This window comes from Hordeum vulgare, chromosome 1H (genome assembly GCF_904849725.1).
Source record: "Hordeum vulgare subsp. vulgare chromosome 1H, MorexV3_pseudomolecules_assembly, whole genome shotgun sequence".
Classification (NCBI taxonomy): Eukaryota; Viridiplantae; Streptophyta; class Magnoliopsida; order Poales; family Poaceae; genus Hordeum; species Hordeum vulgare.
In genome coordinates, this window is record NC_058518.1 from 57,326,718 (window position 1) to 57,398,806 (window position 72,089).

The 72,089-nt window shown below is 43.4% G+C and overlaps 1 long non-coding RNA gene across 1 annotated transcript; it reads right to left on the reverse strand.

Moving 5' to 3' along the window:
• Window positions 1-41,363: 41,363 nt before the first annotated feature.
• Window positions 41,364-42,060, reverse strand: LOC123406995. The gene is made up of 2 exons (XR_006612514.1): window positions 41,938-42,060; window positions 41,364-41,843 (listed from the first exon to the last, which is right to left on the reverse strand). It is a non-coding gene; the product is annotated as an uncharacterized LOC123406995 (long non-coding RNA).
• Between the last annotated feature and the right edge of the window lie 30,029 nt (window positions 42,061-72,089).

Here is a 72,089-nt window from a genome sequence, read left to right on the forward strand (position 1 = left end):
ATCATCTTGGCAGAGGCCATGACTTGGAGGGAGTAGTCCACCCTCGGGGCTAAGGGTTTGTACCAGTAAATATGTGTTTAAGCTCCCTCTCTCTCTCACTCACTCACTCACACTCGTGTTCTTGAGATGTCATGATCTTGATATATCATGGGCCTTGTTTATATAGTTGGATCATATGGTGTTTGTCCCATGCTATTGTTGTGATAAATTGAGTCTTTCACTTTCAGATCTCGTTTGGATTGAATATTCATGTTTGAGAGCACATGATGTATGTGTTGCATGTGGATACCCGTAGTGACATTGGGGTATTCAACTGATTCACTTGATATATGTTGTGGCATCAACTCGTGCATTCCCGAGGTGACATTGGGGTAATCAAGGCATAGGGGTTGATTGCTGATACGTCTCCAACGTATCTATAATTTTTTATAGTTCCATGCTATTATGTTATCTGTTTTGGATGTTCTATATGCATTAATATGCTATTTTATATTATTTTCGGGACTAACCTATTAATCTAGAGTCTAGTGCCAGTTTCTGTTTTTTCCATGTTTTTGAGTATTGCACATAAGGATATTAAAGGAGTCCAAACGGAATAAAATATCTAGAATGATTTTTCTTGGACCACAAGACATCTACCATACTTGAAGAAGGGGGCAGGAGACCTGTCGAGAGGCGACAAGCCTACAGGGCGCACCCTGGGAGGGGGGTGGGCGCCCTGATACGTCTCAAACGTATTGACTTTTCCAAACACTTAAGCTATTGTTTTGGCCTGATTGTTGCATGATTTGAATGAAACTAACCCGGACTGACGTTGTTTTCAGTAGAGCTGTCTGTATAGTTTTCTTGTGTGCAGGAAAATGGATATTTAGGCGTCCCGGAAAATTCCAATAAAAATAGAGAAAATCCATGCACCGGGAAGGACCCTAGACCAGAAGATGGGCCAGAGGGGGCCACCACGACTCCAGGCGACCTGTGGGCGCGGCCTAGGTGGGGTCCACCTCCTTTGGTGCCCTACTTTGGCTCGTATTTTTACCCTGACGGAGAAATCCCAGATGAGAAGTCGTTTTGCAAGTTCTCGACGCGAAGCCGCCGCCACCCTCGGTTCTTCTCCACGAGAGCTAATCTGGATTTTCCTTGGCCTCCGGAGAGGGGAAATCGTCGCCATCATCATCACCATCACCACTCCATCACCCTTCCCTGGCTTCCCCCATCATGTTTGAGTAATTCCCTGCTGTAGGTGAAGGCTATGGTATGGATTGGATGAGTTAGATCATGTAATAGTTCATCGGATTGTTGGGGGCATGTTGCATATCATATACTATGGTGTTTATCATCTTTGCTACTACTTGTTACTCTTAATGCTTGTCACTTAGGGCCCGAGAGACATGATTTCAGATTTGACTACCTTATGTTTTCATGAATATATTTGTGTCCTTGATTCTATCTATGAGTAGTATGCACCTATTATAGTTTGGAACCGGCGATCCCAATGGTGACAGCTTGGGACACAAAAGGGGATAGACTATAGTTTGAGGATTCCATGTATCCATTGGTTGTTAATGCTTTGTTCCGGTACTCTTTGACAGGAGCACCTTAATCTCCATAAGTTCCTTTTGGATCCGTTGGTAACGGGATGAAACGACAAAATATGTTGTGCAAGTTCTTTTTGCAAGCACGCACGACTACCTTGGGATACATGCCTAATGTTTGATATTTGCCTAGATGATCATTACATTTCTATGTGCCTTGCCCCAAGTTAAATACATGATATCTCTCATCCATGACAAACCATCCATCTCCCTAGCCTACAGTGTTTTAATCCTGCTAGTTACTAGTTGCTTTACTTTTGATGTTTTACTTTCGTTGCTTTGCTATTATTATTTCCTTTGCCACCATCACTTTCATATCACCGTTGCTACTAATATTTCATTGTCAAGCAAGTATATTTCAGGTGCGGTTGAATTGACAACTCAATTGTTAAAGCTTATAACTATTCTTTGGCTCCCCTTCTGTCGAATCAATAAATTGGGTTAACTTACCCGCGAAGACTGTTGCGATCCCCTACACTTGTGGGTCATCACGTCCCTAGCTTGTGGGCCCCATGCATCTCTCCTAAGCCTAATACTTGGCCTATAATTCCCAAACATTCCCCCATTATCGAAGGGAGACAAAAAATACTTTTCCGCCGCCGGGAGCCCATGTTCCCGTGAGATCCAATCTGGGAGCCTTTTCCAGTAATCTATCGAAGGGGGAATTGATCACGGAGGGCATCTACATCAACTCCATTGCCCCTCCGATGATGCGTGAGTAGTTCACCACACACCTACGGGTCCATAGCTAGTAGCTAGATGGCTTCTGCTCTCTCTCTTTGTTCTTCAATACCTTGTTGTTCATGATCTTCATGGAGATGTATCCGATCTAATACTCTTTTGCAATGTGTTTGTCGAGATTTGGTGAATTGTGGGTTTATGTTTAGATTATCTATGAATATTATTTGATTCTTCTTTGAATTCTTATATGCATGATTTCATATCTTAGTAAGTCTCTTCGAGTTATTGGTTTGGTTTGGCCAACTAGATTGGTAATTCTTGCAAGGATAACTTTGACCGTTGTTCAGTGATTCAATCCCGGATCACTCTATGTACCTCTTAACAGACTTGTGGCAAGGCACACATCAGGTGCGGTACACAGCATGACATACTTTAGTGTATACGGCTAAGGCATAGGGGACGACCTTCGTCCTTTCTCTTTCTTCTGCCGTGGTCGGGCTTTTGAGTCTTACTCAAATTCACATCTTACAACACAACCAAGAACCCTTTCTTTGCTGATCTATTTTGAACTCCTTCAAAAACTTGTCAAGGCATGCATTTCATTTGAAAGTTCTGTTTTAGCATTTTGATCTATCTCCATAGATCTTGATGCTCAATGTTCAAGTAGCTCTATCCAGGTCTTCCTTTGAAAAATCCCTTTCAAACAACCTTTATGCTTCACAGAAATTCTACATCACTTCCGATCAACAATAAGTCAACCACATATACTTATCAGAAATTCTATAGTGCTCCCACTCACTTCTTTGGAAATACAAGTTTCTCATAAACCTTGTACAAACCCAAAATCTTTGATCATCTCATCAAAGTGTATATTCCAACTCCGAGATGCTTGCACCAGTCCATTGAAGGATCACTGGAGCTTGCATACTTGCTAGTATCTTTAGGATCGAGAAAACCTTCTGGTTGTATCACATACAACCTTTCCTCAAGGAAACCGTCGAGGAAACAATGTTTTGACATCCTATGTGCAATATTTCATAAATAATGCAGCAACTACTAACATAATTCCAACAGACTTTTAGCATCGCTACGAGTGAGAAAGTCTCATCATAGTCAACTCTTTGAACTTGTCGGAAACATCCTTGCGACAAGTCAGGCCTTTCTTAATGGTTAATAGTCACCATCATTGTCCGTCTTCCTTTTAAAGATCCATCTTTACTTAATAGTCTTAGGACCATCAAGTAGTTCTCCCAAAGTCTACACTGTATTTTCATACATGGATCCTCTCTCGGATTTCATGGCCTCCAACCATTTGTCGGAATCCGGGCCCACCATCGCTTCTCCATAGCTTGTAGGTTCATAGTTGTTCTACAACATGACCTCCAAGACAGGGTTACCGTACCACACTATAGTAGTACGCGACCTTATCGACCTATGAGGTTTGTAGTAACTTGATCTGAAGCTCTAATGATCACCATCATCAGCTTCCACTTCAATTGGTGTAGGCGCCACAGGAACATCTTCCTACGCCCTGCTACACACTGGTTGAAGTGACGGTTCACTAACCTCATCAAGTTCCACCACCCTCCCACTCAATTCTTTCGAGATAAACCTTTCCTCGAGAAAGGACCCATTTCTAGAAACAAACACTTTGCTTCCGAATATGAGATAGGAGATGTATCCAACTGTTTTGGATATCCTATTAAGATGCATTTATCCGCTTTTGGTTCGAGCTTATCAGACTGAAACTTTTTCACATAAGCGTCGCAGCCCCAAACTTTTAAGAAACGACAGCTTAAGTTTCTCCAAACTGTATCATCTCAAGGGAAATACGCGGTTCCCTATTTAAAGTGAATGCGGTTGTCTCTAATGCATAACCCATAAACGATGGTGGTAATTCGATAAGAGACATCATAGTATGAACCATATCCAAATAGGGCGTGGCTATGACGTTCGGACACACCATCACACTATGGTGTTCTAGGTGGCATGAATTGCGAAACAATTTCCACATTGTCTTAATTGTGTACCAAAACTCGCAACTCAGATATTCATCTCTATGATCATATCGTAGACAGTTTATCCTCTTGTCACGACGATCTTCACTTTGAAATAGCTTTGAACTTTGCAATATTACAGACTTGTGATTCATCAAGTAAATACTTCAGTATCTACTCCAATTGTTAGTGAAGTAAGAACATAACGATATCCACTGCGTGCCTCAGAACTCATTGGACTTCACACATCAAAAATATATCACTCCCAACAAGTTACTCTCTTGTTCCATGTGGTATGTTTTGCATGTCTCAAGCGATTCAAAATCAAGCGAGTCCAAACGATCCAACTCCATGGAGTTTCTTCATGCGTTCATACCAACAGGTATGGTTTGCATGTTACACCGTTTCAAAAATGAGTGAGTACAAAGATCCATCACTATGGAGCTTCTTCATGCACTTTATACTGACATGACTTAAGCGGCAATGCCACAAGTAAGTGGTACTATCATTACTACTTTGTATCTTTTGGCACCATTATTATGAACATGTGTAACACTATGATCGAGATTCAATAAACCATTGAAGGTAATTATTCAAGCAAATAGAATAATCATTATTCTCTTTGAATGAATAATCATATTGCAATAAACACGATCCAATCATGTTCATGCTCAACACAAACACCAAATAACAATTATTTAGGTCCAACACCAATCCCGATGGTACAGAGAGCGTGCGATGTTCGATCACATCAACCTTTGAGACACTTCCAACACATATCGTCACCTCGTCTTTAGCTAGTATCCATTTATTCTGTAGCTTTGATTTCGAGTTACTAATCACTTAGCAACCAAACTGGTATCTAATACCCTCGTGCTACTAGGAGTACTAGTAAAGTACACATCAATATCAAGTATATCAAATATACTTACGTCGACTATGCCAGCCTTCTTATCTACCAAGTATCTAGGGTATGCTCCGTCTCAGTGACCGTTCCCCTCATAACAAAAGCACTTAGTCTTGGGTTTAGGTTCAATCTTGGGTTTCTTCATTAGAGCAGCAACTGGTTTGCCATTTCATGAAGTATCCCTTCTAGCCCTTGCCCTTCTTGAAACTAGTGGTTTTACTAATCATCAACAATTGATGCTCCTTCTTGATTTCTACTTTCGCAGTGTCAAACATTGCGAATCTCTCAAGGATCGTATCTATCCTTGATATGTTATAGTTCATCACAAAGTTCTAACAGCTTGGTGGCACTGACTTTGGAGAACCATCACTATCTCATCTGGAAGATTAACTCCCACTTGATTCAAGCGATTGTTGCACTCAGACAATCTAAGCACACACTCAACGATTGAGTTTTTCTCCTTTACTTTGTAGACAAAGAATCTTGTTGGAGGTCTCTTACCTCTCAATAAGGGCACAAGCACGAAATCTCAATTTCATCTCTTAGAACATATCTTATGTTCCTCGACATTTCAAAACGTCTTCGGCGCCTTGCTTCTAAGTCATTAAGTATTACACACTGAACTATCACGTAGTTATCAAAAACGTGTAAGATGTTCGCAACATCCATAGACGATGCTCGAGGTGCAGCACACCGAGTGGTGCATTAAGTACATAAGCCTTCTGCGCAGCAATGAGGACAATCCTCAGTTTTACGGACTTAGTCCGCAAAGTTGCTACCATCAACTTTGAACTAAATTTTCTCTAGGAACATATAAAAACAGTAGAGCTATAGCGCAAGCTACATCATAATTCGCAAAGACCTTTTGACTATGTTCATGATAATTAGTTCAATTAATCATATTACTTAATAACTCCTACTCAAAAGGTACATCTCTCTAGTCATTTGAGTGGTACATGATCCAAATTCACTAACTCAAGTCCGATCATCACGTGAGTTGAGAATAGTTTCAGTGGTAAGCATCTCTATGCTAATCATATCAACTATGCGATTCATGCTCCACCTTTTGATTTCATGTGTTCCGAGGCCATGTCTGTACATGCTAGGCTAGTCAAGCTTAACCCGAGTGTTCCACGTGTGCAACTGTTTTGCACCCATTGTATGTGAACGTTGAGTCTATCACACCCGATCATCACGTGGTGTCTCGAAACGACGAACTGCCGCAACGGTGCACAGTCGGGGAGAACACAATTTCATCTTGAAATTTTAGTGAGAGATCACCTTATAATGCTACCGTTGTTCTAAGCAAAATAAGGTGCATAAAAGGATTAACATCACATGCAATTCATAAGTGAAATGATATGGCTATCATCATGTGCTTCTTGATCTCCATCACCAAAGCACCGACACAATCTTCTTGTCACCGGCGCCACACATTGATCCCATCAACGTGTCGCCATCAAGGTTGTCGTGCTACTTATGCTATTACTACTAAAGCTACGTCCTAGCAATATAGTAAACGCATCTGCAAACACAAACGTTAGTTTAAAGGCAACCCTATGGCTCCTGCTGGTTGCCGTACCATCAACATGCAAGTCGATATTAACTTTTACAACATGATCATCTCATACAGCCAATATATCACATCACGTCATTGGCCATATCATATCACAAGCATACCCTGCAAAAACAAGTTAGATGTCCTCTAATTTGTTGTTGCATGTTTTACGTGGCTGCTATGGGCATCTAGTATGATTGCATCTTACTTACGCAAAAACCACAACGGAGATGTGCAAATTGCTATTTAACCTCTCCAAGGACCGCCTCGGTCAAAACCAATTCAACTAAAGTTGAAGAAACCGACACCCGCCAGTCATATTTATGCAACGAGGTTGCATGTCAATCGATGAAACCAATCTTTCGTAAGCGTACGAATAATGTTGGTCCGGGCCGCTTCAATCCAACAATACCGCCGAATCGAAAAAAGACTAAGGAGGGCAGGAAATCGAACATCACCGTCCACAAAACCCTTTGTGTTCTACTCGAGATAACATCTACGCATTAACCTACCTCATGATGCCACTCTTGGGGAACGTTGCATAGGAAAAAAAAATTCCTACGCACCTGAAGACCTATCATGGTGATGCCCATCTACGAGAGGAGATTTGGTTCTACGTACCCTTGTAGATCGCACAGTAGGAAGCGTTAAGAAACGCGGTTGATGTAGTGGAACGTCTTCACATCCCTCGAACCGCCCCACGAACCGTCCCGCGATCCGTTCCGATCTAGCGCCGAACGGACGGCACCTCCGTGTTCAGCACACGTACAACTCGACGATGATCTTGGCCTTCTTGATCCAGCTAGCAAGACGGAGAAGTAGATGAGTTCTCCGGCAGCGTGACGGTGCTCCGGTGGTGGTGACGATCTACTTTTGCAGGGCTCCGCCCGAGCTCCGCAGAAATATGATCTAGAGGAAGAACTATGGTGTCTAGATCTGAGTTGCACGTGGCAAAGGTTGTCTCAAATCAGCCCTAAATCACCACTATATATAGGAGGGATGGGGAGGAGGCTTGCCTTGAGTGCCAAGCCCTCAAGGTTGCGCCGGCTAGGAGGAGAGGAGGAATCCTACTCCAATTAGGATTGGTAAGTGGAGTCCTTCTCTTCCTTCCCACCTCCCCTTTTTTCTCTTTGGTTTTCTTCTCTTTGGCGCCAAGGCCCTCTTGGGCTGTACCACCAGCCCACTAAGGGCTTGTGTGCCACCCTAAAGCCATTGGTCTTCCTCCGGGTGGGTTGCCCCCTGATACGTCTCCATCGTATCTACTTTTCCAAACTCTTTTGCCCTTGTCTTGGACTCAAATTTGCATGATTTAAATGGAACTAACCTGGACTGACGCTGTTTTCAGCAGAATCGCCTTGGTGTTATTTTTGTGCAGAAATCAAAGTTCTCCAGAAGTCCTGAAAATTTACGGGGAGCAGTTTAGCATAATAAGAAACTATCTGCGCCAAGTTCCACCTCAGGGGGTGGGTCAGTGGGCCACAAGCCCTGGCTCCGCCACCACCACCCCTGGTGGAGGTGGGCATGTGGGGCCCACACGGCTCTGCCGCCCCCAATTCCATGTCTATAAGATCCCTTTCGTCCAGAAAAAATAAATAGAGAAGTTTTCGTCGCGTTTTCGATACGGAGGCGCCGCCACCACCTATTCTTCATCTGGAGGGCAGATATGGAGTTCGTGTTGGGCTCCGGAGAGGGGAAATCGTCGCCATCGTCATCATCAACCTTCTTCCCTCTCCAATTCCATGAAGATCTTCGTCGTTCATGAGTAATCTATTCGTAGGCTCGTTGGGCGGTGATGAGTAGGATGAGATCTATCATGTAATCGAGTTAGTTTTGATGGGGATTGATCCCTAGTATCCACTATGTTCTCAGATTCATGTTGCTACTACTTTGCCATGCTTAATGCTTGTCACTAGGGCCCGAGCGCCATGATTTCAGATCTGAAATTATTATGTTGTCACCAATATATGTGTGTTTTAGATCCGATCATGCAAGTTGTAGTTACCTACTATGTGTTATGATTCGGCAACCCCGGAGTGACAATAACCTGAACGACTCCCGATGATGACCATAGTTTGAGGAGTTCATGTGTTCACCAAGTGCTAATGCGTTGGTCCAGTTCTTTATTAAAAGGAGAACCTTAATATCCCGTAGTTTCCTTTTGGACCCCGCTGCCATGGGAGGGATGGACAATAGATGTCATGCAACTTCTTTTCCCTAAGCACGTACGACGACACACAGAATGCATGCCTACATCACATTGACGAACGGGAGCTAGCCACATATCTCTCCATGTTATAACTGTTGCATGATGAATATCATCCAAACAAATCACCGACCCATTGCCTACGAGTTTGTCCTACTGCTGCTACTACTGTTGCTACTGCTGTTACTTGTCTTGCTCTGCTGCTGCTGCTGCTACTGTTGTTACTTGTCTTGCTCTGCTGCTACTGTTGCTACTACTGTCGCTTGCTACTGTTGTCACTACTGCTATTCCTTGCCGCTGCTATTGCTCGTTACACTACTCCTACTTGCTACAATCTTGATTCATTGATCATTTACGGGAACTGACAATTTCCGTCAATGAGGCAACTTGGCGCCATTGATACATTCGTTAGGAATAGTCTGCCGTCAACAGATCATTTCTGACACCGTTGTTATCATACTACTTTGTTGTTACTACTTTGCTTGTAGATACTAATCTTTTTGGTGTGGTTGAATCTGACACATTCAGCTGCTAATACTCGAGAGTATTCTCTCACCTCCTGTCTGGCGAACGAACAAATTTGGGTTGAATACTCTACCCTCGAAAACTGTTGTGAACCCACGCGCTGGTGGGCCATCAACAACATTCTTCTAGTTTACTTGCCGAGGAGTGCTAGCAGCATTCTTCTGGTGCCGTTGCAGGGGAAGGTTTGTTGTCATCAGCATTCGTCTAGCCATCGCCAGAGATTGCAATCAGCATTTTTCTGGCGCCGTTGCCGGGGAGGTATTGCTATATTCTCTGAGTTACTTGGGATTTATATCTGCTGATCACTATGAAGAATCTGAAGGATCCGAAAACCAAAGTCTTCCCCTCAACTACGAGGGGATGTAAGGAATTGCCATCTAGCTCTGCACTTGATTCACCTTCAGTTATGAGTAAGTTTGCGACATCACCTCCTGCTAGAAATCTTGATATGTTGCATGTGCTTGATGATGCTTGTGATACTACTGCTAGAGATGCTATGCTTGATACTATGCCTGATACTGCTAGAGATGCTATGCTTGATACTATGCCTGATGATACTATGCTTGATACTATGCCTGATACTGCTAGAGATGCTATGCTTGATACTGCTTTGCCTGATGATGCTAGAGATGCTATTTTGCCTGATGATGTTATGCTTGATACTGCTAGAGATACTCCTTTGGCTGATGTTCCACTAGGAGTGTTCCTTGATGCTCATATTGCTAGAGTTACTACCAATGCTCGTGATGCTTCTGAAACTGCCAATAGTATTGAGATAGAACCTGCTTTTGCTCCTGCAAGATCTAGCTCTCCTAGATATGAATTGCCTGATATACCTGAGGGTTATGTTATGGAGGGAGAGATAGATGAGGATTTTCTTGCGTGTAAGGATGCCTATGACGTTGAGAAATTACTTCTCAAGTGGAAGGAAAAATCTCGGGAAGCTAGGATGGAAAATGACCCGAAGTTTGCCACTTCGCCTATCTTTGTCACCGATAAGGATTATGAATTCTCTGTCGACCCTGAGATAATCTCTCTAGTCGAATCTGTCCTTTTCACGGTTATGAGTCTGAGACGGTCATAGCCCATCTTGCCAAACTATCCGAAATAGCCAACCTTTTCACTAATGAGGAGAAGATCCGCCACTACTATATCCTTAAGCAGTTTCCTTTCTCTCTAAAGGATGACGCTAAAGTCTGGTTCACCTCTCTTGCTCCTGGATGTGTGCGTAGTCCCTAGGAGATGGTCTATTACTTCTGTGAAAAATATTTCCCTGCCCATAAGAAGCAAGCTGCCTTGCAGGAAATATACAACTTTGCTCAACTCCAAGAAGAGAGTATTCCACAAGCTAGGGGGAGGCTCGTCCAGCTACAAAATGCTTTGCCTGATCACCCTCTTAAGAAGAATGAGATACTTGATATCCTCTATAACGGACTTACCGATGCCTCTAGAGACCACCTAGATAGTTGTGTCGGTTGTGTTTTTAGGGAACGAACAGTAGAACAAGCTGAGACTCTACTGAATAACCTCTTGATCCACGATAATGCTTGGACTATTCCCGAACCACCTCCTAAGCCAACTCCTAAGAAAAGAGGTATTCTATTCCTCAGTCCTGAAGATATGCAAGAAGCCAAGAAATCTATGCAAGAGAAAGGCATTAGATCTGAAGATGTCAAAAATCTACCACCTATCGAAGAGATCCATGGTCTCGATAACCCGATACAGGTAGTGGAAGTGAATTCTCGGCTTAGGTTTGATGAGAGTGATATTCATTTTGATAAACCTGCTAGCCTATGCTTTGATAAATTTGACAACTTTGTTGCCAAGCAACAGAGTTTCAATGATTATGTTAGCAGACATTTGGAACAAAGTACTCGTATGCTTAGTCATTTAAGTGCTTGTGTAGACAGAAATGTCAATGATCTGAAGCTTCTGAGTAAACATGCCTCTATGATTACTACTCAGGTAGAACAAGTACTTAAAGCTCAGAATGACTTGCTCAATGAATTAAATGACAACTCTGTCAGAGTCATTACTAGAGGAGGCAAAATGACTCAGGAACCTTTGTATCCTGAAGGTCATCCTAAGAGAATTGATCAAGATTCTCAAGGAATCAATGCTGATACACCTAGTCATCCTAAGGAGAAGAAGAAGTGTGATAGGAGCCTACACGCCAGTTCACCAAATAGTGTCACACCTGAAGAACCTAATGATATTTCTGCATCTGATGCAGAAACACAATCAGGTGATGAACTTGAACTTGGTGACAATTTGGACAGCGATGTTCATAATAATGCTCAACCTAGGAATGATGAGGATGTGGAGATTGAACCTACGGTTAATCCTAATAATCCACATCCTAAGAAGTACGATAAGAATGACTTCACTGCTAGGAAGCATGGTAACGAAAGAGAGCCATGGGTTCAGAGACCTATGCCCTTCCCTCCTAAGCCATCCAAGAAAAAGGATGATGAGGATTTTGAGCGCTTCGTTGAGATGATAAGACCCGTCTTTCTGCAGATGCGGTTAACTGATATGCTCAAGATGTCTCCATATGCCAAGTACATGAAAGATATCGTGCCTAATAAACGGAAGATACCAGATCTTGAGATCTCCACCATGCTTGCCAATTATACTTTCAAAGGTGGAACTCCTAAGAAACTTGGTGATCCCAGAGTGCCCACTATACCTTGCTCCATTAAAGGAAACTACGTAAGAACTGCCTTATGTGACCTTGGGGCCGGTATTAGTGTTATGCCGCTCTCTCTTTATCGTAGAATTGAGTTGGATAAGTTGACACCCACTGAAATTTATCTGCAAATGGCCGACAAATCAACTGCTTTCCCTATCGGCATTTGCGAGGATGTGCCTGTTGTGGTTGCTAACACCACTATCTTAACAAACTTTGTTATCTTGGATATTCCTGAGGACGATGCCTTGGTTGTCATCCTTGGAAGACCATTTTTAAACACGACAGGGGATGTTATAGATTGCAACAAAGGCAATGTCACTTTCCATGTCAACGGTAATGAGCACACAGTGCACTTTCCAAAGAAACGATATCAAGTACATTGCATCAATGCTATCGAAAAGACATCATTGATTCTCATTGGTTGCTTTGAATGCCCTATTCCTCGTGTCAAGATGAAGTATGATTTGCTTGTTGGGGAGATACATATCCCCATTGAGGTGACTTAGTGGCTATTCGAAAATTCTCCGTTCTCTCTTGCGATTCGAGAAAGTTTTGTCATAAGGACTTGATCAATCCCATTGACGGATTTCTTTCGATGACCATGAAACGGATGAATCAAAGAGTCACATACCTCTGTTTTGAGCTTTAATTTTCTTTTGCTTAGAAGAAAAATGATAGAATTAGTTTAGTTTTTCCTGTTTTCTCTTTTAGCGTCCTGGAGAAAAATACCTCGAAAATAAAAGTTCTCCGATGGTCCTGAAATTTTAGTATGATTTTTTCTGGAATTTTTGAAAATTTCTGGGCCTGAGAGCTGGCCTGGGGCCAGACCAGTGGGCCACAAGCCCTGCCACCGCCACCTACCCCCCTGGTGGCGGGGTGCAATATTGTGGGGCCCACAGGGACCCCCTCCACTCATTCCAGCTCCCAGCCTCTTCTTCCACCTCCAGAAAAAATTGTTTCGCAGCTCAAACCCGTGTTCTTGCTCATTTGGGTGTGATTTTCGATCTCCTTGCTCAAAGCACCATTCTTCGAACTTTTTTGGGGAAATTACTCCTTGGTAAGTGACTCCTCCATTGGTCCAATTAGTTTTTGCTCTAGTTCTTTATCCTTCGCGTATTCTTGGTACCTTGGTGACCCTGTTCTTGAGCTAGAAATGTTGATTTTAGTTGGTTCGAAGTAGTTTTAGTGAGTGATACGGTCTCTAGGCACTAGTAGGAGTAGTTGCTACAAGTTGGGTTAATCCTTATTCACTTTTATTTTGAGGTCTCTAAAAAAATTTCAGAATTTTTCAGAGCTAGAAAAGGGAAAAGATGAGGAGGTTCTTGTGGGGCTCTTCAAGCCGTAACCCCAAGGAGGGCGAGAAGAACCACCCCAAGTACGTAGTCCCTCGAGTCACAGAAGTTCTAGCGTGCGAGTGGCCAAGTGATGAATTTTTGCGCGCCGCCAGACTTTATGAATACTTTTATTACTTGGTGGAGAACGCAAGTCTTACTGCGTTTGTTGAAGATAAGTGCCCACAATATCTCCTCCTCACCAATATTTTCGTTCAAAGCTTCAACTTTTATCCGAGGAAGAATCCTCCCATGGTTGAGTTCATGATATACGATATCCCCCAATGCATGACGCTGCAGGACTTTTGCAATGTATGCAAATTACCTTATGTTGGGGATATCCGTGACCCTCGTCCACGAGACTTGGAGGATTTCATTGGTTCTATTGCTGTTGGAGAGGAGAGAGGAGTGTCTCGCGCTAGAATTGCTAGCATACATTTTCCTGTGCTTCGGTACTTCTCATTATTTGTGGGAAAATGTTTGATTGGCCATGGGGAGGCTGGATCACTTAGTTCTCCAGACCTTGCGGTTTTGCGCGAAGGCCTTTATAACGATAAGACTTATAGCCTGGGCACTACAGTAGCTCAACGGTTGAACCTGAACCATTCTAAAGGTGTCGTCTATGGAGGTATCTATGCTACCCGTCTTGCCAGACACTTTGAGATACCCATTAGACTGGGAGAGGAAGGAGAGATGCTTCTCCCTGAGAAATATCTGGATTATGACAGCATGGTTCGCCATGATTTTCTGGATAGAGATGCTAGTAGACGGATGATTTATAACCTAGTATTTAGTCAGGGTACTCGAGACTATTACTTTGCCTGCTCCTTCTTTGTTCGATCTTCATGCAGGCAGGTACACTATTATGCCCTCGGACATCTACGCATATTGGGGCTTGGCCCAACCACAAGCGCCCGAGCCCGAGCCGCCAGTCGAGTACCAGACGCAGTTTATCAGTGGGAGCCAGAGGAGCTCACACAGCAGTGGCATCCATAGTCCGCTCCGGAGTATCCTGGAGCTGGTTAATTCCCACCATGGGAGTAGACCAAGCTAGGCCAAAAGCCTAAGCTTGGGGGAGTACGTGTTCTCACCGACTTTTACATTCATGCCTATGCTTTCACTTTGTTAGCCGGTGTTTACACTTTTCCACTGTATTATCCATGCTAGTTTATTTTTGTTTTCTTGTTTTCTTGTTTTCTTGTTTCGTGTCCTTTTGAGAAAACCCAAAAAGATTTTTCTTTCTTCTTTTGCTTGTTGGGAGCTTTCCCGTGTAAATAGTTTTCTTTTTCTTTGTGTCAAGGTAGAAGATATTGGTTACAATGTTTAGTGGTTCTTACATGCTTACCTGTTTTAGCTTTCAAAGAGCCATATTACTTTGTCTTCTCCTTTGTGTTTGCCTGTAGATTCAGCTTAGTCCAATGCGCTTATTATCGTTTTCATCGTTCGATCATGCAAATGAAAGGCAACAATGATGATATATGATGAAGTGACTAAGAGTGAAAAGCTGGTATGAACTCTATCTATTTTGTTTTTGTAAATATGACTAGCTTGTCGACCCATATTTAGCTTTGTTGTGAGAGAACCATGTTTGCAATGACAACTTAGAGATCATAGTTTCTGATGACATGCTTATTTAGCCGAGAGCTTATAATGGTTTGTCTTGAATGCCAACATAGATTTTGAGATGACTATGATGTAGTATGATAGGATGGTATTCTCCTTTGAATGTTTCAAGTGGCTTGACTTGGCGCATGTTCATGCATGTAGTTGAAACAAAATCAACATAGCCTCTATCATGTTCGTGTTCATGGTGATTTATATCATGTTCATGCTTGCATTCAATGTTAGTCAAACTCATTGCATCTTGATGACTGTTGTCGCTCTCTAGTTGGTCGCTTCCCAGTCTTTTGCTAGCCTTCACTTGTACTAAGCGGAATAGTGCTTGTGCATCCACTTCCATAAACCCAAAAGTTTTTCCATGAGAGTCCACCATACCTACCTATTTGCGGTATCTACCTTCCGTTCCAAGTAAATTTTCATGTGCCATTCTCTAAACCTTCAAGAAATAATCTGTTTTGCATGCCCGAACCGCTCATGTGGTGACAACGGGCTATTGGTATCTTCCATGCTAGGTGTTATCCTCGACATGTGTTTATTCATAGTCATTCATGAGAAAGGGGGCGGTAATGGGAATGCCCAGTTCCACGCTTAAATCAAAAACATAACTGTAAAACAAGACCCCCTCCCCCCCGGATTGATGTTAGTATGGACGGTACCCGAGGATTCAGCTAGCCGTGGAGTGTGATTGATTGGTGGTGGGGGAGTTAAAACTTTACTTTTTTTTTGGGAACCGCCTATAGCATGAGTAGCATGGAAGATATTTAGAACTCTTGGTCATTGCGTTGACAATGAAAGCATGCCACCCAAAATTATTATGTTTGTTTTCAAAGCTTGAGCTCTGGCACCTCTGCAAATCAATGCTTCCCTCTACGAAGGGCCTGTCTATTTATTTTCCTGTTGAGTCATCCTCCTCTTAGATAAGCACCAATTAGAGAGAACCCCTGTCATTTTTATGCTTTGCTTTTGATTGATATTGAGTATGACTATGACTGGATCTTCGTTGCTATGAATTACAATGTTTAGTCAGCCCTTGATCTTTGAAAGTGCTCTGCATTTATGTTTTGCGGTCTCAGAAAGAGCTAGCGGTATACCACCTATTCATATTGCTTCATGCTCGTTTTGATTGAAGTGTTGGTATTTGAAACTCATTATTATTTGCTCGTTAGCTGATTATGCCATTGATATTAGTTTACCGTGAGACCTTTGTGTCATTTGCTTATGTGGTTAACTTGTGATCTTGCTGAAATTCTGGTTATGAGTTAGACATAGTTGCAACAACAAGATCAAACAGAGTTTTTCAAAGTTTTTCTTTCTCTCTCAGTTTGTCAACTGAGTTGCTTGAGGACAAGCAAGGTTTTAAGCTTGGGGGAGTTGATACGTCTCCATCGTATCTACTTTTCCAAACTCTTTTGCCCTTGTTTTGGACTCTAATTTGCATGATTTGAATGGAACTAACCTGGACTGACGCTGTCTTCAACAGAATTGCCTTGGTGTTATTTTTGTGCAGAAATCAAAGTTCTCCAAACGTCCTGAAAATTTACGAGGAGGAGTTCTGGAAAATATGAAAAATATTTGCGCCAAGTTCCACCTCAGGGGGTGGGCCAGTGGGCCACAAGCTTGGTGGCGGTGGGCAGGCTTGTGGGGCCCACACGGCTCTGCCGCCCCCAATTCCAGCTCTATAAGATCCCTTTCGTCCCAGAAAAAATAAAAAGAGAAGTTTTCGTCGCGTTTTCGATACGGAGGCACCGCCACCACCTGTTCTTCATCTAGAGGGCAGATTTGGAGTCCGTCTTGGGCTCCGGTGAGGGGAAATCGTCGCCATCGTCATCATCAACCTTCTTCCCTCTCCAATTCCATGAAGCTCTTCGTCGTTCGTGAGTAATCTATTCGTAGGATCGTTGGGCGGTGATGAGTAGGATGAGATCTATCATGTAATCGAGTTAGTTTTGATGGGGATTGATCCCTAGTATCCACTATGTTCTGAGATTGATGTTGCTACTAGTTTGCCATGCTTAACGCTTGTCACTAGGGCCCGAGTGCCATGATTTCAGATCTGAAATTATTACGTTGTCACCAATATATGTGTGTTTCAGATCCGATCTTGCAACTTGTAGTTATCTACTATGTGTTATGATTCGGCAACCCCGGAGTGAAATAACCGGAACCACTCCTGATGATGACCATAGTGTGAGGAGTTCATGTGTTCACCCAGTGCTAATGCGTTGGTCCGGTTCTTTATTAAAAGGAGAACCTTAATATCCCGTAGTTTCCTTTTGGACCCCGCTGCCACGGGAGGGATGGACAATAGATGTCATGCAAGTTCTTTTCCCTAAGCAAGTATGACGACACACGGAATGCATGCCTACATCACATTGACGAACGGTTGCTAGCCACATATCTCTCTGTGTTATAACTGTTGCATGATGAATATCATCCAAACAAATCACCGACCCATTGCCTACGAGTTTGTCCTACTGCTGCTACTACTGTTGCTACTGTTGTTACTTGTCTTGCTCTGCTGCTGCTGCTACTACTGTTGCTACTGTTGTTATTTATCTTGCTCTGCTGCTACTGTTGCTACTACTGTCGCTTGCTACTGTTGCTACTTGCTACTGCTGTCACTACTGCTGTTCCTTGCCGCTGCTATTCCTCGTTACACTGCTCCTACTTGCTACAATCTTGATTCACTAATCGTTGACGGGAACTGACAATTTCCGTCAACGAGGCAACTTGGCGCCATTGATACAATCGTTAGGAATAGTCTGCCGTCAACAGATCGTTTCTGACACTGTTGTTATCATACTACTTTGCTGTTACTACTTTGCTTGCAGATATTAATCTTTCAGGTGTGGTTGAATCTGACACATTCACCTGCTAATACACGAGAGTATTCTCTCACCTCCTGTCTGGCGAACCAACAAATTTGGGTTGAATACTCGACCCTCGAAAACTGTTGCGAACCCACACGCTGGTGGGCCATCAACAACATTCTTCTAGTTTCGTTGCCGAGGAGTGCTAGCATCATTCTGTCATGCTAGTTTCATACTAGTTTCATCAAGTATGATAACAACATTCTTCTAGTTTCGTTGCCGAGGAAGTAGTAAGTATCAAGTCTTATAGGAGGAAAAACGCTCCCGAGGACACACGGGAAATTCTGTCATGCTAGTTTCATCAAGTTCATATGATTCGCGTTCGTTACTTTGATAGTTTGATATGTGGGTGGACCGGCGCTTGGGCACTGCCCTTACTTGGACAAGCATCCCACATATGATTAACCTCTCTCGCAAGCATCCGCAACTACAAAAGAAGAATTAAGACAAAGTCTAACCATAGCATTAAACTAGTGGATCTAAATCAGCCCCTCACGAAGCAACGCATAGACTGGGGTTTAAGCTTCTGTCACTCCAGCAACCCATCATCTACTTACTACTTCGCAATGCCTTCCTCTAGGCCCAAATATGGTGAAGTGTTATGTAGTCGATGTTCACATAACACCACTAGAGGAAAAACAACATACATCATATCAATATACCGAACGAATATCAAATTCATATGACTATTATCAACATGACTTATCCCATGTCCTCGGGAACAAAAGTAACTACTCACCAGACCTAATCATAATCATGACCAGAGGTGTAATGAATAGCATCAAGGATCTGAACATAACCTCTTCCACCAAGTAATCCAACTAGCATCAACTACAAAGAGTAATCAACACTACTAGCAACCTTACAAGTACCAATCGGAGTTGCGAGACGAAGATTGGTTACAATTGATGAACTAGGGATTGGAGAGGAGATGGTGCTGATGAAGATGTTGATGAAGATGCCTCCCCTCCGACGAGAGGAGTGTTGGTGATGATGATGGCGACGATTTCCCCCTCCGGGAGGGAAGTTTTCCCTGGCAGGATCGTCTTGCCGGAGCTCTAGATTGGATCTGCTCAAGTTCCGCCTCGTGGCGGCGGCGAAACCATGAAAAAGCTCCCTATTGATTTTTTTCCTGACCAGGACGCTTCATATAGCAAAAGAGGGGGGCTAGTGGGCCTTCAGGCGCCCACAAGCCTGCCCTGCGCCACTAGGGAGGTGGTGGCGGTGGGCAAGCTTGTGGGGCCCTGGTGGCCCCCCTCCGGTAGTTCTTTCGCCCATTATTATTAATATATTCCAGAAAAAATCCACATAAATTTTGAGGGCATTTGGAGATGTGCAGAATAGTGGACTAGGATTTGCTCCTTTTCCAGTCCAAAATTCCAGCTGCCTGAATTCTCCCTCTTCAAATAAACCTTGCAAAATAAGAGAGAAAAGGCATAAATATGGTACCACAAGTAATATAACAGCCCAAGAAGCAAGAAATATCAACATGAAAGCATGATGCAGAATGGACGTATCAACTCCGCCAAGCTTAAACCTCGCTTGTCCTCAAGCGAAAACCAAGTCCCATAAACATGTCCACATGTTGAGGGACGAAGGTGTCGATAAAACATAATACGGACATGAGGGCATCATGATCACACATAGAACAACAATATATCATAAATATTCTTATGGGAAAGTAACAATTCCTTCACAAAGCAAAGCATGAAGCAAAAACCTTACCGAGAAGTAACCAACAATAGTCCATAGTCATTGAAGCAATTGCAATTTATCACAACATCAGAAAGAGTCAAATAAGATCTTGTAAGGCAAACCCACATACTCAATCATCTCTTTCATTTTCCACAATTGTTACAACTCACGTGGTACTCATGGTGTCAAAGTTTTAGCTGGACACAAAGGAAGATAGGGGCTTATAGTTTTGCCTCCCAACGGTTTACCTCAAGGGTAAAGTCAACAACAATAAAGCATGAGTACTCAACTCCAAGTTGATATATGAATATAGATCTTTCCAAAGCATGTGACGGTAGCCAAGACAAAGGACACAAGGGAATTGGTGATGATCACCATGACTCTTACAAGGGTAAAAAGTAAAGGTACAAGATAGGCCCTTCGCAGAGGGAAGCAGAGGTAGTCATGCGCTTTTGAGGTTTGAATGCTTGTCCGCTTAGTGCGGAGGAACGTCACTTTATATTGCCCCCTGTGACAAAGAACTTTATTATGCAGTCTGTCACTTTTATGTCTTCCTCATCACAGGTCCGTGCAAAGCTTATTTTCCACACACTAATAGATCATACATATTAGAGAGCAATTTTTATTGCTTGCACGGATGACAACTTACTTGAAGGATCTTATTCAATCCATAGGTAGGTATGGTGGACTCTCATGGCAAATCTGGTTGGAGGTTTATGGATGCACAAGTAGTATCTCTACTTGGTGCGGGAGTTTTGGCTAATATGAGGTGGAAGCAATCGCCACATGCTAAGGGATCTCTAATCATATAACATTGTTTGGAACCTAGCAAACACAATTCATTATGTTGTCTTCCTTGTCCAACATATACTCCTAGGCATGTAATAGTTTGGTGAGTGCTCACAATTGTAAAAAGTGTCTAAGCTGATATATTTATATGTGAACCTCTCTTCCTTATTACTTCTTATTAATTGCAACAATGACTGAGGTCTATGTTGACTTATTCTCAACAAGTTTCAATCATCATACTTGTCATAAGTGAAGTTATCACTTTCCATAAGATCGTCTCATGATCTTTCATGCTATCATTCTTTTCATACTCTTTGATCATGGCACAAATCAAAGCCCTTGACTAAGACACTCTTTATTATATAGCTCGTAAGCTCGAATACATCGGGGAAGAAACAAAAGCAAAAGACTCAAACTAAAAACTAAAGACTTATTCCTCTAAAAGAAGAAATAAAAACTGAAAAGGAAAGAACTAAAACAAAGGTAAAAGCAAAAGATATAAAGGTGATATGATACCAGGGCAAATCCCCCAAGCTTGGCAGAATCCAAGGGGATTGCCCATACCAATGTTTAGTTGTCTTCCTTTGGCGGTGATGGTGGTGTTGTTGTCGCCTTTGATTCAAAGAGAGCTATCAACCTTTGATTTATACCTCTGAGATCTGTGACATGGTTTTCCAGCAAAATAACTTCACGAGAAAGAGAAATATTGCGAGCACGAGTTGTTTCACAAAACCTCAAGACTTCAATAAAGGATGGAGACAGCATGTGGAGGAAGGGTTGGAGAAAGTCTACTCCTTCAACGTCTTCAATGTTGAACATAGGTTGAACTTCCTCCCTAGCTTGGGTTTTCTCCTTAGCTTGGTCCCTGGCTTCCGTAACTTCTACTCTTTTCAGATCAGCATCTACTTCCTCATGAACTTGGTGAAGATCATGCTCCCCAACAGATTCCTGAGACATCTTTGCTCTAAATCTGCGGCAGACAACAAGCTCGAAACGAAAACAGAGGAAAACTACGCGATACGGAGATCAAAACCTTCGGGCAACTATATATTGATTTTTTCTGGGCCAGAAGGAGTCCTCCGCCAGAAAACAAAGTCCGGGAGGCACACGAGGTGGCCACAAGCTTGCCCACCGCCACTAGGGGTGGTGGCGGAGTGGGCCCTTGTGGCTTCCTCGTTTGCTCTCCGGAGTGCTTTTTATTTTTCTAATTTTCCAAAAATTCCAAAACGGAAGAAATTTCCTATTGGAAAAGTATCGGAGTCCAATTTCTTGCCGAAACAGATACATCTTCGTTTTCAAGGTCTGAAACAGGCTGATAAACATCCCTTATGTACTCCTCTGGAGTTATGACATTGGTGATACTGGTCTCAACATTTATGGGCGTACCAGAGATGTAATGCTTGATTCTATGCCCATTTACTACTCTAGGAAAATTTCCTCCCGTGTTATTGATTTTGATGGCACCGGAACGATATACTTCCTCGACAACATAGGCACCCTCCCATTTAGAGAGAAGCTTGCGTGCAAAGAATCTCAAACGAGAATTGTATAGCAAGACATAATCACCTACATTGAACTCTCGTTTATGTATTCGTTTGTCGTGCCATCTCTTAACCTTTTCCTTGAACAACCTGGCATTCTCATGTGCCTGGGCTCTCCATTCATCTAAAGAGCTGATATCAAACAACCGCTTCTCACCGACATGTTTGAAATCAAAGTTGAGCTCTTTGATTGCCCAGTAAGCTTTGTGTTCCAGCTCAAGAGGTAAATGACAGGCTATACAGTAAACCATTTTATACGGTGACATGCCCATGGGATTCTTATAAGCAGTCCTATAAGCCCATAGTGCATCGTCAAGTTTGCTAGACCAGTTCTTTCGAGATCTATTGACGGTCTTTTGTAGGATCAACTTGATCTCCCTATTACTCAACTCAACTTGACCACTAGACTGAGGATTATAAGGAGATGCAACTCAATGGTTGACATCATACTTAGCTAGCATCTTGCGGAAAACACCATGAATGAAGTGTGAACCGCCATGAGTCATCAAGTATCTAGGGACTCCAAATCTTGGGAATATGACTTCTTTAAGCATCTTAATAGAGGTGTGGTAATCAGCATTTTTAGTGGGGATAGCTTCTACCCACTTAGTAACGTAATCCACAGCAACTAAGATGTGAGTGTACCCATTGGAACTCGGGAAGGGCCCCATATAATCAAAGCCCCACACATCAAATGGTTCAATGACAAGTGAATAGTTCATAGGCATCTCTTGACGCTTACTGATGTTCCCTATCCTTTGGCATTCGTCACAAGACAAGACAAACTTACGGGCATCCTTGAAGAGAGTGAGCCAATAGAAACCTGATTGCAATACCTTATGGGCAGTTCTATCTCCAGCATGGTGTCCTCTGTAGGCTTCGGAATGACACTTCTGCAGGATATGTCCCTGTTCATGTTCAGGCACACAACATCTAATAACACCATCTACTCCTTCCTTATAAAGGTGAGGATCATCCCAAAAGTAGTGTCTCAAATCAAAGAAGAATTTCTTCTTTTGTTGATAGGTGAAACTGGGTGGTATGTATTTGGCTACGATATAGTTTGCATAATCGGCATACCACGGTGCACTAAGTGAAGTGCGGATGACATTTAATTGCTCATTAGAAAAGCTGTCATCAATAGGTAGTGGGTCATCAAGGACATTCTCTAGCCTAGACAAGTTATCTGCTACAGGGTTATCAGCACCTTTTCGGTCAGCGATGTGCAAATCAAATTCCTGTAGCAGGAGAACCCATCTGATCAGCCTAGGCTTAGCGTCCTTCTTCTGCGTAAGGTACTTAATAGCAGCATGATTAGAGTGAATAGTGACTTTGGAGTTAACTATGCAAGATCTGAACTTTTCACATGCAAACACGACTGCTAAAAATTCCTTCTCCGTAGTGGCATAGTTTCTTTGGGCATTGTCTAGAGTTTTACTAGCATAGTGAATGACATTCAACTTCTTGTCAACTCTTTGTCCTCGAACAGCACCAACAGCATAATCACTAGCGTCACACATGATTTCAAAGGGCAAGTTCCAGTCAGGTGGTTGAACAATAGGTGCGGTTATCAAAGCCTTCTTAAGTATTTCAAAGGCTTCCTCACAATCCTCATCAAAAACAAAAGGAACATCCTTCTGCAAGAGGTTGGTAAGAGGCCTAGAAATCTTAGAGAAGTCTTTAATGAACCTTCTATAGAAACCAGCATGACATAAGAAACTTCGTATACCTCTGATATCTGTGGCGAAAGGCATTTTCTCAATTGCATCAACCTTAGCCTTATCAACTTCAATGCCTCTTTCAGAGATTTTGTGTCCTAAGACGATACCTTCATTAACCATAAAGTGGCACTTCTCCCAATTCAAGATGAGGTTGGTTTCTTTGCATCTCGGTAAGACTCGATCAAGATTGCTGAGGGAATCATCAAAGGAAGATCCGTAAACGGAAAAGTCATCCATGAAAACCTCGACGATCTTTTCACAAAAGTCAGAAAATATAGCCATCATACATCTTTGGAAGGTGGCAGGTGCATTACATAAGCCAAAAGGCATACGTCTATAGGCAAAGGTACCGAAAGGGCAGGTGAAAGTGGTTTTCTCTTGATCACATTGTGCAATAGGTATTTGCAAGAAACCTGAATAACCGTCTAGAAAGCAGAATTGTGTGTGCTTTGATAGCCTTTCTAGCATTTGGTCGATGAACGACAAAGGATAATGATCTTTCCTGGTTACCTTGTTCAGTTTCTGGAAGTCTATCACCATTCTATAGCCGGTAATAATCCTTTGTGGGATTAGTTCATCCTTATCATTAGGAACGACGGTGATACCTCCCTTCTTAGGTACGCAATGTACTGGACTTACCCAATCACTATGAGCGACAGGATAAATGATTCCTGCTTCCACAAGCTTTAATATTTCTTTTCTAACGACCTCTTTCATCTTATGATTTAATCTCCTTTGATGATCAGCAACTGGTTTAAAGTCAGGATCGGTTTTAATCTTGTGCTGACATAGAGTAGGACTAATACCCTTAAGATCATCAAGAGTATATCCAATAGCAGTGTGGTGCTTCCTCAGAGTTTTTAGTAACTTCTTCTCTTTGCGCTCTGAGAAGAGAGCACTAATAATGACAGGATATATCTCCTTCTCATCAAGATAGGCATACTTAAGAGTATCCGGCAACTGTTTCATCTCGAACACAGGATCACCCTTTGGTGGGGGAGGATCCCCAAGCAGTTCAACAGGCAGATTATTCTTGAGAATATGATGTTGTTCTAAGACAATTCTATCTATCTCATCTCACTCCTCCTATTGCATATCATTTTCATGCTCAAGCAGATATTGCTCTAAAGGATCCGTAGGAGGTACGACAATAGAGGAAATAGCAATGATTTCATCCCTACCAGACGAATCTCTTTCATGGGGTTGTCTTCCAAACTTGGAGAAGTTCAATTCATGAGACACACCCTCGAAACTTACTGTGACAGTCTGCTTAATGCAATCTATGTGAGCATTGACAGTGTTGAGAAAGGGTCTACCGAATATGATGGGACAAAAGCTATCTTGTGCAATACCAAGGATGAGGAAATCAGTAGGATACTTCGTCTTACCACACAGGACTTCTACGTCTCTCACAATTCCCAGAGGGCAGATAGTGTCTCTATTAGCTAACGTAATAGTGACATCAATGGGTTCTAACTCAGCAGGTGCAATCTCATCTTTGATTTCATCATATAGAGAACGGGGTATCGCACTAACACTAGCTCCCATATCACATAAACCATGGTAACAGTGATCTCCTATCTTAACAGAAACAACAGGCAGGCCAACTACAGGTCCGTGCTTGTCTTTTGCGTGAGGTTTAGCAATTCTAGCGGAGTCCTCACAGAATTTGATAACATGCCCGTCTATGTCTTCGGCTAAGAGATCTTTGATAATAACAACACTAGGTTCAACTCTAATCTCCTCAGGGGGTGCAAGTGGTCTAATGTAACCCATACATATCACAGTTGGAGCTTTAGAATAATCCTTCATCCTAGCAGGGTATGGTCGTTTCTCAGTGTAAGCACAAGGAACAACAGGATCACTAAAAGCTATGATTTTCTCCTCAACTAGATTGGTTTTGGCTATGTTGCTTTCTACAGGAGGATGGTATTTAAACCACTTCTCTTTGGGAAGATCAACATGAGCAGCAAAAGATTCACATAGAGAAGCTACTATCTCAGAGTCAAGTCCATACTTAGCGTAAAATCTCTAGAAGTGTTTGTCTCAACAAAAGATTTAACGCAATCAAACAGGAAATTCATACCTGACTCCTTACCTTCCTCCACCTCCCAATCTTCAGAGTTGCGTTTGACTCTCTCCAATAAGTTCCACTTGTGATCAATATCCTTCTTCATAAAAGAACCGGCACAAGAAGTGTCAAACATGGTACGATCTTCATGAGAGCTCATGATTGGGGCATGAATATAGCATTGATTTAAGCCTCCCCAAGCTTGAGATATGCTTTCCCTGTCACGAGTACAAAAGTTATAAATAAAGTTCCGATCACGATGTACTAAATGCATAGGATAGAACTTTTGATGAAATTCTAATTTCAACCGATTGTAGCCCCATGATCCAGCATCATCACATAGCATGTACCGTGTCAACGCCTTATCCTTCAAAGATAAAGGAAAGACTTTCTTATTTACCTCATCCTCGGCCAAACCTGCAAGCATAATTAAACCAAAAACTTAATCTACATAGATTAGATGAATGTCTGGATGTGAAGATCCATCTCCTGTAAAAGGATTAGCCAGCAGTTTCTCAAGCATACCCAAAGGAATTTCATAAAAGATATTTTCTGTAGGTACCTCAGGTTGAGGAGCTACTCCTCGTGCTTCCGTCCGTGGTGAAGATACCCTGAACAAACTCCTCAAGGGAAGAGTTTCCATAGTGACAAGTGACAATAAATTTCAGCACAGTATATAAATGTTTCCTTACCAATTTCCACTTACCAAAGGCGCTTCACTCCCCGGCAACGGCGCCAGAAAATAGTCTTGATGACCCACAAATATAGGGGATCAATCGTAGTCCTTTCGATAATTAAGAGTGTCGAACCCAACGAGGAGCAGAAGGCTCTGATAAACGGAATTCAGCAAGGTAATAACTGCAAGCAGTGAAAGTAGCGGTAACAAGTGATTGTGTAGTGAGGTCAAACGTAGCAAGCAAAGAGTAACAAGTAACAAGTAGTAGCAACGGTGCAGCAAGTGGCCCAATCCCTTTTGTAGCAAGGGACAAGCCTGAAAAAAGTCTTATAGGAGGAAAAACGCTCCCGAGGACACACGGGAATTTCTGTCATGCTAGTTTCATCATGTTCATAGGATTCGCGTTCGTTACTTTGATAGTTTGATATGTGGGTGAACCGGCGCTTGGGTACGGCCCTTACTTGGACATGAATCCCACTTATGATTAACCTCTCTTGCAAGCATCCGCAACTACAAAAGAAGAATTAAGACAAAGTCTAACCATAGCATTAAACTAGTGGATCTAAATCAGCCCCTCACGAAGCAACGCATAGACTGGAGTTTAAGATTCTGTCACTCCAGCAACCCATCATCTACTTACTACTTTCCACTGCCTTCCTCTAGGCCCAAATATGGTGAAGTGTTATGTAGTCGACGTTCACATAACAGCACTAGAGGAAAAAGAACATACAACATATCAAACTACCGAACGAATATCAAATTCACATGACTATTATCAACATGACTTATCCCATGTCCGCCGGAACAAAAGTAACTACTCACAAGACATAATCATAATCATGACCAGAGGTGTAATGAATAGCATCAAGGATCTGAACATAAACTCTTCCACCAAGTAATCCAACTAGCATCAACTACAAAGAGTAATCAACACTACTAGCAACCTTACAAGTACCAATCGGAGTTGTGAGCCGAAGATTGGTTACAAGAGATGAACTAGGGATTGGAGAGGAGATGGTGCTAATGAAGATGTTGATGAAGATGCCTCCCCTCCGACGAGAGGAGTGTTGGTGATGACGATGGCGACGATTTCCCCCTCCGGGAGGGAAGTTTTCCTCGGCAGGATCGTCCTGCCGGAGCTCTAGATTGGATCTGCTCAAGTTCCGCCTCGTGGCGGTGGCGAAACCACGAAAAAGCTCCATATTGATTTTTTTTCTAGACCAGGACGCTTCATATAGCAAAAGAGGGGGGCTAGTGGGCCTTCAGGCAGCCCACAAGTCTGCCCTGCGCCACTAGGGGGGTGGTGGCGGTGGGCAAGCTTGTGGGGCCCTGGTGGCCCCCTCCAGTAGTTCTTTCGCCTAGTATTTTTAATATATTCCAGAAAAAATCCACGTAAATTTTCAGGGCATTTGGAGATGTGCAGAATAGTGGACTAGGATTTGCTCCTTTTCCAGTCAAAAATTCCAGCTGCCTGAATTCTCCCTCTTCAAATAAACCTTGCAAAATAAGAGAGAAAAGGCATAAATATGGTACCACAAGTAATATAACAGCCCAAGAAGCAATAAATATCAACATGAAAGCATGATGCAGAATGGACGTATGAGGCCCCGAGATATCTCTCCGTCACACGGAGTGACAAATCCCTGTCTTGATCCATACTAACTCAAAGGACACCTTCGGAGATACGTGTAGAGCACCTTTATAGTCACCCAGTTATGTTGCGACGTTTGATGCACACAAGGTATTCCTTCGGTGCCAGTGAGTTATATGATCTCATGGTCATAGGAATAAATACTTGACACGCAGAAAACAATAGCAATAAAATGACACAATCAATATGCTACGTATATAATTTGGGTCTTTTCCATCACATGATTCTCCTAATGATGTGATCCTGTTATCAAGTGACAACACTTGCACATAGCCAGAAAACCTTGGCTATCTTTGATCAACTGGCTAGCCAACTAGAGGCTTGCTAGGGACATTGTTTTGTCTATGTATCCACACATGTATCTATGTTTTCATTCAATACAATTATAGCATGGATAGTAAACGATTATCACGAACAAAGAAATAATAATAACTAATTTATTATTGAATGTAGGGCATATTTTCAACAAAGATTGCCACGAGCAATTTGTACGGGTACCGTGACCACCCCCAAGGGTTGCCATTTGTACGGGTTCGGTAACCGCCCTCAAGGGTCCCTTAGTGGAATCACGACATCTTGCATTGTGCGAGGGCATGAGGAGATTATGGTGGCCTTAGTCACATCTCTCGGAGCATTGTGCCTCCACACCGCTCCAACGGAGATTAGCATCCGCAAGGGTGTGAACTTCGGAATACATCATCATCTCCGCGTGCCTCGGTTATCTCTTACGTGAACCCTTTACTTATGCACTTTACTTTGTGATAGCCATATTGTTTATTCTCATATATCTTGCTATCACTTAGTTGTTTATCTTGCTTAGCATAAGGAGTTGGTGCACATAGTTGAGCCTAGTTGTTTTAGGTTTTGTGCTTGACAAATTAAACGTTAGTTTTATTCCGCATTTGTTCAAGCCTAAACCATAATTATTTTAAAGCGCCTATTCACCCCCCCCTAGGCGACATCCACATCCGTTCAATTGGTATCAGAGCTAGGTCTCTCTTTATTAGGTTTAATCACCTAGAGATTAAGGATGTCGACTCGGGGTTTAGGATTCACTGACACTCTTAGTTTCGATGGCACAAATTTTGATGTTTGGGTAATTCGCATGCTTAATCACTTTCGGGTCTTGGGCCCAAATTTAGAGCGAATTGTAGATATGGGTTTTTCTCCTCCAAAGGATTCTCAAAATATATCTTTAGAGGATGAGAAAAAAATCTTATCTCGATGCTCAAGCTTCTAATGTGCTTTTTGATGCTTTGAGCAATATAGTTATATTTCAACTCATTCCGTTCTGGGATGCTCATGAGTTGTGGACAAAGATTCAAGATAAATATGGTACGTCCAAGATTAGTGGGAATGATTGTTCTCCCTCCACCTCCGGTCGTGTGGTCTTCTCAACTTCATCTACTTCACCTACATGTGGATTGCCACAAGGCAATGATATGGTGAGTAGTGGTGATCATTGCAATGATGATAGTGGGTTTATTGTTGATGATCCTTCATCACTATATTATTGCAATGCTTCATATTTGGGCATTAACACTTCGAGCACTCTAAATGTTTTACATGCTTGTGTTGATAGTCCTTGCATATCATGTAAAAACTACTTGACTAAATCTCATGATGATATGCTTCCTATATCTTGTTGCCATGATAAAAATGTATATATTTCCTCGAGTTGTTGTGCTAAAAATGTAGAGGAAATTCATCACTCCATGGAACAAGATGGACTTGAATGATTCTTCAAGGAATCCTACATCATCATCTATTGTCACTCACTTTTGCCTTATGGCTAAAGCTTCAAAGGTATCTCCTACTTTGAATCCCAATGTATCTCATGATGATGATGTTGATGATAATGAGGATGAGAATAATGATGAAGAGAGTGATATTATTGCATCTTTAAAAATTGAGGGTGAAATGATTTTTAAATCTATTTATAAGAATAAACTTGCTTGTTCCAACTTCTTGGAAATCATGTCTATTGCCACTGATGGCAAGAAATACACTCAAGAGTTGGAAGCTCATCTCTAGGAGCATGAGGCCACCATTGAGACAATGGAAGGTCATGAGCGTGATTACGCTAACGAGATCGCGGAGCTTTCTCAAGCTCTTGAAAATGAACAAACCACCAAGGAATCTCTTGAGGAAACCTTTGTTATAGAATTATCTAGATTAAAGGAATCCCATGATAGAGCTCTCGAGGTGGCTAATGATTTTAGAACAAAAAAAGATAAGGTTCAAGTTGCACATGCTAAACTCGTTGAGGACTATGAGCACCTCGAAAATGGTTCAAGGGCTATTAAGAGTTCTCTCATCAAACTCACCAAATCTCATGCTCAACTTGAAGCTTCATATGCTAAAGAGCTTGCCAAGTTGCCTTCTTCTCTTATAGTTAATAATGATGCTTGTGCTACTAACTCTACTTCTTGTGACGCATCCATTTTAAAGGAGAATGTTGAGCTAAGGGCTCAACTTGAGTTGCTATCTAGCAATTATGGAAAATTGGAAGAAAGTCATGGAATGCTCACAAGCTCTCATGATGATCTTCTAGTATCCCATAATGTGCTAAAATTAGCTCATGAGGCTATTTCTACCAAGGTAACATCGAGTGAGCCTGATGTGGACATTAGCACTACTTCTAGTCAAAATGTTATATTGCCACGTGCTAGTCCTCGTAATTCATCTACTCATAATGTTGCTACATCTTGTGATGAATTACTTTCCATGCCTTGTTGCTCTAACAATGAAGCTTATACTTCCTCTAGTACTTGTGTTGATACTAACCATGTAGAGTAAATCAAAGAGCTCAAGGCCCAAGTCACTTCCTTGAAGAAAGACATGGAAAAGAGTCATGAAGGAATGTCCACACTCAACAATGTCTTGTGTGAGCAAAAATCCCCAAATGACAAAGATGGACTTGGATTCAACTCCCAAAAGAAGAATAAGTCCAAAAGCTTCAAGAAGAAGGGCCAAGAACAAGTCAAGAATTCGGCCAAGATTATTTGCTTCAAGTGCAAAATTGAAGGGCACCATGTTAGATCTTGCCCACTAAAGAAGAAGCCCCAAAGTCACAAGCAACAAGGGAAGCGGCCACAAGTTCAATCACATACTCAACTACAAGTTGAAGAAAGGCCCCTTCCCAAGAAGACCCAAGCCAACACTTCTCATGTTGAGAAATCAACAGGGAAGAAATTAAAGGGTAGATGTTGCTACTTATGTCGTGAGAATGGTCACTTCGCTTCTTCTTGCACGAGAGGTAATTTATCCAACCCAATCATTATTGATGATATCTATTCTCTTGGGAAGGATAAGGTTGGCAATGTGTTTGCCAAGTTTGTTGGTACTAAAAGTGGTGTCAAGAAAAGTACCATTTGGGTTGCCAAGCCTATTGTGACTAACCTCTTAGGACCCAACGTGGTTGGGGACCAACAAGCTCAAACTTGATCAATAGGTGAATGTGGAGGACATTGGAGACTTGGATACATAATGAAGAATTAAGGGGTATTCATCATTCATATTGTCTCAAGCCAAGTAATTTGTATTATCGAGTTTCTATCTCATATCCAATGTGCCTCCTTACGGTAACTTGTACTTAAAATGATTACATTGTTAGTTGCTTGCCCCTTTGCATGTTGTGGTTTTGTACCTTGCATGTGTTTGTATATGTTGTGCTTCCTACTTGCTTATCTTGAGTAATCGAGTATGTGTATGTTGGTTTGCATATCATGTACATGTGAGTCTTGTATTGAGCCTTTTTGCATCTTGTTTGTATCTTTGTTGGCTCTTGTGAGAGATTAATGTATTATCCCATTGTGGGGGAGTGATGTGCTTTGCACACCTCACAATCCCATAAATGTGTATACATGGGGAATACCACTTAGTATTGATATTTCAAGATTATCTAGTTTCTATGTGGTATGTCTTACTCATGAGATATTCAAATTCTATATGGTCCATTAATTATCTTTTGTTGGTTTTAATTTGCCACTTGTTAATATTGTTGGGTTATCACATTATGGGGAGTAATATTCTATGTGCATATTACAAGCCTAGAGAATGTGTACATTTGAGGTATTGCCCCTTAGTGTTGATATTGTAAATTATCTTGTTCCTAGGTGGCATGTTAGCTCTACAAGTGTCATTTGCTTGCGTTTTAGGGGTAAAGATGATGTTGGATATATTTGTGATCTACCAATGAGTATTATTTCCAAAATACTTCTTGTCCTTGACAATGGGTATTCCGATCATGTGGTAGAAATTGCCAATCGTCTTTACATTGGATTTTGTGTTTCGTTTGTCTTCCTTGCCTCTTGTGGATCTATTTTAACATGTCTAGTATTTTTATAGATATAGAGAAAGTGATGATCCCATCTTGTGCATTTTGTATTTAAATGCAAATTCTATATAATGCACATCCCTTGGGGGAGCTATCCTATTTTCTTTAGAACACTCTCTTTATTCGCCCATCATAAATTCTTTTGATCACCATCAAGTGTGTGTTGATGGGAGGCAAGTCTTGCTCTTTATGATGCTTTGTGCTATCATAAAAATTTGTCGAGGGTTTGGTTTGTTGGAACCTAGCTCTCTTTTGTAAACTAGATATCTCGTGTTTGTTTTCCTTCAATTGGTATCTTGTTTCCTTTTATTTGGCATGTGGCAGTGGATATCTCATTCCTTGAGGTATCTTTTAATTGATATCCTTCAAGTGATAGTTTTTCGTTTGGTATCTTATTATCACTTGATATCTTGTCTTTTGGTGTATTATCAAATTTGTGTTGAGTTGATTCTTGAAAGCCTTGAGCATGCATATTTACTGTATATAGCTTCTTTTGCTTGCTTTCTTTCTTTTACCCAATATATAGGGGAAACTCCACCTTGTCATAAATTGGCTAAAGTGTGCATGAAATTCAAATTCATATCTATGTGCACATATGTATGTGGAGTTTGTCCTATGTATTGTTAGTTTTCTAACTCTTTGGTCCCAATGAGTTTGGGCACCATTTTGTTTGTTTTGTTGTTCCAGGAACAATTGGAGATGCGTTGGATGCTCAGCTCACCTACAAGGAAGGTATTGAGACCATGTGATTATTGGAGCCAAGTTAGGATGATCAACGAACAACTATCTACTACATCAATCCAATGTTGTCTCGGTAACAAGTATCTACTTCATTCATTCATTTCTTGCAAAGGCCCAAACCTGTCTTTTCTTGGCCAGGTTGCATCACGGCATGAATCTCTTGATTCGGTCTTGTAGTACTTGTTTCCTTTCTCAAAGCATCCGAACGGTGATGTCTTATTGTTAGGCGGGATGTCTTTGATGTTCGTATTTTGGAAGTTCATATTGTACAATAAGAAAATATTAGGCCATGTGCTATGCTTCCAAGCAAAGATCTTATTGATATATTTATGACTTCCTTTTGGATATCTTGTTTGTTCCTTCTTGTAACCATTTCGTGTGTACATCCTTCTTTGTGGATATATATCATCATGATTGTCTTCTACTTAGAATCTTTTACACATGAGAGAAGTTACATCTCTAATTGATATCCTCTTTTCTTTCACGTCCACCGTTGCATTTCCTTTTTCAGTTTTTGGTGGCTTGGTGAAAGGATTTGTCTTGAGTGCATATCTTATATTCCTACATCTTGATGCACTATTTGGCCGTGAAGATTATTTTTCCTCATGCTTGCCTTGATGAGGGTTTTTCCATTTCGATTGGTATCCCTCCTCTTGACAAGGTTCTTATTTCCTATCTTCATCATGGGTTGTCACAAGCGTTGGTTCTTATTTTGTTTATTAGTAAGCTTGTGAACCCATTTTCTAGTGTGTGTGTGTGTGTGTGTGTGTGGAAATGATATGTCTTGCACTTTGTTTCTCATTTCATCAAGACTATGTTGATGAGTAATGCTCATCCTTATCTTAGTCTTCTCAAGTGTTTTGCCATGACTCACACACATGATTTTTGTTGGGCCTATTCTTAAGTTACTTCTTTTACATGTTGCTCAACCATTTGTTTTGTGCAAGTGATATGCTTATTGTCTCATCTATCTTCTTGCACTCGTTCTGTGTTTTTATTATTTTTGGGGGAGCAACTATCCTATTTTGTGCACTTGTATCAAATACAAAACAAATCTTATTACTGCACAATTCATGGGGAGCTTCTCTAGTTTTGATAAAAACACACTATTGTCCTTATCATAATATATTTTATTCATGTGGTTCGAAGGACCATATGATTTCTTGTTCCCATTGGTATATTTTGATTGTGTGCTTCTCTCGTTTGTATGTCTTTGTGACATACGATCCTTCTTGCAATCTTTGGGTCCTCGATATAGTTCATTTTCCTCAAACGTTTATCATTGTATTTGTGTATTTCTTTGCGCTATTGTTGAGAAGTACACACTTTTTCGAGGCCCACCTACTATATTGGCTTTCTAACTTTTTTTCCATTTTGGCAGTCGATGCCAATGGGGAGAAGTTTAGAGAGTTTAGTTTGGTGATGCATACATGTTTTTGCTTTTATTGCTTAAGCATTTACATCTTTTACGCATGCATTATAGCTTTGTATGTGTGCGCCTGGTTACGCTTATTTCCTTATATAAACTCTTTGTACTGATTGTCATCAATTAACAAATTGGGGGAGATTGTTAGAGCATATTTCTCCATATGTGGTTTTGGTAATTGATGACAATCCCTATGGACTAATGGTTGCCTTAAGTTATATTCGAAGGATTTGTCCATAGGCACTTCTTGAAGTCCATCTGTTGGTGTCAAGGAGTTTATATGATGACCAAGGTGGTATTCAAGGTATTATCCAGATTGGTCATAAAGATACAAGGTTGATCAAGACTAAGAAAAGAATAAATCAAGATGATCAACACACAAAGTGTACAAGATGTACTGAGAGGGATCAAGTGATCCCATGGTATGGTAAGCATTGTCCATAAGCTTTTGTGTACTAACCCATGGTCCTTGTGAGAGTTCTATGTGGGGTTAGGTGTGTCTCCATGGGTTCACGTCAAGAGGAAGATCTCATTCAACCTATGAAGGATGACATCAAGTGCTGATCGTCATCAAGATTGCATTGTGCAAGTTCAAGTGGAGCATCACGAAGATATCATGCTTGAAGCTTGCCGTCCATTGTGGTGGCAATGGACTTGTGAAGATGTGCTGAAGAATGGCTCACCCATAGTGAGTATGGGGGAGAAATCAACTAGTCTTCGTCAAACCAAGGCAATCAAGAAAGGTGGTCCATCTTGAGAAAGCCAATATCATCATCATCTAGCTCAAGAGTACTAGATGCAAGGTATAGGTTCGCCCTTGATAGGTTTTCTATTTTAGGATAGATTGTCGTACTATCAAGGGGGGCTCTCAAGTGAGTAGATTGATCGTGTCTTTCGTTGAGACCTCAAACCATTTGCATCCTTGCATCATATTTCTTGGTTCTTGTTTGGTGTTTATCTTTGTGAGTTTTAGAGATTATGGTCATCTTCATGACAAGCTCGAGTTCATCGAAAATGGAGTCCGTATGCATCTTCTATGATGTTTTCGATGTTGGAAGTTTTTATCGATTCTTCATTAATAGAGGTCTCACTTCTCTATATCATTGGAATTTTCTAACTGCATGTTCTTAATATTTTATGTTGTTGTTGGATAGCTCTTGTAGTTGTGAATTCAACAAGTTTGAGTTTGCTCGATTTGGAGTTCGTATGCAAAAGTTAGAGCAGTTTCAGTATCTAGTGGTAGTACCGGTCCTGGTGCGAGTGGTAGTACCGCCCCCGGAGTGATAGTAATTTTTTACTACCACTCCCTAGCGGTAATACCGCTCTAGGAGCGGTAGTACCGCTCCGTCGGACTGTTTTTGCGCATCCTTTTTGGCCTCAGCATGGTTGGTGAACCTACCGAGCGGTAGTACCACTCCCATGAGCGGTAGTACCGCTTTGTGCGGGCTGTGAAGCATAACGGTTGGATTTTTCCCCAACTATAAAAGGGGGTCTTCTTCCCCATTGAACCTTATCTCTTTAGCTCGTGTTCTTCCCCCATTGTTGACCTTCTTCGAGCTTGCTAACTCACAATCCCTCCAATGATTCTTGCTAGTTCTTGAGGGAAAAGAGAGAGGAGATCTAGATCCACATTTCCACCAATCACTTTCTCCTCTAAGTGAGAGGAACCCCTTGGGTCTAGATCTTGGAGTTCTTCGTGTTCTTCTTCTCATTTGGGAGAGAAGGACTTGGGCACTCCGTGTGCCCTTGCCATTGTATTTAGTTGCATCGGTTTGAGTTCTCCACGGTGATACGTGGAAGTGAGAAGTTGAGAAGCTTATTACCCTTTGGTACTTAGTACCCTAGAGATTGTTCTTCATGGATGCTTTGGCGTCCTAGAAGCTTGGTGGTGTCTCGGAGCTCAATCATTATGGTGTAAAGCTCCTGGCAAGCGTCGGGGTCTCCAATTAGGTTGTGGAAATTGCCCCGAGCAATTTATACGGGTACTGGTGACCGCCCCCAAGGGTTGCCATTTGTACGAGTTCGGTGATCGCCCTCAAGGGTCCCTTAGTGGAATCACGACATCTTGCATTGTGCGAGGGCGTGAGGAGATTACGGTGGCCTTAGTTGTATCTTGGGGAGCATTGTGCCTCCACACCGCTCCAACGGAGATTAGCATCCGCAAGGGTGTGAACTTCGGGATACATCATCGTCTCCGCGTGCCTCGATTATCTCTTACCCGAAACCTTTACTTATGCACTTTACTTTGTGATAGCCATATTGTATATTGTCATATATCTTGCTATCACTTAGTTGTTTATCTTGCTTAGCATAAGGAGTTGGTGCACATAGGTGAGCCTAGTTGTTTTAGGTTTTGTGCTTGACAAATTAAATGTTAGTTTTATTCCGCATTTGTTCAAGCCTAAACCGTAATTATTTTAAAGCATCTATTCCCCCCCCCTCTAGGCGACATCCACATCCTTTCACGCATCATGATGTGCTCGACCCACAAGTCCCTCTGCTACCTTGGGCGGGAGACCCGAATCATGGTCGTGGAGCGCAACGCTTCCCTCGCCGACGTCCATGGTAGGCTCTCCCGCTCCCTCCTCGAGGGGCAACCCTTCACTCTCAAGTACCACCTCCCCAACGAAGACCTCGGCTCGCTCATCTCTGTCTCCACCAATGTGGACCTCGACAACCTCGTCGACAAGTACAACTGCATCTCCGCCGCCTCCTGGGGCGCCGGCGCCGGTGGCAGCTCCTCCCGCACCTCCCAGATAAGACATATAGAGTTTATTTTCTTTTATTCAGTGACAGGTGGGACCGTGGTAAGGTAGAGAGAGGGTGTTGTGATGTTTGACCAGTCAACCCAGCAAAATACGAAGTTGTACGATAATGCAATGACCGTATAATCACCTCAAATCATATATAATGGCCGTATTGGCTGTCGTATTCTTAAGTACAATGACCAAAGTGAGCTTTCGACACAAGTTCAATGATCGTGGATGTATTTTACTCATGAGTATATTATATGTTGTTGTCACCACCACCATAAGGGTTGAAGAGATGGACACTGAAAACCTACTTAAAATCCCCGAAATAGAAGACATTACATCTCCATCGAGCAGATCGGGGTCACCCCATGCTAAGAGCATCTTCAGCCACGATTTGCAAATTTGGACCCACAAACGCCCGCGGACATGCCCGGTCAGTGACTCAGCGTGTCCCTTATTTGTCCGTCCGCGCAGCCACACTCCTCATTTTGTTTCTCGTATATCCAGTCACTTGCACGTGATTAATGGAGAGGAAGAGAGAAAGAAAAGAATGAATAAATAAAAAAAAGAAAAAAGTGGTCTGGGTGGGTCGCACCCTATGTGGCGGACTGACCGGGCGCGCCCAGGCGCGTCCGCGAGCCCTCATATCATCCCGATATTTGAGATGGATATGAGGGTTTGCGGACATGACAGACATGTAGGGATGATATGAAGGGTCTGGTTGGATCATTTTTTTAATTCTCTCTTGTCCGGTGAATGACCGGGCATATCAGCGAACATATGACGGGTCATTTAAGGGGTCCGGCTATAGATGCTCTAACACACCATCAGGTCTGACTAAGGAGAGGGGGCACTGCCGCACATCCAAAATCACCTCTCGCTATGGTTAGGAGATGACACAAAATCAATAAGAGTTGCACGTGACACGACTTGAAAAAAAAATAAACTTGTAAGCTATAAAAACATATTCGTCACACAAATTCGTCTCTTTTAAGTAGCCCACAGATGGAAGATCTATTACTGAATTTTATAGTTACATGGTTCACATCTTCATGTGCATGTCTTTTTTTTCATATCCTCATTTGTAATTTTATATTATAATGATTTTTACATTTTACTACCCCCATTTATAAAGAATTGAAATTCTGGATTTGCCCTAAGTTAGACCTAGGGATGAAGAGGGAGTGAAGAAAAATCGCTTTTTCGGATGAAAAATGAAAACAGAGAAAAAATGAAAACAGAAACGGAATGAAAATGGAAACTTTTATGCGGAAATGAAAACAAAAATAAAAGTGATTTTCGTGGAATGGGCGTGGAAACAAAACTTTCCATTTTCGTGAATTGAAATTTCTGATTTTACTATAGGCATATGGTTGCTTTAGAGCCCAACCATCAAACAACACACAACGGGATTTTTGTCCAAAAGGACCCCCTGTCGAGTGGGATTGTCAAAAAAGACCACCTGCGAGTGCAAATGGCTAAAAAGACCCCCACCCCGGGCGGCGGCAGGCGCGCCAGGCGGCACGCGGCACCTGCCGCCACCGCAGGAGGCGGCCGGGGGGCCTGCCGCCACAGCCCCTGGCTGCCGGGGCCTGCCGCCACCGCCCCTGGCGGCCGGCGCGGGATCCCGTTCCCGCCCACTCCTGCCCGTAACGGACAAGGCCGGGTGGGCCCTGCCGCCTCGGGAGCAGGCGGCCAGGTGCATTTTTCCGCGCGCCGGCACTGTTGTTGATTGATTGCGCTGATTCCGATGCTCTTTCCCGCTCGAATTTTTCCCGCGCGGCCGGCCAGAACTGTGTCATTTTTTCCCGCTCTCCACCGACGAAACAGTGCGAAATTTACTCCTTTGCTCCGGTTCGGACCGTGCAATCCTTTTGAACAAAAATATTGTGCAAGTTGCACGGATGGCTAAGTGCATGGAAGGCATATACTACGGATATTTTGTTGGGCCGTGGTTATCCCCCATCCCTCGAACCAAACCAAGATATCCACGCTGGTGAAGGCGGGCGGTTTTTTCCGTGGTTTCACGGGGCTGTCATCTTCGGGTCAGCATTGTTCACCGCGGCGATTTTAGAGTGACTCTTTGTGTCCTGGTCGACACTGTTCGTTACGGTGGTTTCGTGGGGCTTTTATCTCTATGTCGACATTGTTTACAATAGCGTTTCTTATATTTATTTATAGAGAAAGTATGTTTTAGCTCTCGATCAAATATTTTGAGAGTGAATGTTTGATTGCTATCGCAGCAGTGACACGCGATAACGACGGACGAGCAGTGCAATAGTTTCCCGCCTAATTTTCCCGCCTAAGTTTCCCGCTGCAGTTTCTCGTTTTCGCGCCCTTTTTTCCCGCGTAGACATCCGACAGAGCCTATAAAAGGAGGCAGGGAGTGAAACTCTCTTCACCATCAGACAGACTTCAAAGCACCTGCACCTCCATAGTCAGTATGAGTTTGCCTTGTTCGGATCAGAGCATTAGGCCTAGGAAAATGCAGAGTGCAAGCTTGCCTCGGGGGGTGGAAGCAGTTCGATGTTGGTGCGGAGATGTCTGCAAGGTGAAGGAGGTGACGGATTTTTCAGATTGGTTGGGCATGAAGTTTTTCATGTGCGCCAATTATGAATCTGATCCACCCGAATCTATTTCTGCGTACGTCAGGCCTCCGGTATGCTCTAGTCATCCAGATTATTGTTATTTGATTTTATTGTTTACTTGAATCTGATCCATCCTTTAGTCTCCTCCTCCTCTCTGCATGTACTATCGTTGGATTGACACGGAAATGCCGGACTGGGCGGTGACCGAGATTCGTGAAAGAGGTCGCCGTGCATGGGCTAGCTTGGACTTGGAAGAGCGTCGTGAGAAGGCTGAAGCAGAGGAGAAAGCAGAGCAGAAGAAAGAGTGGGAAGATTACTGTGTGGAGCAGAGGGCTTTTCTTGATGAGATGAAAAGGAAAAATCAAGAAGAGAAACTTCGGCTGGAGGAGGTTTACAGACAGCGGGAACAGGCCCGTGAAGCTGAGAGGGAGAGAAAGAGAGAAAGGGCTCGTGCCGCCAAGGCAGCAGAAGAAGCTGGTGATGGAAAAGGAAAATATCCACGTTGGACTCAGTAGATTTATTTTATTGTATGTTAAGTTGTCTTAGTTGTATCTTATTTCTGCAAGATGTATCTTAATTTCGGCAAATTGTATCTTAGTTTCCGCAATGGGTATCTTAATTTCAGCTACGTGTATGTTCATTTTATCCCGCCATTTATTTCCCGCCTCGCTTTCCCGCCATTTTATCCCGCGTATAGCTTTGCCGCCAGTTTGTTCCCGCCCTTGCTTTCCCGCCCTTGCTTTCCCGCCCTCGCTTTCCCGCCCTCGCTTTCCCGCCTCGCTTTCCCGCCATTAGTTATTCGTCTTGCTCTGCTGCACCTATAAAACCCCCTCCAGACCAAGGTCGGTAAGGAGTGTGCTGAAAATGTCTCATTATCCTTTCGATCGTAGTTTTCATAGTGGTATGTCCGAGTGTCTTCTGCGCTTAGCTAGCAATTTCAAGATAGATAATAGAATAGTTTCATGGGACGAACTCATCAGTAGTGACACGCTACTGAATGAGGTTGCCCACACATTAGCTAGGAAGGGGTGGCCTGCAAGGACATATGAGGAGATTCGGAAAGAACTTCTGCGGTTGAATGAAAGATGGAAGAAGAAAGGCCAACACATACGCGGTGGAGGTGGAGTAAAACATCCCTTCTTGTGGATTGACGATAGTGAGGACGAAGACGATATCTTCATGCCGAGTACCAAGAGCGCGTCATCGACGAAGGCCAAGAGCGCATCATCATCGAAGGCCAAGAGTAGCGCTTCGTCAAAGGGAGAGAGCTCTGCATCGTCGAAGGATGACGACGACTTTATGTAGTTTTTTTTATGAACTCTACATCTTAATGTATCTTATTTTATGTATGTTATTTTATGTATGTTATTTTATGAATCTTATTTTATGTATCTTATTTTATGGAAGCAACTTCAAATATATCGCGAACTTTTATTTCATGAAACTACATAGATGTCTTGTACGTACATCTGAAAGTTTGAAACTGACATAGAGAGATGCAATTGTTCGCACACATACATAGACGAATCACCCTATGCGACGACGACCAGCTGGCCTTGCCCGACGACCGGAGGGTGACAATCGATCAGGGGGTCTGTGTTCACGAAGACCACGACCGTACTGTCCCTCGTGTTCCTGTGTCTGCGACTGATGCATAGGTGGTGGAGTCTGAAATCCATATTGAGACGATGATTCTAAATTGTAGGTGAATGGTTGTGACTCAGAATTGATGTAAGATGGACCAATAACGTCCTGCCCGAAAAAAATCATTTATCATTCCTGGGAGCGTGCATTGAGTATCATGGGTTTCTGTGAGTATTTCTTTCTGTACGCCACGCTGGGTATGTTCATCTCCCCATGATGGATCATTAATTTCCTGGTCCACGAAAAAATGTTTTTAAAATAAATTGTGTGTAGCAAAAAGATGTGTAAATAGAAGTTATGTAATTGCTTATTATAATTGTACATACCTGTCCGCTGTTGTAGCTTTGTGCTCCCTCGCTTGTCTCAGCCCAACGATTCTCCTCGGGCATCCTAATCCCTCGTGTGGGCAGATATGGCTGAGATCCTTGAATGTGTGCGTCATATGCTGTATATGCATCCTGCTCCACAAAATGAGTCTGTTCGGGTGTCGATCCTACATCTGGAGCATTTACCTCTGATGTCTGCCCATGTATTGGTAGAGAAGAGTCATGTCGTGGAAGTGTCGGCATAGTATTACGACCCTCTGCCCACCGCATGGACGACGACGGCGCCCCACTCGGTCTAGCTGACCTCGGTTCCGGAATGTTGTACGCTGCAGTGACAACGTCGTTCTCTGTACTGCATCTTGTAATCCTTGTGCTCACGAATTCGCTAATTTTTTTAAACCACGACCTGCGTTTAGGATCACTTCCCTCGGCTCGCATTCCTTCACTCGCCATCGCTTGTACTTGGGTGCAAATATCAATCTGAAAAAAATCGTTCTTCGTTGGTTAAATTGTTTATGAAATGATGGACCTGAATAGCAAGATGTTGATTATTACCGCGGAGTCACGATAGTAAGCTGATGATGTGTCCATCCGTGTCTGCAACTGTTCCATATGCGTTGGATGTGTTGGCATCGTAGGTGGTTCGCTCGTCAGTCTAGTACGCGTGCTCATGCGATACCAATTATAGTACGCTTCTGTCGTAGTTGCATCGTACGTTCTGCATAAATAAATTAACATTACTAAATATTACATCACGATTAAATTAAAATACATATTCCGAATATTACATCACGATTAAATTAAAATACATATTCTGAATATTACATCACGCAGTGTTGTTGTTACGATACGGACAGTCCCTACGCGGGTGACCAGCACACCTACATACGCGGCATCGCCTTGGTTCTCCCAACTGGTTGTGGTCCATGTCATTGCGATGACGCCTAGACTGACGCCGTCCCTTGCTGGTTCGCATCAATTCGGGATCTGGAACCCATGTGGTGCCTTCTGGCCATAATTGCTTGTAGTTCGTATCAATGCCCCATGCCCAAAACTCACCATTCCAAGTGTTGTACAAATTGTGCATGTTGAAGTATGGTGATACGTACGACTCGACACTAATTTGTTGATCTGCAGCTGCCCGCAATACGTGACTACAAGGATATCCCAGAAGCTTGGGCTTGTTGCAAGTGCACTCACACGAGGTTGCGCCAAGCGTCACAGCTTGTTTTTTTGCTCCCCTGTGGTGACCATTCACAAACTTTGCTCGCACACTAACTTCCCATTTATTCCTAAGTGCATCTACCTGCCTGCACCCATGTCTTTGCGACTTCTTTGCTTTGTCATCAAGATGTCTTTGCATCTTCTCAGACCAGGTCTTGTTCAAATCAACTAGCGCCTTGGCAACGGTGACTCTATCTGCAAAGTATGACACAGTCCGGTTCCAAGTTTCATCAATTAGTGCTGTGATAGGTAGTGCCCTCACCCCTTTAAGAACACCATTGTACACCTCGGACATGTTGCTTGTCATTATACCGTATCTAGCGCCAGTGTCATGAGACTGCGCCCACTTGTACAAATTGGGACAATTCTCATTAATCCACTGGCTCAAATTTATTGCTCTTCGACGACCCCTCCGGTCTTCTCTCGCCTGGAGGGATGCGCGCTCGATCTGACCATTGATACCTGCCCAGATAGCACTCATTTTGGCTGTAGTTTTCTGCATGCACATCCTCTTGAATAGCTTGAACCAATCTTTGCTTTGAATTTCGAATAAAAATTAGCTGCCAAATGCCTCATGCACCACCTTGTCTCCAGATCGGGCCACCCCCAATCTGGATCTTGTGAAGCCTTAATTATCTCAAGCGCGCTTAATAGTCCGGTGTTGCGATCAGAGATGATGCAAACCCCTTCCCGGTCTTTGATGACACCCATCTTCAGGCAACACAGGAACCATAGCCAACTATGTTTGTTTTCACTCTCCACTAGTGCATAGGCAATAGGAAGAAGTTGATTGTTTGCATCAGCTGCCATCGCCACTAAGAGTGTGCCCTTGTACTTTCCTGTGAGAAATGTACCATCAATTGATACAACCGGACGACAATGCTTGAATGCTTGTATAGTCTGGACGAATGCCCAGAATAAGCGATCCAGGATTTGCTCGTCCGGGTTCAATGGATTTGGACGTTCTTTCCGGAAAACTTGAGTCCCCCTATTAGCAACTGAAATCTGATGCAGCATTCTAGGGGCAAAAGAGTACGCCTCCTCATAGGTTCCATACAACCTCTGAAATATCTTTTCCTTTGCATGACGAGCCTTGCTATAGCTGACAGGGAAACCAATCAGATCAGATGCAGTTGCACGCAAAGCCCTAATACTAATATTAAGACTTTGCTGCACAATGGTTTGCATCACCTGTGACACATATTCTGCAGTCACGTTGCGGTGCTCTGAAAGAGTGTCGGTTTGCTCACAACCATGTTGCTCTATTTTTGTGACATGCCATGGCTGACATACCCCAGGCTTCTGGCGAGCAATAACTCTTCCGCGGCAACCCGCTTCGCGATGGATGCATATGAGCTTCAACTCCTTTTTATCAGACTGCTTCACTCTATGTTGCCTGTGTATAGCAATTGCATAGCTATGTATTGCTTGTTTAGCAGATTTCTTATCTGGGAAAATCTGTCCAACGGCCAGACTCCCCGCGTCTAGGCCAGCAACAGAGTGAAATTCATTGGTGATGCTCATAACCTGTAAAAACTCTGGGTTGATTGCTGCAGGACCGCATTCTCAGGAGGAACAACTTCATCATCATCTGATTCCGAAGACGCAGAAGAATGACCATCATCGTCATCATCTAGCGCCTCCGGCAATCCCTCGACATGTTCGCTCATGTCAACGACCGCAGACCAATATCCCGTGTCATACACTTGATGGCCACCTGTTGGTTCCGTTGGGCCGGCGTCGGGGGCTACAGTTATGGCCATATGTTCGCCACCGCTTGGTTCCGATGGGCCGGCGTCGGGGGCTACAGTTGCGGCCAACTCGGCCTCACCGGCACCGCTACTGCACTCGACGACATCACTCGCAGAAATGAACTCCACATAAACCATGGGTTGTCCATACATGGAGTTATTGGGATTGCTTGCAAAACCCATGTACGACGCCCATGCTCTTTCACCGGTAACCCGTCGCAAAACCCAACGATTTCCTCCCTCAACCACGAAAGCCTCCACGGTCATTTTTTTTCCATTCATCGCTGAACCAAACACCGATCGGATGCACCTTCTAACTGCCGCATACTCTACATTAACCATGTCTTTCACTACAACCGTAGTCATCCCGCACCTAGACACATCCACACCAGAAGGACTCTCACGTAAGATGTGCCCATCAAACACTAACAAATTTTCCATAGTACCTAACGAGCAGCCATATTTACATCGTTAGTCCATTAAAAATCATATTTTTAGATTTACATTGTAATAACAAAATCCATTACTTATCTTTTTTACATATAACAATTTTACATCTACGCATAATAATTTATATTGTATAATTTATCGTCACACTACATCTATAAAATAAATAGAAGATGAATTACAATATGTCATTCATACCTCTGGTTGGCAAATTACATACTGCATATATATATATATATGCGGCAAAATACATACTGCATATATATATATATATATATCACGAATCATATTTCTACGGGGTTGGCAAATTATCAAATAAACAAATATATTACACACGCGTCTTGCATGTAATAATACTAATGGAGCTAACATATTATTACATGTTTTTTTATAAAAATGCTAGTTACATATGCATTTCTTCGGCTCCTTTCTAAATACCAGTTGCATGCAAACACGAACAAATCATCGGTAATATATGAACATAGTCGACCTATTATCACATGAACACAAATATGAACAAAGTCTCATACCTTGATCTTCAACTTAGTAGTTCATATCGCATGACAAAATAGTTCCACAAAAGTGATAATACGCTCCCTAAGACAAAAGAAAACACATACTTAGAAACTAATAAAACAAAATAAAAACATCATGCATGCAAACACGACCAACAGAAATGGAAAGCTCTTACCTTGATCTATCTTTTCTTCAACTACAACGTCTTCAAAATAGTTCCACAAAAGTGATAATACGCTCTCTAAGACAAAAGAAAACACATACTTAGTAACTAATCAAACAAAATAAATACATCATGCATGCAAACACAACCAACAGATATGGAAAGCTCTTACCTTGATCTATCTTTTCTTCAACTACAACGTCTTCAAAATCTCACTTTAATCCGTCCTAAATCGCCACATAAACATTCATACGGAGTGAGAAAGAGAAGAGAGTGGGAAAGAAGAGTGACACGGGAGGCAACGACAGGAGAAGAGAGTGAGAGAGGAGGCAGCGACGCGGTTCGCTTATAAAGGAGTAAATTTCGCACTGTTTCGTCGGTGGAGAGCGGGAAAAAATCACACAGTTCTGGCCGGCCGCGCGGGAAAAATTCGAGCGGGAAAGAGCATCGGAATCAGCGCAATCAATCAGCAACAGTGCCGGCGCGCGGAAAAATGCACCTGGCCGCCTGCTCCCGAGGCGGCAGGGCCCACCCGGCCTTGTCCGTTACGGGCAGGAGTGGGCGGGAACGGGATCCCGCGCCGGCCGCCAGGGGCGGTGGCGGCAGGCCCCGGCCGCCAGGGGCTGTGGCGGCAGGCCCCCCGGCCGCCTCCTGCGGTGGCGGCAGGTGCCACGTGCCGCCTGGCGCGCCTGCCGCCGCCCGGGGTGGGGGTCTTTTTAGCCATTTGCACTCGCAGGTGGTCTTTTTTGACAATCCCACTCGACAGGGGGTCCTTTTGGACAAAAATCCCACACAACGACACAATAGCACAACGGATCACTTGAGCCCCAACATTTACTACCACACATATACTCAACTAGTTCCTTTAGGCAATTGTCTAGTACTACCACAATACTATGCTACATAATCATATTATTTTGTAGATGTGTTAACGATTCTTGAAAATTGTTTTTTATGTGTTTCTTGACGATTCAAGGGGTTTTTAAGTTTCAGTCAACGTCCATTTTTGTTTTCGTGTCCGCTCTATATTCACTACGTGTATGTTTCCGATAGTATTTATTTTTGTATTCATTTTCAGCGATTTTGTATTTGTTTCCACTTCTGCAAAAAAATGAAAACAAATATGCTGCACTCAGTTTCGTCTCCTTCCGCTCTGTTTTCATCCTTAGTCAAACCTATTAAAGTTTGACCAACTCTTAGGAAAATATATGAACGTCTAGAACGTCCAGAGTATTGTGGGATTCTTTATGAAATATATTTTCATACTATGTGTATCTGATGTTGAAGATCTTAGCATATTTTCTACAAATTTGATCAAAGTTACGCAAGCTTGACTTACAACAAATCTAGAACTTTAATTATTTTGAAAAACAAGAAGTAAAAAAACAAACATGCTCCATGAAGCTCGGGGTGTAATTTGCATTTCCGATATTGTATGATGACCCTCGGCCAGCACTGACAGTACGTAGCTATCTACTTATCCTCAGCCTGAAGCTCTCAGCTGAGAACTTCTAGACGGAAACTAGATGAGTACTTTTCTGAGGAGTATATACAAGGAAATGAACCCGTGAGGATAACTTGACGAGGGCACACAGGGCGTGGACAAAATGATCCGGGGCTAGTTCTTAGCCGCCCAACTGTCGCTTCTAGACTCGATTAATCCAAAGATGGTCGTCTTCTCGGTCGTGGTATATTTATCTAATGTTTGTGTGTTAATTTGTTTGATTAAACCTTTCATGTGCGTGCCATGAACCAATTAGTGATTGAATGGTTAGAAACACAATGGTTTTCATGATGTGTGTTTAGTAGAGGAAACATTTACTTGACTACAAAAGCTTTGGTGGCGAATTTGTTAAACTCAAGATGATACACAGTTCCTGTCAATTAAAAATGCTCATAAAAATAAGATGTGGATGCGTTCATAAAGACAAGTATATATATGTGTGTTTGTATAAACGCGCCTATATCGTGTTCATAAAAATAAGTGTGGGCGCGGTAGCATGGCGTGACGGAGCGTATCTCTCCTGGCGGGCCTAGCTATATTCCATATCCTTACGTAATGTCTTCTCAGCCTGTCATCTAGCTGAGGCTGATGCCGTGATCAAGTAATTGATTTCGGTGCAGTACGACGTCGACCGTAATAGAAGCACAGTATTAAGGCGTTCTCTGCAGTTCATTTCATTTGAGTGCAGTGCAATCGGAACGGCGGTCGACAAGGTTTACGCCTCATCCCAGTAAGAAGACAAGTGATACGACTGTGCTAGCTGCATGCATGTGCCTAGTCATGAGTCACCAGCTCTGGATCAGTTAGGTACGTGACGATGCGAGCGAGACGCGTCGCGCTGTCGGTAAGAAGTGGTTAATTTGAGAAGATTACCATTTTCTTAGTGGGTGACGCTTTTCCGTTCCCTCTTGTGTTTCCTTTTTTACATGAGACGTGGCAGTGCGTGTCAAGCATGTTGTTGCCGTGTGATGTCTCGTGCGCTAGTTGCTTGTTACGTGCATGATGCATGCATGCAGCATACCTCCTCCGTTTTTAAGTATAAGTCTTTAGTTTTTATTAAAAATTATATATAAATAAATGTATATAGACATATATTACAGTAGACTAATTTATTTTGTTTCGTACGTAGTCTTTTAGAGAAATATCTAAAAAGATTTTTATTTAAAAACGGAGGGAGTAGAAGTTGCATGCAGACGCTGCTCCGAATAAAAACGCCATCTGTGTGACTGTGTGCAAGAAAACAATTAACTGTTGATCCAACTTACTACTCTAATTATCGCAACAAGCAAATATACCATCTCATCGTGCCATCATGCATCGAAACACCCATATTAAAGCACATGCAAGTATTCATATTCATCACTTATTTCAATTATCTCTACAGTACTACATGTAACTATGCCACCCCATCACTTATTTCAATTATCTCTACAGTACTACATGTAACTATGCCCTCATTAAAATGCATTATGCATTCTACTCATTTTCAGTAAATATTCTATTACTATAGAATAATACTATATGCAACAAATTATATGTATTTTGGTTTTGATACACTTTTTTTTTGTGAATGCACATATTATTAGTTTAAAATAGTAATATTTCATACAACCAAATCTCATTGAAATAGTTGCAACCAGTTCCGTAGCAACGCACCATGTAGCAACACGCGGGATATCAACTAGTTAGAGAGTGATGCGTGCAAATATGCAAGCAATATACACAACAATTTAGGTATTGCTTTTTAATGGACTAGCAATATACACAACGATTTTAATATTTGTTTCGAGTGGACGCTGATTGACTGAAAGGTGATAAAAGTTCATAATTATTGCATTGGATGCCTTGATACCCATGTAGAACCAACCACACATATATGGGGTATTGCGAGCATCAATACTTGGTTGACGGCCAACCAATTGGCTTGCTAACTTTCTTTTTCTTTTTCTTTTCTTTTTTGAAATGAAGGAAAAATATTTGCTTGATAGAATAATTAAGGCAAAAGCTACTAACCTTCTGACATGCCAACATTTAGCGACTCCATGAATCGTCAATTCTTGAAAGAAAAATTGAGATACCGTAAAAGTAAGTTGGTCGCTAATTTTTTGGCTTGTGAAAATGTTGGCTAGCCAACTTTTTGTAACGCAACCAATCTGCTTTATGTCTTATCTGTGTTCTTCAGATTCATACTTGCACGTCCATAAATACTAAAAAATATCTTTGTTTATACACAAATTGTATTCTAAAGATGGAGTGGTCAAACTTTTCTGAGTCCCACTATGATGGCAATAAACTAGGTCATAAAAACCTATTATTGAACAGACAAATATCAAAATGCGAATAATTGAACTATAGATGTGGACTTTAAATAATCTTGATTGATGTAGCTTTCGAATCTATTCCGAATTTTTAATATCAATTTTGGTTATTTCGATCATTTTGTTCTTTCAGTAGTTATTACGGAATCAATAAAATCATGCTGGTATGCATGGCCCTGGCCACTTTGGTGTAAACAAGACTTCCAGTGACCTCCCTAACACCTCCCTAACATATTCTTATTACGATGATCTGATCTTATGTACTTCCGTACGTATCAGTTCCTCCCAAAACAAACAAGTGAACGACATCGTTGTTCTGAGAAGAAGATGCATATCCTAAGTTCCAAACCACTCCGGTGTAAACAAGGCCTGCCAGGGATCTCCTACGCCAAACTAGATGCTTCCGATCGCATGCACCCGCTCGACACCGACGCTCTCGGCCCTGTCTATCTTCTGGAGATCTCTATCTCCTACTGTGTGATAAGGACTTCAGAGAAGGGGCGAGCTGTTCCGTTTGGTTGATGCAAAGCCTCCTTCGTACCTCCTTCCCGGGTCCTCTTCCCGGGCCTTTTGTTTATACTACCTCTGTAAACTAATATAATAGTATTTAGATAACCAAAACAGTGATCTAAATGTTCTTATATTAGTTTACGGAGGAAGTATCATTCTTCTTCGACGGAGATCACTATATATTACAGTACTATATTATCATCCTCGTCACTCCCGTATATACCGGACGAGCTATACATACATCGATGGTATACCTCTAGGCCAGGTCGAGGGGCCGGTCTGCATGGCAGGAAGTTAGGGTGCACGCAAAAAATTAGCTCTTGGGGCATGCAGCGAGACACAACCCGCGGCACCGCGTCCTTGACGACGATGAAAACCAGAGCGTTCTACACCTCTACATTTTCAAATTTTGCTATCAGAAACAGAAGACCGTGATGCAGCAACTAGCCAGTACTCCCTTCGTCCGGAAATATTTGTCCTAAAATGAATATAATGAATATAGCTATAACTAAAACAAATCTAGATTTATCTATTTTAGGACAAGTATTTTCGTACGGAGGGAGTAGTTAATTCGATCGTGATACAGAGCTAGGCCCGGTACGTGCGTTGCCGTCAGAACCGCGATGGCCGCTCGTTGGCGTTGCACCGCAGCTAGAGCTAGCCAGTCCACACGCTCGATCGATCGCTCGTGGCCATGCGGCGGTAGATTCAGCCGGACACCGGTCGCATTCCCTGTGGGCTGTGGCTATCATCCGGCGTGCTCCTGCTGCTGCCGCTGCTGCACGACCCAGCGCACGTGGTGATCTGCTGCACCTAACTGGGAGGGAGCCGGTGAACGAATGGATATCTTGAGCTAGAGCACGACATACACATTTTCATAGATTCCGATCGGACTGATAGCTTTGGGGTCGACGGCCGGCCTCCATCAATCGCATCTTGGCCGGTTTAGATTTAATTACAGGATTAAAAAATCCCGCGCGTGGCGCGTGCTACTTGTTGTCTCCAAACACAGTACGTGGTCGAGTATCACTAGACGACTAACCGGAAAAAGAAACACAACAGCTCGAGTGAGTGTATCCGTGTAGTGTTGTAGGTGTTGTGATTGGCCGAATGCTACGTTTTTTAGGGGAATTGGCTGGGAAGCGACAGAGTTGACGATAATAGCTCGGGTACGACGGATGTGAGCAGCAAAATAGCCACGACCCACACATGGTGATGAAGCGGCCGTGTCACTTATTTGTGCTAGTTAAGGAGTGTGAAATTAGGTTTAGCGGCTATGGGACCCACTCAGTTGCCCCGGGTCGAGTCAACATGCACCAACCGACCAACCGTGCCCTAGCGCGCCATTTGAGCCTGAATGTGCGTGCCGCAGCTCCCTCGCCGCCAGCGGAGCTCCACACTCGTGGGCGTCGCTTTCCTTTTCGGCGGCATCTGTGGTGAGTCGAAACGAACCCTAGTCACCTTCCCCTCCGAATTTAGTCGCGAATCTGACCATTTGCCCCCGATTTTGCCTGATTTCCAGCTAGATTTTGGGCGGCGGCAGCAACCCGGAAGAACGAGTGGAGCCCCCCCCCCCCCCCCCGCCCGAAGAACGAGCTGAATGGAGCCGGCAGAGTCAAATTCGAGGTAATACATCACTCTCGTGCTGATTTTGCTTCCGATTTGAGCTCGTTCGCTTCCAATTCGTCACATTGCCGCACCATTGTCAAAACAGGGGAGATCACCGGTGCAGCTTCGAATTATCTGTCATTTTTTTCTATCTAAGGCGAAGCTAGTTGATAGTAGCTTGAGGACCATAGAGCACGACAGATTAGTTAGTTGGGAGGTTGCATTTGAAGAGATCTATCCACAAGATCTAGTGAACCAAGAAGAGAAAGCAGTGAGGACCGTTATGGACAAAACAAGGGAGAGTATTCCTTGGGGTCCAAAGCAAGAAGTGGCATTGTTACGGTTTGAAGAATGGAAGGGAGAGTATGTGAGACTGGAGGATGGCGAAGCGCTTGTTGATGAAATCGGTCGGCAAGACGGTTGGACAAGCAAACGTGCTACATTGTCGAGCTGGTTGATCTGAAATCAGATTCAAGGGTAGGATATGTGCCATCAAAATTGGCTATGCAGATGAAAGATGATGATTGGGTTGCAAGTAGACAAATAATGTCCATTGTAACCAAAGTGACAGTGTTAGCTGATGATGCACTAGGGGGCTGTGATGGTGCTGCAAATGTGACCTTACTGATTTGGTCATTACACCAATGGATGACACTGAGATGGCGGAAATGTTTGGAATTCAGGTAGATGATAAAGACAAGTAGAAGAAGAGGGATGAGGCTAATGCAGTTGGTTCTGAAGATGTGGATCCAGAGTTGATGAAGGAAGCTGATGATGATGTAGATGATGACAATGATGATGAGATAGTAAATGTATGTGACAAAGACAACCCTGTAATTGAAGTAGGAAAGTTTTTTCGAACCATGGATGAGTTTAGGATGTGTTTCAGGACTTATGCAGTGAAGAGGCAGTTTGACACCAAGACTCTGTGGACATATACAAAGAAATCTTATCCAAAGTGCAGAGGCTTTGATGGGGGTGCCAAGGCTTGCAAGTGGTACATTTCTGCTAGACGCCAACCTGATAGAAGTACAGTCAGGGTTAATCAAATCCCACATGAACATATTTGTATTACGGAATCCCTCAACCATGACATCACAGGCCTGGGTTGCACAAAATATCACTCCTATTTTAGCGAAAACACCAAACACTACTGCAAAGAGACTGAAAGTAGACATGGAAAAGCAGGACCCTATTAAGCTGAAATATACCACAATGTGGAAGACAAAACAGAAGGCAATGAAAGAATTATATGGTGATTGGGCAAATACCTTCAGATGTTGTATAGTTTCAAGGCAGGGGTGGAGAAGAGATCACCTCGAAGTGTTGTGGAGATAGATACCTAGGTTGCACCTGATGGCAAGGTTTTTTTCTCCAAATTTTTTATGGCTTTAAAGCCTTGCATTAATGGCTTCAAAGCAGGGTGTCCGCCATATTTGAGCATAGACTCATCTTTTTGACTAAAAAGTGGAATGGTCAATTAGCAGCATGCAATGCTCTAGATGGACACAACTCGATGTTTCCTATTGCTATTGGTCTGTTTCAATCTGAGTCAGAGACTTCGTGGACATGGTTCATGATGAAGTTGAAAAGATGCATTGGTCCAGTGGCACCTTTGGCTATACACATTGATGTTTCTAAGGGGCTAGAAAATGTTGTCAAGAATGTATTTCCACATGCTGAGCAGAGGGAGTGCTTCATCCATATGTGGATGAATGTGATCAAGAAACATAGAGGAGAAGATTTTGGGCGATTGTGTCTAGCAGCAAGATCTTACTCTAAACAGACACATGCTTATCACATTGCCAAGGTTATTGCATAAGATCCTGACTTGGAGCACTAGCTGGAAGCATACCATTCTCTTTTTTGGTATAGGTCAGGATTTAATACGGCCATCAAGTGTGATCATATCAACAATAATATGGCAGAAAGTTTTAACAACAAGGTGAAAGATTTGAAAGACTTGCATGTGCATGACATGGATGACCAAATCAGGATCATAATCATGCGGTTGTGGGAATTGAGAAGAAGATTAGGTGATGTTATGCATAGGGATAAGCTTCCAGTAGTGGTACAGCAGGTGGTTAACAGGAGTAGAAATCTTACACATTTGGCAGTTGAGAAATCTTCATTGTGGGGCGCTGAAGTGAGATACCAAGACTAGAAGAAGGCATGTGGTTGACACTGAACTACATGAATGCACTTGCCTTGAGTGGAAACACACTGGAAAAGCATGTGAGTATGCCATACTCTTCTTGGCTTCCAAACCGAGGTAAACATGCACCCTTATCTACATGAATATTAATCGGTAGCAAGATTCAAGGCTCTGTATGCAACTCCAATGCCACCACTTACAGATCAGTCGCAATCGCCTGAAGTGAATTTTGAATTTTCTATGTGTCCCCCCTTGCCAAAAGAAAGGTTGGCAGGCCTAAAATGACCAGATTCAAGGCCTAGTTTGAGAAAGGTAGCAATAGTAAGAGGGGGGAAAAGATGATAAACAAAACAACCTCAGAAAGGTAACAAAAATAGATGCAAGTTGTGTCAGGTATTTGGTCACCGAGTTGGATCTCCTAAATGCCGTTATACTCCAGAAAAACCAAAGTAAGTTCAAGTTTTTGATCATTTATTTAAATTCTACTGCAATTGCTAGTCTGTTTTTCTATTCTGTTTTATTTTTTCAGAAGAAAGCGTGGAGTGAGCCCTTTGAACCCCTTATTTTTGAAAATTTCTAGGTAACAAAAAAGGCTAGACTAAATGGCCGAAGAAAGAGAAGTGTGCCATCTGATTCAGTTTTGGATGTTGTGGTGCAAACTGATTCAGATTTGGATGTTGTGGTGCAAACTGATTCAGTCTTGGATGTTGTGGTGCAAACTGATTCAGTCTTGGATGTTGTGGTGCAAACTGATTCAGTTCTTGATGTTGTGGTGCCATCTGATTCAGTTTTGGATGCTGCGGTGCAAACTGAAGCTGTTCTGGAACTGAATCTGTCGTCTGTTGAGGTGTCAACTGAAAACAAACAAGAAAACCAAGTGCATGAGGGTTTTCTGTGGTGTGTCGGCACAATCAAGTGGTAAGAAGCACAGAAAATCGAGTGCAAAGAAAAAACTTGTGTGACTGATTGCTATTTGTAGTTTGAGGCGTGAAACTTGCGTGATATTTGAAATGATGTGATGCAAACATGAATGATTGCTTTAACTTGTGTCTTTTTAATTCAAATTTGAATTCGAAACAACTTTGAACTTCTCCAAATATTTGAAATATTTTTATCGGCTTTTGGCTTAATCATGACCCCCAAGTCATTTCTGAATTGTTATGCTCGTCTTGGGAACAATCCTAGCCCTTTTGGTAGGGTAAACATCTCGAATAAGCAATCGATTCTCCAAAATGAGCTAAAGAAGAGCCCCAAAGGCCCAAACAGCCCCATTTCTAATCCGAGCATTTTTCAACCTTCTCCAAATGACCTCAAACTCTAGGGTTAACATATAATGCAATAACATAGTGTACTTGACCAATATGGAGTCATTTCATAAAACTATAAAACTACAAAACAACTCTAGGGCTTAACTTCATACGATAGAGTTGAATATCACATTAGATACATGATTTTTTTCGTTTGCATGTATTTATATCTTGTTTATCAACTTTAATCATTAGCATATGACATAAGAAGACTTTGTGTGCAGTTTTCCATTTTTTGATGTTTTTTGAATTTGTTATGCATATTTGAATTTTGGTCAAACCTTATATTTGACCAACATTTAAACAAGTTTAAAACATGATAATGAAAAACTAAGCCCAAAGCCTTCTTAGCTACTCCAAAATGAAGCTTTGGGGAGGTTTTTGAAATTTCCATGTTCGAAACCGAGAACATTTAAACAAGTTTAAAACATGATAATGAAAAACTAAGCCCAAAGCCTTCTTAGCTACTCCAAAATGAAGCTTTGGGGAGCTTTTTGAAATTTCCATGTTCGAAACCGAGAACCACTTCTCTTCACCCTTGACTTCATACGACATAGTTGAGATATCACATTAGATACATGATTTTTTTTGTTTCAATGTATTTATATCTTCTTTATCAACTGTAATCATTAGAATATGACATAAGAAGACTATGTGTGCATGTTTTTCATTTTTCTGATGTTTTTGAATTTGTTATGCATATTTGAATTTTGGTAAAACCCTATGTTTGACCAATATTTAAACAAGTTTAAAACATGATGATGAAAAACTAAGCCCGGATCCTTCTTAGTCACTCCAAAATAAAGCTTTGGGAGGTTTTTAAAATTTTCATGTTTGAAACCAAGAACCACTTCTCTTCACCATTGACTTCATACGACATAGTTGAGATATCACATTAGATACATGATTTTTTTTGTTTGAATGTTCTTATATCTTCTTTATCAACTATAATCATTAGCATATGACATAGTAAGACTTTATGTGCAGGTTTTTCATTTTTTCTCATGTTTTTTGAATTTGTTATGCATATTTACATTTTAGTCAAACCCTATGTTTGACCAATATTTAAACAAGTTTAAAACATTATAATGAAAAACTAAGCCCATATCCTTCTTAGTAACTCCAAAATGAAGCTTTGGGAGTTTTTCATTTTTCTGATCTTTTTTGAATTTGTTATTCATATTTGAACTTCGGTCAAAGCCTAGGTGATCTGGGTGATCCATGGTCGTGCGATCTAGTCTTGCTTAACTGCGGTCGTGCAATCTGGGTGAGGTCACACATGATCCGTGGGGTAGCCGTTTCTGCTATCTGATTGGCGATGAAGAGGTCCACTCGGACCGTCGAGCCGTGGTACACACATGCATGCGCTCGGCAGAGTGAGCCCCGCTTTCATGCATGCACGCGTGCAGCGACGGGTCATCTTTCACGACAGTGCATGCAGATGAAGCCCACAGGCAAAATTGACAAAAATGACCCCTGGGGCGAAAGAACTCACGGAGTGACCCCTCGGGGGAAATATTTCACCGGCCTGACCCTTTTGTGTGGCGCCCGACACCTAGGCGCCACACTACACTGTGTGATGCCTAGCTGTTCGACACCACACCCCCCCGACCACGTGGCAGGGAGGGGCCCACCCCCCAGGCCGTGTGACGCCTAAGCCTCAGGCGTCACACATTGTAATGTGTGGCGCCTAACGCTTAGGCGCCACACATGGACTTAACTGGCCACGGGCCAGCCCCCCTCCCCACCCCCTCCCCATTCCCCTGCCCTAGCCCCTCTCCCAACCACTGCCCCCTCCCTCAAATCCTTCTCTAAATCACCAAATCTGAAGGTTTGGACCGGGCATTTGTTGTGCAATCACTCTCCTAAGGTAATCCCCACCTCTCCCCTCATTCTCATCCAAAGGAAAATCTTTTGTGTTCTTTTTTTTGCAAATTTGAGGAAACCCTAGTTTTTCATGAAATGTGGGATGTATATGATATTGTTTTATTTGTTTGTATGTTAGGATAAGGGGTATGATGGGGTTAGGATTAGGGTTGTTTGGATGTGTGCAGTATGGTTGTTTTAGGGTTAGGCTAGGGTTAGGCTATGGTTAGGCTAGGGTTAGGGATGTTTGGTTGTGTTAGGGTTATGATGGGGTTAGGGTTATTTGGAAGTTAGGCTAGGGTTATTGTAGTTGTATGATTGCTCATAAAAAAGGTTGTATGTTTTGTTGTTTAGGTATGGGAAGAACATGTGTTTATGTTCATCACGTGGACAAGGATGCCTTTTTAAAAGGCAATATTGATCCGGACCCGGATGAGCTTGACATGGTGTTCGATTTGTGTCCTAGCTATGGTGAATTGTTGGAACAAGTCCGAAAGGATTTGAATTGGATGGACCCTAGTGATGTAGTTGAGTTTGATGGTAGGAATAATGTGGGATTCAGAATGCACATTCGTTGGAAGACCATGCGTGTCAACTCCGAGCAACGTTGGCTTGCATACAAGGATACGGTGGCCGAATCACTAGACAAGGCTCTAGAGTTATTTGCCATAAAAACAAATGTTCCTAACTTGTTGGATTTTAATCGGGTTGCCTCTTCGGTTGTTGAAGCTATTCCTGCAACCATCAACGAAGAGGCCAACATTGAACCTCTTTCTTGTGTCTATGAGGCTAACGAAGAGGTCAACATTGAACATGAACCATTGGTAGAGGCTAATGATGAGCACGATGATGATGAGAATGATGGTAATGTTCTTCATGACAACAATCTTGGTGATTTGGACAAATATAATTTGCAAGAGACAATGGACCATTCCATTCCGTACTCACGTGTCTATGCCTCTGAGTCTGACAATGAGGGTCCCGATGAAGAAGTTGATGAAGAAGGGTTCACGGCAAAGGAGGCTGAAGCTTTCACGAATGTATTAAAGCGTGATCACCGGACACCATTGTTCGAGGATCTTAGCCTTGCGGATGAATCCGTGGTTGACGGAGGCGAAGGCATATTGTTTGTAGTTAGGCCACCTTCTCATCGGGACACACATGGGAAGAATATTATTTTGCCGGGGTCAAAGTTCGAAACATTCTTTGAACTGAAGATGTGGTTGGATGAATATTCTGTTACGCATTATAGGCCACACAAAGTTGTTCATTCAAACATGAAGCTGCGTTACACGGTTGCATGTGAGGATAGAGGTTGTCCTTGGATTGTCCATGCAAGACCATGGAAAGGAGGGCCAGGATGGAACATTGTCAGTTGTATGCCTCACATGTGTCGAGGCAAGAGGGTTGATGGTGCCCTATCGTCGCAAAGCCATAGACAACTAACCTCTGAGTTCATCGCTTATAGGATTTCCAACTCCATCTCCTCTCTTCCTACAATGAGCATAAAAAGCGTACAAGACCTTGTGAAAGCCCTCTTTCACTACGAGGTGAAATATGGTAAGGCATGGAAAGCAAAGCAAGCCGCATTCAAGATGTTGTATGGTGATTGGGAGGAAGCATACAACCGCATACCTAGGTTGTTGGGAGCTATTGCCCACACTAACCCGGGCATGGTTCATGTGGTCGAGCCGTATGGGGAGAAAACAAGGATTCTGAATGGAAATAGGGTTCGCGTATTTGGCCGTGCATTTTGGGCATTTGAGCAATGTGTGAGGGCTTTCCAGCACTGTCGTCCTGTCATCTCCATCGATGGCACGTTTTTGGCCGGACAATTCAAGGGCACTTTGTTGGTTGCAATAGCAAGTGATGCCAATAACCGGTTGATGCCTTTGGCTTTTGCTTTGGTTGAGGCAGAGAACAATGTTAACTCGGAATGGTTCTTGCATATTTTGAGAACCAAAGTATTACCGTTTGAGAGGGAAATATGTGTCATATCGGATCGCCATCAAGGCATACTTAACGCGGTTGACATTGTCATTCCCGGCCATGCTCCTTTGCATCATCGATGGTGCATGAGGCATTTCTGTGCAAACTTCTACCGGGCATGTGGTACCAAGGAGTTGGCGGATGATCTTCAAGATTGTTGTCAAGCATTTTCGGACAAACGGTTTGCAAGATTGTACAATGCTTTGCTTGTAAACAAAAAACTTGATGCAGGTGGGCTTGAGTTTCTTAACAGGCACATTGAACTTCGGGCCAAGTGGGCACGAGCTTATGACGAAGATGGCCGAAGATATAGTCAAATGACAAGTAACATGGCAGAATGCTTCAACCGGGTGTTGAAGGGTGTCCGTGCGTTGCCGGTGACGGCAATAGTTCAATACACATTCGACAAGTTGAGAGCATACTTTCTAAAGTACTCGCAAGAAACAGATGATCAAATTGCGGGAGAGAACAAGAAAAAGTATAAGTACCAGTTTCCACCAAAGGTTGACAAATGGATGGTATTTGAATCACGGAAGGCTGACTCCCAAACGGCTACCCTGTACAACAACGAGGATTGGACATACGAAGTGAATGAGCCCGGAGGAACGACAAGCGATGGCCAGCAACAAGGAAACAGGGCGTTCAAGGTATCTTTATCCTTGTGTGATTTCTCTTGTGGGAGGCCAAGGTTGCTTCATCTCGCATGCTCGCATTTGTACACGGCAGCTCGCAGTAGGAATGTGGACGTCAACCATCCACTAACCGTGAGGGAGTCCGAGTTCTCAATCATGACCACGAAGCATACATGGGCTCCTAGATTTGAACCATATTTTGACCAATCACAATGGCTGGAGTATCATGGAGTACAACTATGGCCCGACCCAGAGTAGAAGGTTGTGAAACTGGGAAGACGAAAGACAAAGCGTTTTAGAGGAGACATGGATGGATGGGGCCATGGTGGTGGCAGAGGAATGGGGAACAACCAATTCCAAGAGCCTACTAAGAGATCACATTGTGGAGATTGCGGTGTAACAGGGCACAACACAAGAAGGTGTACGACGCGAAAGAAGAAGTCCAAAAACAATGATTCCAGGTCAAGCCAACCAAGTCCTAGCCAACCAAGTTCAAGCCAACAAGGGACGGGTCAAGGAAGCACGAGCCAACAAGGGACGGGTCAAGGAAGCACAACCCAACAAGGGACGGGTCAAGGAAGCACGAGCCAACAAGGGACGGGTCAAGCAAGCACGACCCAACAAGTTCCTACTCAACATGTTCCTAGCCGACTTGGGCTTACTAGAGGACGTGGTGCTAGAGGAAGTGGTGGTGGTAGAGGCAAGGGTGCTGCTAGAGGCAGGGGTGGGATAGGTGGTGGTGCTACTAGAGGCAGTGGTGGGATAGGTGGTGGACTTACTAGGATTGGTATGCGTGGATACCTACGAGGACCATTTCCGTATGTCACATATTTCACTTATCTTTATCATGTTGTTTTTCATGCTCCTTTGTGTGTTATTTTACTAACTATGAGCTTTGATGCCTGTTTTGTAGGTATGGCCGCTTCTCAACCCAACAAGGCAAAAGCGGAGTGAGGGGAGGAGAAGGATGCAGCCAGTGAGGAGCAGCTGTTGATGGAGAGGGCTGCAAACAAGTTGAGAGAGGAGGATGCAGTGGAAGCGCGAAAGAAGAAGGATGAGGAGCATAAGGCAAAGATGGATGAGGAGTGGCAAATGTTCCTTGAGCATAAGCGATATGAGGCTAGGATAAAGGAGAATGACAGGAAGACGCTAGAGAAACGTAAAAAAGAATATGAAGCTAACTTTAAGAAGATGTGGGCAGAGCCCGCAGCAAAGAGAGAGCGGGAGCATCAACGCTTCACGGAGAGGGTTAAGGAAGAGGCTTCAAAAATGCGCAAAAGGGAAGAGGAAGAGGAAGAATAGAGGAAGAAGAAGAAGGGTAAGGGGCCTTGCTCGACCCAATAGAGCCGGATGCTTCTATTCTATGTGTTGTTGAACCCTATGTGTTGTTGAACCTTGTTCGGTTCCACGCTTTCTTACTATGAAACTCCACTATGTATGTTTCAAGAACCGTATGTATGTTTGAACTCCACCCTCTTTGTGTTGTATGTTTTAACGTATGTATTTGAACTCCTCCACCACTACTATGTGTTGTATATTTGTGCATATTTGTGATGTATATTTGAACTCCTCCACCACTATGTGCTGCAGTTTTCAGCATGACAGAATGTGTGGCGCCTAAGCCTTGGGCGTTGCACATGTGTGGCGCCTAAGCCTAAGGCGCCACACATGTGAAATAGAGTAACAGAAAGTGTGCATTTTGGATGCCAGTAGTTTTTCAATTGTGTGGCACCTAAGGCTTAGGCGCCACACAATTCAAAACCTACTGGCATCGAAAATGCACACTTTCTGTTACTCTATTTCACATGTGTGGCGCCTAAGCCTAAGGCTCCACACATCACATGTGTGGCGCCTAAAGCTTAGGCGCCACACATGTGAAACAGAGTAACTTGGCTACTCTTTTGATGAGTAGTGCTCATCCTAAGTCTTAGTTTCACTATGTTCCCATTTTGTTCTCATTTTGGTCTTAGTTTCACTATTTTGGTCTTAGTTTCACTTTGTTCTCATTTTTGTCTTAGTTTCACTTTGTTCTCTGTTTCATCAAGACTATGTTTCTCATTTCATAAAGACTCTGTTGATCATTATCCTTGCTGAAATTAAGATACAACTTGCTCATACAACTTCGTGAAATCTACTGAGTCCAACGTGGATGTTTTCCTTTTCCATCACTGGCTTCTTCTGTTGCCTTGGCCGCACCAGCTCTTTCTCTCTTTCTCTCCCTCTCAGCTTCACGGGCTTGTTCCCGCTATCTGTAAACCTCCTCCAGCCGTAGTTTCTCTTCTTGGTTTTTCCTTATCATCTCATCAAGAAAAGCCCTCTGCTCCACATAGTACTCTTCCCACTCTTTCTTCTGCGCTGCTTTCTCCTCTGCTTCAGCCTTCTCGCGGCGCTCTTCCAAGTCCTAGCTAGCCCATGCACGGCAACCTCTTTCACGAATCTCGGTCACCGCCCAGTCCGGCATTGCCGTGTCAATCCAACGATAGTACATGTAGAGAGGAGGAGGAGACTACGAGGAGGATCAGATTCAAGTAAACAAAAATATCAAGTAAACAATAATCTGGATGACTTGAGCATACCGGAGGCCTGATGTACGCAGAAATACATTCGGGTGGATCAGATTCATAATTGGCGCACATGAAAAACTTCATGCCCAACCAATTTGAAAAATCCTCCACATCCTTCACCTTGCAGAGATCACCGCACTAACATCGAACTGCTTCCACACCCCGGGGTAAACTCGCACTCTTCATTTTCTTAGGCCTGATGCTTTGATCCGAGCAAGGCAAACTCATATTGACTAAAGCGGTGGTAGTGTTATCAAGTGAGGGTGGATGACGGAGGAAGGCAGTCCAATGCCTCCTTTTATAGACCGGAGGAGGGAAAGGTGGCGGGAACGGAGGAGGGAAAGGTGGCGGGAAAGGAAACGTGGAAATTTAGGCGGGAACAGAGGAGGGAAAGGTGGCGGGAAAGAAGACGTGGAAATTTAGGTGGGAACGGAGGAGGGAAAGGTGGCGGGAAAGGAAACCTGGAAATTTTGGCAGGAACGGAGGAGGGAAAGGTGGCGGGAAAGAAGACGTGGAAATTTTGGTGGGAACGGAGGAGGGAAAGGTGGCGGGAAATAGTGTGCTTTGAGATTCCAGCAGGTTTTCACATGTGTGGCGCCTAAGCCTTGGGCGTTGCACATGTGTGGCGCCTAAGGCTTAGGCGTTGCACATGTGTGGCGCCTAAGCCTTGGGCGCCACACATGTGAAAACCTGCTGGAAGCTTAATTTTGACAGCAATACAACATTTTTGACAACAACTTAATAGTTCACAACAAGTGCAACAGCATCATCATATGTGTAGACAACATTTCTGACAGCATCAAGTGCAACAAGTGAAATCATCATATATGTGAAATCCAAGGAAGCATCATCACATCAAGTGCAACAATTATTGACATCATCATCATAGACAACAACTAAATGGTTCACAACAAGTGCAACAACAACTAAATGGTTCACAACAAAAGTAAATAGTTCACAACACAAGTGCAACACCAACTCCAAATCACTTCGGTTCACATCTTGGGGCCTCGTCCCCTCTTAGATACTAGCTTCTTCCTTCTCGCAACGACAAATTGCTCCGGGTCATCCGACTCATCGTCATCGTCATCCTCATCCTCATCGTCCATGCTTCTCATCCTTGACAAACGAGAGCCCCCGGCCACCGGATTCTTTCCTTTCGCATAATCATCCGGCGAGTACCGCCTAAATTCCTTCCTGGGCTTCAACATGTAAGCGGAGCATTGGAAAGCCTTCAACATCATCTCGTCCGCAGCCTAATACATATGAAGGTTGAAAGTTCAAAGTTGAAGGTTCAAAGTTGAAGGTTGAAAGTGCAAATTGTATGGCTATGCCATACCTCAGGAGTGTCAACATCATCCTCTACAGTATTTCTTTGGGTATTAGCTGCCGAGGTAATGTCACCATCGTCCATACGAGCGCCCGAAGAAGCTAAATCGTCAAGAGTATTTCTTTCGGATGAACCGGATCTCGAAGGTGAAACATATTCAGGGTCACGGCAACCTAAAATGTTGGATAGGCGCCGTAACTTCTGGCCCTGTTTCTGTTAGATTCAAATATAAATGACATATATTAGGTAACCTATAATGTTGCATTCGTGGGCAAAATAATAATAATGACACAACACCTTTATGAATAGACGAAGTGCAGATTCTCCCTTTTTCCTCCAGCTGTGTTATCTAGAATATCTTCGGACTCATCAGCTTGTTTCTTGACCTCTTTGCGCTATGATCACAAGACAATGACAAAAAATAAGTGCAAGTGAATAGGTGCACTAGAATTCATAATTTACATAGGGGAGCACACTTACCACAAAGTTCAGGACAGGGGCGAAGGAAGTTTGGTACCCTTCGCGAATCAACTTGTTGTAACGGCCTTGGGCAAGTGCATCGTACTCGGTGGGTTCTTCCAATATGTCCTCCTCGTAAGCCGGCGGAAAAATCTCGACACGAGTACTCGCCTGAAACCATCTTAAGTAGTTGCTGAACGCAAGAGGACAATGCTGGCGGTACTGGGTTCGTCATATGCTCGAAGCTGCCTGCACACTTTGCTCGAACATAACGACATAGCTCTTATGATGCTTCTGCCAATCCTTGATTTTTCGCTGCCTCCTCCTATCCAACCTGCTTTTAACAAAACACATCAGTAGCTCGCTCAACACTAAGAACAAAACTAATCACTACTTATTTTTTGTTACTTGTGAAGCTGTGTGTCCGTGTCCACCCACTCCGGCAGGTGTTGCTGAAAGTACCCAAATTGGCGCATCACACGATGCGGGAGATGAAACTCAACCGCCCAATTGCATATTAGGGGACAACGCATTAGCCAAAGATGTCTTTCCTGCATGCATAGTGGATTCAGGTCGAACGTGTGTGCATCACCAAAGTTTGGCCCGACACCATATGGCTCCCATTCAACCTACAACACAAGATGAAAAGCACAATTCATTTTACTCACAACATAGAAGCTGGAAGTCAACTCTGAAACAATCTTACCTGCTCGGGGGTAAGCAAATCCATCTCGTTGGTGTATTGCTTGTACAATAGGTTCACTTCGCTTGCCACCTCCGATACCAAGTCCCACTTGTAAGCCCATGTAGGTTGCCGTACAGGGTTGCCGTGGTCATCCCAGGTATTCCACTGTGAGCTTTTAGGGCGTCCAACAGGTAGGCGTTCCCAGCTCCATACTGAAAGTAGGAGCATACAACCACCAACTCCACCGTCCTTTGTCGTCCTGCGACAAGCATCGTCCAACTACAAGTAACAACAAACATGCATCAGTTTAGCAGAAAAAGATAACAGAGAGTACTTAATACTAACAATTTATTACCTGCCGATACAAGTAAGCCAGTGCGGCCGAGCCCCAGCTGAACTTGTTGTCGAAAACAGTCAACGCCTTCAACCACATACATGGAGCATTCTTTCCTGTGCTGTCAGCAAAGATAGTCCTAGAGATGACGTACCACATGTAGACGCGAGCATACCTCTGGATCACCTCGTCATCTGCGTCCTCAGGACAATGAGCAAAGTTGGCGGCAATCCAAGTGAAAGGAGCGCCGGCCGGGACTCTATCTTTCTTCCCTCCATCTTCTACCTTCGGCTCCTGCGGCGACATACCAATAAGAGCCTCCATTTGTTGCCGCCATCCCTCGGAATCAGTGCTCATACATAGAGGCTTCCCCTCGATCGGAAGAGCGGTGATCATGGAAACATCTTGAAGAGTAACTGTCATCTCTCTGGTCCGGAGGTGAAAACTATGTGTCTCCAGCCTCCAATGATCAATAAGTGCTGTGACTGCCGCAGCGTTTAGATTGGGAGTTGACCGACTCACAAGCTGCACGAATGGAAGGAGTCCGGTCATCTCGATGTACGAGGTGTACCGCTCATCGTACTGCATTACAGAGGATGCCCCATGAGACCGGATCTTCAAGGGCGTAAGCTCCTGCAAACATATAGGAGAAGAAGATATCAAGTGCTTATTACATTTTCAAAAAATTACTCATCTACTAATCATTTTCTACTTACCATCTTCTTCTCCGACATGAAATAGGCCCGGTGTTCAATGTCATAAACATTATACATAGGCCACACCATCCTATAAATCACAAAAAATTACTCATATACTAACTAATATTCAAATAAGACTCATATTCAAAAAATTACACCATCCTACAATCCTAAGAACTCAAATCATAACTACTCAAATCCTAAGAACTCAAATTACTCATCTACTCATATACTAACTCATATTCACCATATCCTAACTACTCAAATCCTAAGAACTCATATGAACTACTACTACTCATATACTCATATACTAACTACAAATATGAACTACTACTACTAATATACTCATATACTAACTACTAATACTAACTACTACTACTAACTACTAATACTAACTACAAATATGAACTACTACTACTACTAATATACTCATATACTAACTCATATCCTAACTCATATCCTAACTAGTCAAATCCTAAGAACCTACTCAAATCAATCTACTCAACCAAAACCTAATACACTTGGATAGAAGGATGGGAAAGGGAAGGGATGGGGGAGGAGATTACCTTGGGGGATCAATCCAAGGAAGAAATCACAAGATCTGAAGGAGATGGGGGAGGGGATTAGGGAGGGGGTGAGAGCCAGCCGCTGCCGCAGTTGCAATTTCTGTTTGAATGAGGGAGGGGGTGGGGAGGGGGGCTGGCCCGTGGCCAGTTAAGTCCATGTGTGGCGCCTAAGCGTTAGGCGCCACACATTACAATGTGTGACGCCTGAGGCTTAGGCGTCACACGGCCTGGGGGGTGGGCCCCTCCCTGCCACGTGGTCGGGGGGTGTGGCGCCGAACTGCTAGGCGTCACACAGTGTAGTGTGGCGCCTAGGTGTCGGGCGCCACACAAAAGGGTCAGGCCAGTGAAATATTTCCCCCGAGGGGTCACTCCGTGAGTTCTTTCGCCCCAGCGGTCATTTTTGTCAATTTTGCCAAGCCCACGCCACTTCCAACGCATATGCACGTAGTATCAGGGCTATTGTTTCGACTTTTGGGGCTCACACGGGAGGCGGGCTACAGTGTGCGCGCAGAACGGAAACGAGCGTGCAGGTGCGCTTGCCGTTATTTTATCACTTCGCCTCCCAACCATCGCATTAAACAAGATCAGCCGATGCCCATAAAAGAGCACCCAATCCTTCTCCAACTCTCACACCGCATCCCATCTTTCTTCTCCAAAGCACTAGCCTCTCTACTGTCGTAGCCCTCCAGCCACCATGCAGTTCACTGGTCCGACATTCTGTCGTCCTTCCATCGCTCAGGAGCTGCGGTACCCACCGGACAGGGTTGTGGAGAACACCCTGAGGTGTTGGGCCATCTCTAGGTTGAGGGGGGTCGTCGATTTCGCGTGGTTCGTCCTTAGGTCCTGCTTCACGCACCGCATAGATCATCATTGCGTTAGAGACGTATCACGGTGGGTACTAGGGCGGCGGCCCGAGGTGGTACATCACGTGGTGGCTGCTCGTCGGCGCGACGGCTGGTGGAGCGCGGCTGACCATAGGGCGTGATACGTCTCCAAACATATCGATAATTTATAAAGTATTCACACCATATTTACTCATGTTACAATATTTTTGTATGGTTTGGACGTATTTTATATGATTTTATTGGAACTAACTTGAACTATTGTTGTTTTCAGCAAAATTACCATGATGTTAATTTTGACGATTTTTTTTAAAGGAAATAGGTCCGGGAAGCTTCGGGGGAGTACCAAGACCCACAAGGGTCCCACAAGGCAAGAGGGCATGCCCAAGGGGGTGGTTGCACCATGATGCCTTCCCCCCCCCCCCCCCCCGGCACCTCTACGGATGATTCCAATGTTGGAAAATCCTATATATTAAAAAAACATAAATTAACCTAGAACTCCTGCTCTACTGGCTCAAGCATGTGTTCCAAAGAGACCTCGCCCGGAGCCCTATTTCGGCACCCTCTCGAAGGAGGGAATCATCACTGGGGACCATATTCATCATGTCGGTGGTCTCCATGACAAGGATGGAGTAGTTCACCCTTGGGGCTGAGGGTATGTATCACTATCTATGTTTTTGATCTCTCTCTCTCTCTCTCTCATGTTATTGAGATGGCACGATCTTAATGTATCACGGACTTTGTCAATATAGTTGGATCATATGGCGTTCTTCCCTTTCTATCTTGGTATGATGAATTGAGTCTTTCCCTTTGAGATTTTGTTATATTGTATTAGATTTGAGAACACTTGATATATGTCTTGCATGTGGATACCCGTGGAGACAATGGGGTATTCTATTGATTCACTTGATATATGTTTTGGTGATCAACTTACGGATTCCTGTGGTGACAATGGGGTGATTTATGCATATGGATTGATACACATTCTTGTCGTACTTTATCCGATAGAAGTCTTGGGGTACTCTTTGAAGTTCTTTGTGTCGGATTGAATAGGATGGATCTAAAGTTGTTTGATGCATATCCTATAATTGACTCACTGATACTTGTGATGACATTGGAGTATCTTGGTGACATTAGTGTTGATTGATGCGTATCATATGGTGTTATTTTAGTAAAAACTCTAGAGTTGTTTGTGACACATATAGAAATATCTTAATGGGTTGATCGAAAAGGATAAATTTAAGGTGGTTTTGCTAATCTACAACAATTTTATCTTATGTTCTCCACTGGATAGGAACTTTGGAGTGATTCTTATCGCACGTTGAGGGATGGTTGTATGATTCAATTATGCTACCATTGTTGAGACATTGCACTAGTGAAAGTATGAACCCTAGGCCTTGTTTTCAAGCATTGCAATATTGTTTGTGTTCACTTTTACTACTTGTTGCCTTGCTGTTTTTATATTTCCAGATTGCAAAAACCTATATCTACTATCCATACTATTCTTCCATCATCATCTCTTTACTACTTGTGGCGACAGCTCGGCGCGTGGCACGCTCTCGGCGAGCGGCTGCGGCGTCCATGTCGAGGTTGATATCAAGGTCGAAGGCGCGAAGACGGCATGTCCCCCTACATGGTGCGCCAAATGTTGGAGTGTGGGATGTGCATCCGAGAAACTCCCTCAAGATCTAGGGTTCAAACACTGGGGGGCTTTGCTTGGCAACCCATGACCCGAGGACAACTACAGCGAGGCCATGACAAGCTCACTCAATCTCACCGGGCACGAAGGGGACACGCGAGCTACCCAAGTTCGGGCCACAGTGTGGTGTAATAACCTACTCCTGCCAGTGTCGGATTTCTTTTTAATGGAGAGTTGTGCTCGGGGTACACGATATCAGGGAGAGAATGGCTCGGTACCCTTAAAAGGAAGTGGCTTGTCCCCTCCTGTGGTGCCTCGGTCCTTTTCCCTGAAAACATGACCGGTAAAGGGTGGCCAAAGGACGACAATTCAAAGGGGGACAGGCGCTCAGGCTTATCCTGACTAAACGCGGTCTTCGCGTGATAAAGTGGTCTTCGTGAGCGTCTGTGGGATCAGTGATGTCCTCCGTCATGCCGCGGTGATCCGTTCTGATCCTCTTTAACCGAAATGGCAAGCTTTGGAATCCTGCCTTTGGGGAGGCAGTGGGCGCTGCACTTTAATCACCAAAGAGGAAATCCTCCCTGCCAGCGTCGGTTGCCACGACCTTCCTTGTCTGCGCGGGTGTGTCACCCACGTGATGGGTGCGTAGCCCCATGGCTTGTATCGTACATCAGGCCTCGCGGAGTAGCATCGCGAGGTAATCTGTCACTTGGTGGCCCGGGCTAGGCCTAGCCTGGCGATGAGGGGCCTCGCGAGGCAGCTTCTTCCGGAGCGGCCGTGGCCAAGCCATCTTTCCGCGGTCCAACCCAAATGTCACCTCCTGGGTCGATGGTAGACGGGTCATGGTACCCTGGTTTTCACTAGGGCAACAAATATCATGCTGACTTTCACAACCATAAGAGTCATAAATCTAAGAGCCCAACTCTCAGTAAACCCTATAGGCATTACATTGAGACTAGAGGGTGCACCGACATGACGAATATGAGAACATAGTACCCAACTATGAAGGGAAGCTATTGTCGAACAAAGAAACTCCACAAAACACTAGCCTCGTTATCCACACGGATAATGCAAATCTATGCACGTGAACCATTGACATTGCCACATATAACACCATCGACATGGGAGGACTTCAGAGTTATTCACCAGACAGACACCATCGACACCATCGATGATGCACCATCAGAAATGAGTATAGAGTAGAATGCATCCACGGCCATTGAACTTGTGTCGAAAGGTCACTTTGGTCATTATACTTAAGAATATGGTCAATACGTTCACTATATACGACTTGAGGTGATTATACGGTCACTGTCTTATCATACAGCTTCATATTTTACTAGGTTGACTAGTCAAACATCACATCACCCTCTCTACCTTACCATGGTCCCACCTGTCAGTGAATAAAAGAAAATAAATTCTATATGGCAGATCTGAGAGGTGCGGGAGGAGCCGCGCTGGCGGCAGCGCCATGGGGTCGAACTCCCACTTGCCGAACATCACCGCCATGTCCCTGTAGTACGACTCCTTGATCCCGTGCTGCGTCGCCATCTCCCTCTTCTTCTGGAGGGTGCCATCGGCGCTGACGGTGTGGCGAGACGACACGTAGAGCTGTCCGGCGGCTGCACGGCCCCGAAAGCCGGCAGGCTGCACGACCCGGAGCAGCCACTCACCGAGCTGGCGGAAGAGGCAGAAGTGGCTATGGTTTTCGGGCTAGATCCCTCGGTCGTCTGGAGCGCGGACCATGCCCTTGTTCTTGTTCTGGCGCTAGAAGGGAGACATGCAGTGGTGATCACAAGGCAGCCAACTCCCGAAGTCGACGGACTCGTCCCCGCGAAGCCGGGGGGCTCGTGGGATGAGCACTTCCCCTCCTTCGCAGCGACCGCGGCGGCGGGCGGGTGGCTCTGCCTTATGTGCAGCTTCAGGGGCCGCATCATGGTGCGCTCGACCAACAAGTCCCTCTGCTACCTTGGTGGGGGACCCGGATCGTGACCATGGACCGTAACGCTTCCCTCGCCGACGTCCACGGTAGGCTCTCTCGCTCCCTCCTCGAGGGGCAGCCCTTCACGCTCAAGTACCACCTCCCCAAGAGGACCTCGACTCGCTCATCTCCGTCTTCACCAACAAGGACCTCGACAACCTCGTCGACGAGTACGACCGCACCGCCGCCGCCTCCTCGGGCGCCGGCAACGGGGCAGCTCCTCCCGGATACGACATATAGAGTTTATTTTCTTTTATCCACTGAAACGTGGGACCGTGGTAAGGTAGAGAGAGGGTGTTGTGATGTTTGACCAGTCAACCAAGCAAAATACGAAGTTGTACGGTATGGCAATGACCGTATAATCATCTCAAGTCATATATAGTGACCGTATTGGCCGTATTCTTAAATACAATGACCAAATTTGAACCCACAAACGCCCGCGGACGCGCCTGGTCAGTGACTGAGTGTGTCCCTTATTTGTTCGTCCGGAGAGCCACACTCTTCATTTTCTTCCTCGTATGTCCGGTCACTTGCACGTAAATAGTAGAGAGGAAGAGAGAGAAAGAAAAGAATGAATAATTAATGAAAAGAAAAAGTGGTCTGGGTGGGGTCGCGTCCTATGTGACGGACTGACCGGACGCGCCCGGGCGCGTCCGCGAGCCCTCATATCCTCCTCATATTTGAGATGGATATAAGGGTTTGCGGACATGGCGTACATGTAGGGACGATATGAAGGGTCTGATTGGGTCATTTTTTTCTCTCTCCTGTCTGATGAATGACCGGGCACGTCCACAAATGTATGAAGGATCATTTAAGGGGTCCAGCTGTAGATGATTTAACACACCATCAGGTCTGACTAAGGAGAGGGGGCACTGCCGCACATCCAAAATCGCCTCTCGCTATGGTTAGAAGATGACACAAAATCAATAAGAGTTGCATGTGACACGACTTGAAAAAAATTAAACTTGGAAGCTAAAAAACATATTCGTGACAGAAATTCGTCTCTTTTAAGTAGCCCACAGATGGAAGATCTATTACTGAATTTTATAGTTACATGGTTCACA